Here is a 60,948-nt window from a genome sequence, read left to right on the forward strand (position 1 = left end):
CTACTTTTAATTTTTTGAAAAACCTCCTTACTGTTTTCCATAGTAAGAAGGATACTCTCACCACTTTTTTCAACATGGTATTGAAAATACTAACTAGTGCTATTAGGTAAGAAAAAGAAATAAAACATCCAAATTGGAAAGGCAGAAGTAAAAGGGTCACTGTTTGCAGACAACATGATTTTATATATAGAAAATCCTAAAGACTCCATCAAAAAGTTATTTGAACTAATAAACAAATTCAGTCAAGTTATAGAGTACAAAAGCAACCTATAAAAACCTGTTGCATTTCTATATATTAATAACAAATCATCAGACAGAAATTAAGAAAACAATCCCACTTATAACTACATAAAAAAGAACAAAACACCTAGGAATAAATTTAACCAAGAAGGTGAAAGACCTGTACACTGAAAACCATAAGATGTTGAAACCAAGGACACAAATAAGTGGAAGGATGCTCCTTTCTCATGACCGGAAGACTTACTATGGTTAGAATGTCCATACAATCCAAAGCAATCTGCAGATTCAATGCAATCCCTAATGCAAATCCCAATGGCATTTTTCACAGAAATAGAACAAATAATCCTAAATTTTGTATGGAACCACACAAGACCCTAAAAGCCAAAGCAATATTAAGAAAGAAAATAACTGGGGCACCTGGGTGGCTCAGTGGGTTAAGCCTCTGCCTTCAGCTTGGGTCATGATCTCAGGATCCTGGGATCGAGCCCTGCATTGGGCTCTCTGCTCAGCTTCCCTCTCCCTCTCTCTCTCTCTCTCTCCCCCCGCCTGCCTCTCTGCCTACTTATGATCTCTGTCTGTCAAAATGTAAATAAAATTTTTTAAAAAAGAAAGGAAGAAAATAACTGGTTTTTCTTCTTCCTGATTTCAAACTGTATTACAAAGCTATAGTAATCAAAACAGTATGGTATTGACTTAAAAACAAATATATAAGCCAATGGAAGAGAATAGAGAACCCAGGAATAAACACACTCATGTATGGTCAATTAATTTATGACAAAGAAGCCAAGAATATACAATGGGGGTAGGAGGACTATCTCTTCAATAAATGGTGTTGGGAAAACGGAGGACCACTGGAAAAAGAATAAAACTAGACCACTACCTTGAACCACACACAAAAGTTAACTCAAAATGGAGTAATGACTTGAATGTAAAACCTGAAACCATAAAACTCATAGGAGAAGACATAGGTAATAAGCTCCATGACATCAGTCTTGGGGATTTTTGAGGGGTCTGACTCCAAAGGAAAAGTCACATCCTAAAATTATCATCAAACTATTTAATCATCTTGAATACTCATTATATTCAGAGAATTAGTTCTAAAAATCTGTCTTTAAACCAGCCTCCTTGAATGAACATTTACTATCACATTTTGAACTTTATATTCTTTTTTTTTTAAGGATTTTATTTATTTATTTGACAGACAGAGATCACAAGTAGGTAGAGAGGCAGGCAGAGAGAGAGAGGAGGGAGCAGGCTCCCCGCGGAGCAGAGAGCCTGATGTGGGGCTCGATCCCAGGACCCTGGGATCGTGACCTGAGCCAAAGGCAGAGGCTTTAACCCACTGAGCCACCCAGGTGCCCCTGAACTTTATATTCTTAACAACGAAAGTGATACATGCTCATTATAACAAATCAAAAAGATATAAAATAAAAAATAGTAATCCCCATTCTCTTCTCTCCTTTAATCTCATCTTCACGAGCTAATAATATATAGCACATCCATACTGTCGAATAACAAACAGCTGTATGCAGTAACTGAAGGGATGCCCAAGTTATATATTATTTAAAAAGAAAAAGAAGGATATATATAATTTGGCCCTATTGTTATTTTAATTTTGTCTATAAATGTATAGATCTATAGTGTGGATGTACCATATTTTGTACAAACATTGCCCTAAGGATGGACAGTCATGATGTTTGCAGTTTGCTATGACTACAAGCAATATTCCAAGAGACTTCCTTAACCACAAGCCATTATAGAGAGGCATCCTTATATTGGTAAAATAAGTTCCCTAAGATAGAATATCTGGGTCAAAATGTATGTATCACATTTTTCATTATTTCTGGGAGGAGGAAAATATTCATAGAATTGGTAAGTGTCATTGAAAATGCAAGAAAAATTAAAAGCCCAGTCTGTTTCCCTAGCTAGTGGCTAGATAAAAGTAGCCAGATCTGTTTGGATATTTGGTCGGAACACGGTCATACTGCACAACAAATCCATCAGTCATAGGCAGCTATGTTTGTTAAAGTTGTCATATTTGAATTATTTCTCATTCTCAAGTATTTAAAGCCAAGTTTCAAAATGAAAATGTTACAGACATAAACAAATACCATAGTTATACTATTAGATATATCCTCTGGGCCGTTTCGCTGTTCGTGACATGAGACAGACGGTTGCTGTGGATGTCATCAAAGCAGTGGACAAGAAGGCAGCTGGAGCTGGCAAGGTCACCAAGTCTGCCCAGAAAGCTCAGAAGGCTAAATGAATATTATCCCCAATACCTGCCACCCCAGTCTTAATCAGTGGTGGAAGAAAGGTCTCAGAACTGTTTGTGTCAATTGGCCATTTAAGTTTAATAGTAAAAGACTGGTTAATGATAACAATGCATCGTAAAACCTTCCGAAGGAAAGGAGAATGTTTTGTGGACCATTTGTTTTTTTTGTGTGTGTGTGGCAGTTTTAAGTTATTAGTTTTTAAAATCAGTACTTTTTAATGGAAACAACTTGACCAAAAATCTGTCACAGAATTTTGAGACCCATTAAAACAAAAGTTTAATGAGAAAAAAAAAAAAAAAATATATATATATATATATATATACTAATATACTATTAGATATATCCTAACAACAACAAAAAAATCTAGGAAAGTAGATGTGAATTTCATCATCCCATTTTATGACAGTTGGGAATACAATAATCCAAGACCAACATCTCATTAACCCATTGTAAACTCTGCCTAAAAACAAGCAACAATTTCACCATTTGTGACTTTTTCTGGAGTCATGCGATAGATACCTACCATAGCAATGTCTGTGTTTTCCTGCTGAGTCATCCTTCTAGCCCTATCACCTTCCTGATGTCATCACAGTGACTTGTCAGTACAGAAGATGCACGCTGATGAGAAACGCTGCATGCCAGGTTACAAAGAGTACCTTGTATGAAGACATTCACGTAATGTGTCCACCAAGAGTCACGAGACATTTTCTTTTATCTGTATATTTTTATTATAATTTAGTGTCTTCACTGTTCATGACGTTTTAGAGTTCAAGAAAGAGGGAATACTCTTCATAATGTGTAAAATAATGAGAATCATGGTCATGAATGAAAAGTTCTAGAGTGCTCCATAAAGTTTAAACTTTATTTCACTTGGCAAATATTTATCGAGTGTCTCCACTCTGCCAGAAATAGTCCTAGGCATAAGAGACTTAGAAATGGGCACAGCGGTCACTAGCCCCAAGGTGGCAAGAGACAAACCAGTAACCACATTTACATGGTGTGAGAGAGGCCGTGATGGAGATGTAAGCAGCTTGCACTGGAAACCCAGATATCGGCCACATATCCTACTTAAGATTCTCTAAGATACTTGTAGGATCACCCCATGTGACAAGGAAACACATGCAGCTGAATATTAGGTTTGCTAAATAGTAGCAAAAGCTCAATAATTATTAAGTCAAGTGGAAAGAGAATTGGGCAATAAATTCTATAATAACTGAAAATCGACAGGGTTTATACTTAAGCTCTTCATTTTGAAAAACCCAAAGACAGACTCACATATATTTATAGTGGAACTTTAAGATAATGCTCATTGTGAACAGGAAGAAACAAACTTTCTAATTTACGAAATAAATTTATCCAAAAAACCCTCTTCTTTGGTCACCAGGGTATCCAAATCCATGTAAGAAAAAGCCATTACCCAATGAGGTTTGACTGTATTTATATAATCCTAATAAACAAAAGTCATTGAAAATAAAAATCTTATCTTTTGATTTAATGTTTGTTGACAGGGAACAGAGTTCTGTGTGACACAGCAATTACAGCCTAATTCAGCTTCAAAGATGCGCTATAAAACAAAAGAATACCAGGGAATCTATAAAACAAAAGAATCCCAGGAAAGTTTTTTAAATTGAAGATGTGTTAGCTTTAAGAACATCTGCATAATCCACTTAAAACGAAATAGTAAACTTCATAAAATATTTCCATCAATGCTTACTTTTAATCTAAAACCATGATAGTCTATAAAAGCACAGTTTTAAACCTTGAGGTTTTCTTTAAAAAAAAAAAAAAAATCTTGTTTTCATAGTTTTCCCCCACAGCAGAGGAGTATTTGCTGATTTTGCATTTGTTTGTATAACGTAAGCGTTCTTAAATGGTTGGCTTAAATGAAATACTGCTACCTTCATTTAGTGTTTGCCTACAAAGGAATAAAAAATAAGCTCTTAATTTTTTCCTTAAGGGCACTTTGCAAAGACTCCGGGTTATCAGCACGCAGCACTCTTCTACATACCAGTGAAAACCAGTTTCTTCTCTCCTTCCTTCCTTCCATTCTTCCTTCCTTCCTTTCATCCTTGGTCTCTTTTTCTTCAGCAGTATTGACCAATATAACTACAAGCTGATCGTGGCACTATCTACACAGATTCCAAAAGCAACTTTACAATTATGTTGCAACTATTCCATTAAAGGGTTTCATAAAACAGTGTAGTATTAAATTGCAAATGTACATGTAGGTTTAGAAAACTGAACACTTCGATTCAGCACTGTTCAGTAACTTCATCAGTAGGATCTTCTGATTGACTATTTGGATATAAGCCTGGGTATCAATTCCCTAGGGCCAAAACTGTTGTTTACTGCCTTTGAGGATATGTTCTGAATTCCAAGTGATCATGGTAAATTGGGAATGTGTTCAGATGGACACTGATTAAAATCATAGAGGAAAATTGCCTGCTAATTTAGAGGTAGAAAAAAAATTATACAAATAAAATTATTGAGAATGACTTTTTATGTGAAAGAAGGTGGAAAAATATCACCCAGTCTTGGACTCAGAGTGAATGCAAAATGACTGTTCTAGCAGTGGGGGATGGTTACTTCTCAAAGTATGCATAATAAGCTCTAGGAAGTTAATTCTTGCTTGACACTCCATATTGCCAAAGTACACTACTCAGTTGGGATACACCCACTGAAGGAATCATTGACACTAATAGCAAAATTCACAGATATATCTGTATTTGTGATATTAAGATTGTTAAGTCTCCTAGAAAAGACTGACAAGTAGACCCTGAATCTATTCACAGCCTCACCCCAAACTACCGTCCTTCACTTCCAATGAGGATAGACTCAAGGACACATGGGTGAGGAAAGCAGATGAGTGAAGGAAGAGCCAAGAAATGAAAGCTGCCTCTCTGGTTTGAGATCATATCAAAGTCTCATATTCTGGAAATATTGACAGTGCTGTCCTTCCTAGAAACAGTGAGGAGCAAAAACTTCTGTTTTTGAAGAGCTAACTAATAAGCAAGCATCCTCTCAGAAATTGTAAAAGGGGAACTACATTTCTTTTTCCTTGTCTTTTTTTTTTTTTTTTTGAAGATTTTATTTATCCATTTGAGAGAGGCAGTGTGAAAGCATGAGAGGGAGAAGGTCAGAGGGAGAAGCAGATTCCCAGGGGAGCTGGGAGCCTGATGTGGGCTCATGACCTGATCATGACCTGAGCCAAAGGCAGTTGCTCAACCAACTGAGCCACCCAGGCACCCTATACTTCTTTTTTTGACTAGAGTATATCTGTATTTATGAATTACTTACATGTAACATAGAAGCTAATAAAGTATACAAAGAACTTTACATGTTATTTATTCATTTGCTTCTTTTATAACCTGCCTCACATCAGAAAGGACTGTAAGTGGCTCACAGTGATTCTGGGAAGATGGCAGTTGGGGAGGCCTGGTACTTAAATATTCTTGAATACCCTCATAAAGAACCAGAAGAACAACTATGGGAAACCGATGTGTAACGTGTGCAGCAAGCTAGGTAATAAGAGAGCCCCTAGGGACCACAGACTAGGAGGAGCCAGAGCTCCCACAGCTTCAAGACCCACGTGGGAGCATCCTTGTTGCAGGAAGAAGCAAAGGAAAGTCAGCAAGACATCTGACCCACCCTGAGAATGAAAGAACCCCAAGAAGGTCTCGCTGAAGGCCCCACAGCGGGCTGAGAGAGCAGCTCAGTGGCTCTCATATTTAGAAGTGATAGAAATGAAATGAACAAAATGATAGAAGATAAAAGAATAACAAATTAGAATTAAGAAAAACTCAAAAATGAAATGACTAAAGAAAAGGAAAGTTTGAAAAGAAAGGTGACAGAAGTTGTAAAAGAACAAGACAAAATAAAAATGCTATAATTTAAGACTAAGCAAGCAGGAATGCAGGTGCAAGTAAACAGAACAGATAATATCTTTGACAAATCAGATAATTCAGCAAACTAGAAATAGAAGAAAACTTCCTCAACCTAATGAAGGGCATCTGAAAACTCACAGCTAAGATCCTACTTAATGGTGAAATACTGAGTGGTTTTCCTCTAAAATGAGAAACAAGAGAAGGATTTCTGCTCTCACCACCTCTATTCAAGATTGTTTTTCAGGGTCCAGCCATGGCAAGTAGGTAAGAAAATGAACTAAATGGCATCTGGATAGGAAAGGTAGTAACACTACCTCTATTTGCAGATGGAATGAACTTATATACAGAAAAACCCAAAGAGATCCATTTTAAAACCATTAAAACTGAAAAAACAAGTTCACCAAAGTTGCATGATATAAATCAATACACAAAAATCAATAGTATTTCTACACATTTGCAACAGACGATCTTAAAATGGAATTAAGAAAACAATTCGAATTACAATATCATTTAAAGAATTAAATACCTAAGAATAAATTTAACAAAAGAAGTCCAAATTCTATACTCTGAAAGCTACAAAACATTGATGAAAAAAATCAAGGAATACAGAAATCAAAACCAAAACCTGGCTTCTTTGCAGAAATTGGCAAGCTGATTCTAAACTCTATTGGAAATTCAAGGAGCCCAGAATGGAAACAAGAAAAACAAAAACAAAAACAAAAAAAACAACAAAATAAAAAAACCTTGAAAAAGAAGAACATATATGGAAGACGCATACTTTCTGATTCAAAACTTTCTAGAATGCTGGGGCGCCTGAGTGGCTCAGTGGGCTAAAGCCTCTGCCTTCGGCTCAGGTCGAGATCCCAGAATCCTGGGATCAAGCCCCGCATGGGGCTCTCTGCTCAGCGGGGAGTCTGCTTCCTCCTCTCTCTCTCTTTCTCTCTCTCTCTGCCTGCCTCTCTGCCTACTTGTGATCTCTATCTGTCAAAATAAATAAATGAAATCTTAAAAACAAATAAATAAATAAATAAAAAGCTTTCTAGAATGCTACAATAATTATAGCAGCATGAAAATGGCATAAGAATATATAGAGAATCATACTACAGAGCAATAGAACAGAATGAAGAGTTGAGAAATAAACCCTACCAAGCTGAATAAGTCAATCAGAGAAAGAAAATTATCATATGATCTCACTCACATGTGGAATTTAAGAAACAAAACAGAGGATCATAGAGGAAGAGAGGAAAAAAATAAAACGACGAAATCGGAGAGGGAGACAAACCATAAGAGTTTCTTAAACATAGGAAACAAACTGAGGGCTGCTGAAGGGGAGGGGTTGGGGGGATGGGGTAATTGGTAACGTAATGAGCATTGGGTATTATATAAGACTGATGAATCACTGACCTCTGCTTTGAAACTAATAATACATTATATGTTAATTAATTGAATTTAAATTTTAAAAAAATTTTTTAAAGAAATAAACCCTGCCATTCACAGTCAATTGATTTTCAATAGGTACCAAGACAGTTCAATGGTGGAAAGAACAGGTTTTTCAACAAGTGATATTGGGACAGCTATATATCTATACTGTAAAAGAATAAAGTTGGACACCTTCGTCACCTAATATAAAAAATTAACTCAAAATTGATCAGAGATCTATATGTAAGAGCCAATATTATAAAATTCTTAGAAGAAAACATAGGCATAAATCTCGAAGACCCTGGATTAGGCAACAGTTTCTTAGATATGATGTCAAAAACACAAACATCAAAAGAAAAACAGATAACTTCAACTTCCTTAAAATTAAAACCTTTTGTGCTTCAAAGGGCATGACTGAGAAAGTGAAAAGACAACCCACAGAATAAAAGATAATTTGCAAATCGTATATCTGATAAGGGACTTGTATGAAGAATATATAAAGAATTTTTCCAACTCAACACAAAAAGACAAACAATAAAAAATGAGCAAAGGATCTGAATATGCATTTTTCTAAAGAAGACATACAAATAACAACAACAACAACAAAAAAACAGGAAAAGATGCTCAAAATCATGAGCAACCAGGGAAATGAAAATCAAAAGCACAATGACAATACAACTTTATAACCTACAAGGACTGTTATAATCACAAAGATAATAAAAGTGTAAATGTAGATGTAGGGAAATTGGAATCCTCATGCACTACAAGTGGGAATGTAAGTGGTGCAGTTACTTTGGAATACGGTTGGACCATCTCTCCAAAGGTTTTAGAAATTGACCATATGACCCAGCAATTCTATTCCTAGGTTTATATGCCAGAATAACAATACTACATGTCTATACAAAAACTACTACACAAAATGGAGTCAACACAAATGTTCATCAACCGATGAATGAATGGATCAATAAGAGGCGGTATGTCCATAGAATGGAATATTGTTCAGCAATAAAAACAAATGAATAACTGATACACTTTACAACACAGAAGAACCTTGAAAATATTATGCTAAGTGAAAGAAGCCAATGTCAAAACACCATATATTTTATGATTCTGTTTACATGTTATGTCCATACTAAGCAAATCTATAAAAACAAGAGAGTAGACTAGTGGTTGCCTAGGAGCTGGGTGGGTTGGGCGGGGCTTGAGGAAATTGGGGGGTGAATGCTAATGTGCATGGGGTTTCTTTTTGGGTGATGAAATATTCCAAAATTGATTGTGATGATGATGGCACAACTCCATAGATGTATTTTAAAACCATTGCATTTACACTTTAAACAGGTGAATTGTATGGTATAATAACTATATGTCAATAAAACCATTATAAAATGTATTTTTAAGAGAATTAGATTTTAAAAAGTATTTTAAAATTCAAAAATAAGTGATGGGATAAAAAAGACTTGTGAAAATATAATAGATATGGAAGACAGGCAGATAGAAGCCCCCAAGGGCGGGGGGAAGCGCAAGTAATGGGATAGGACAAATGCTGAAATTTATAATTGATGATGGGCTTCCTAAGAAAAACAAACTTGAATCTTTATATTTAATCATCAGTATTGATAATTACTATTATTTAAAGAAAAAAATATCCAAATGGAGATTATGGATGGGGATGGTGTTGAAAATGGATGAGATTCAGGAGGAACGTCAAGGGCCTCCCTGAAAGTGAGTAATATTGTCTCTAAAGCTTGGTCACGGAGACACAGAACTTTGTGTTGTTGTTCATCTTTATACCTCTCCAACACGCTAGAAATATTCTATTGTATGCTCAATATTTATTAAAAGCAACTAAATTGACTAGTACCGTAAGGTGGGATCTAATAAGTGTCTCATAAAGAACGTAGAAAAAATGAGGGAGAATTACCATGCAATGAAGGTTTGAGCTTTTAGGTCAAGTCTAGCAGCATCAACTGTGGAGCTCTTATATACGATAGGCATGATTTAGATTCACTTATTAATGTGATCCTATGAACTACCCTCAAAGGTAGGCATTATTATTCCCCATTTGGCAGATAAGGAACCTAAGGTATAAATTCAGTAACTTGTTTAAAGGTTGCACAATGAGTTAGTTGGTGGCAGAGCTGGTATTTGAACCCAGGCAGCCTGGCTTCAGGGTCCATACCCTTCATTTACAGGGCTCTACTCTCTGTGAGTCTGCTTTGGCAGCGGTGGCGGTGATGGTTTAAGATAGTTGGGAGTCACACTAGCTATTCACAAGGACAAGAGGGGGAAGAGCAGACAACTTTTTGAGATGAGTCAGAAGGCTACCTTGGGGTAGATCCAGATCCAGAAATACCTTGAATGCCATGCAAATTGTGTTATCTGATGTCTGGTCTTTACCTTTAATCAGTGGCAGGTATTAAACATTTTTGAGCAAGCAAATAAGAAGCTGAAGGTCACATTTAAGAAATAATAAACGAGACTGGAAAGTTGAAGAAAGAACCAAATGAAGAAAGAAGATCTATTTGGGGACTGGATGGATTTAAAGGGGATGACTTTGAGCCAGGAACCAGAAGCCTCAAGTACTATTTTTGACCACAGTGCTGAGGCATTCCCAAGGGAAATTATGTGCAGGGGACCAAGCCCAACAAAAGCATGTCCTTTAATATTTTGGAGTCTTGACTCTTAAATGATGTCTCCCACTTGAAGTCTGGTGGACAGATTCTGTGGAGAACTCTGTAGCTCTGACTAGGGACAGGACAAGAGCTTATATCAGAAAATGCTGAGAAGTCCCATAATTTTTAGCTCTCAACAGCCCACTGTCCTGATGGTGAGGGCAAGAGTCATCTGAGAGGGGCAGCACAGAGGTGAGAGCAGGAGGGCAAAGAGCATTTCTTGAGATGCGTTTACCACACGCGCTCACACTACAATTCCACCCCTCCAACTGCTCCTCACACCTCACAGGAATGGGGAGAGAAGGGCTTCCAGAGGCTTCCACAGGCAGCAAGTACTCCTGTGACCGGCAAGTAGAAGTGATCTGAATCCCAGCTGTAGTGGTAGATATGGGAGTGGAAAGAAAGTTCGGCCGTGAGATCACAACTGACAGGTTATGAGATAAGGGGATGGAACCATTAAACATGAGAGTTTTGAGCCAAAGCAGTGACAACAGTGGTACTGAGAGAACTAGGGGAACCAGAAAGAGATGCTTGCTCAGAATAGACAATTATTCTCCCTCTCTTTCTGAAGTATCACAGAATAGCAAAACTCATGAAATTTATATGAAATTTTACATTCCCCCTGCTCTGTCCTGAAAGCTTTAATGAAGGCTAAAAACTCAATATGTAAGTTCTCCTTCAGGTTTATGGTTTCTTTTTATTTAGAGAGAGACTTTTTTTTTTTTAAGGGAATGTACATACATATTCCTTTCTGTGAGGTGTAACAGATATGATACGGGTTTCTTAATAAAAATAAGTTTTGGGGCATCTGGGTTGCTCAGTCTGTTGAGTGTCTGACTTCAGCTCAGGTCATGACCTCAGGATTCTGGGATCGAGCCCCACATTTGGCTTCCCTGCTCAGCAGAGAGTCTGCTTGTCCATCTCCCTCGCTCCTCATGTGCGTATGCGTGCTCTCTCTCTCAAACGAATATATAAAATCTTTTTAAAAAAATAAAAATGAGTTTCTATTTCTTGAGTACTAATTTTGTTCCAGGTATTATGCTAAGCATTTTATACACGTTGCAGTAATAAATCTTCACAATAGCACTAAGAAGACTAAATCATCATCATTTTGCTGATTAGGAAATTTAGGCACCAAGGAGTTTCAGAAGTTAAGAAATTTATTCCAAAGTACATGGTTAGCAAATGGTCAATCCAAGTTTCCCAGACAGGAGTCTAACTTCAGCATGTCTCATCCATGGTTATATACGGTGTTCGCATTGGCTCTGACTTCATTTTTCTAGCATCTAGCATTCTCTTGCCACAAGCTTTCCCTGGGGAGTGGGGGGGGGGGCGCTACAAAATTAACAGGTGTTCTTTTAACTCGATCCTAATTCACTGGTATTTCACTGAATTGCTACTTGGTTTACTCAGCACCCCCAATTCCTTCTTTATTAGCTAAAGCTTGATGTTGACTGAACACCTCCCATGGGCCAAGCCCGTCAATCTCCCCGACAAATTGAACACAGAAACTCTCCTTCCGTTTCCATAGTTCATCATCTGTGGAGAGACACGCCTTGATAAATAAGGTACAGCATTCTAGAATCTTGCAGAACGTCCTTACACAGAACACCCGTTAGTCTGGGACCAGAGTAAAGAATTCTATTCCAGAGTCACCTATTTGAGTCCAGTTTGGAGAAAGGCTCTACCTAGTATGCAAAATAATAGTAATACCCAGGGTGATAATCTAATGTAAATTATTTCCACCACCAATCTTTCCAAGGAGACTAAGGCAATAACTTCAAAAACTCTCAAACACCAGAAAGAGTTGCTTGGTTGTATCTACCTCAGTAGATACAAGCCAAAAGACAAAGAATTGAGATCATTTTTCAGAATCAGTCAGACAAAACAGTTATTTTTCATTGAATCATTCAGATGCTTCCCTTTCCCAAGGTTATCTGGGCCTGAGCAAGTGGTTCACGGCTTCAATGATCTGTTTTGCTTTAGCAGTGGAGACTTAGATAGAGAAAAACATTTCAGACTGAATGGGAAGAGAGTAAAGCCAGAAGAGAAACATCCCTGAACCTGGGTTCACTCAGCCTGAAACCAGGACAGTAACTCAGCAAGTCCTCAAGGGCAGGAGAGACTGATGACCTTCCTTCTCCCTGCACACAGAGCCGGGCCTGGCCACATCACAGTGCCTCGCACACTGGGGCCACACAAAGTCTTGGGGTATGAACTCCTGATTCACAACAACAAGGTCCCTTCCCAACAAGTACAATGCAGGTAAAGACAATTCTCTTAGTGAAAATTGTCTCTTGCTTGAAGTCTAAAAACCAAGCACAGGTTACCCCCCACTATCTGTGAGTAGAGAGTCCCTATAAAAACTTTTGCAAGTTGAAATGGCATAAAGTGAAAAGGCCATTGCCACTAAGTAATATGGAAAATTTTTAAAGTGTTCTCAGACCCATCAATAACCTTAGACTTTCCTGATGCCTTTGGATGCATCTTGCGAATGGATGCACAAAGTAAATCAATTTAAAACCCAGATGCTCACAGGCACAAGTCAGAGCTCTGGCTGCTCTATGCTCAGGTGCTGATGTAGTTCCCGGGGAAGGAGCTGGGGGGGAGGGCGGGGCCCCTCTCACCACTGGGGCTGTGTAGCTTCTGTAACAACGCACTGCAAAACAAACACTGAATGCTATTTTTGCTTTTCTTTTTTTTTTTCTTCTTAAATGTGAAAACCCTCTTCAGATTTCCTTCAGTTATCGAAAATAGGTACTAAAGTAGTTTTTTTGTGAAAGTAAAGTGGCATACTGCAGACTTTTGATTCATGGCGGGGTGGGGGGATACCTATATTTAGAATAGTTTAGATTTAGGGATGATGTTTCTTTGGACAGTTCTCGAAGGGAAGCTTGTTGTGCTCTCAGCTGCGCCTTGAGTCCTAAACTGCTGGTCCTCATGAAAATGTGCCACTCGGATTTAGCCACCCCCACCTGGTCGACACTCTGTGATCTCAAGAGATGAAACTCACCTTCCTGAATCAGACACCAAAAAAGGATTTTAGAACTAAGTGATGTTAAACTCAGAGCAAAGGAAAGAGGATAGTGACTTCCTAATGAACCTCAGTGTTTTTGTGTCTAGTTTTAACAGCTTTGTCTTAAAAATCACATCTCTTAATTAATTCAGAATGAAAGTCAGAACCCTGGGTTAGCCCTTTCAGGAATGCTCACACCTCTGGCATTAAAAAAGTCAAAGTGACAAGTAAATGACTTGCTTATGAATACAGGGACTTAGAGATGGACTCCACAGCTCACATCTGCTTAGTCTCAACCCAAATAATGCCTTAAAAACTCTCCGCATGGTGGGGCACCTGGGTGGCTCAGATGGCTAAGCATCTGCCTTCGGCTCAGGTGATGATCTCAGGGTCCATCGGGCTCCCTGCTCAGCAGTGAGCCTGCTTCCCCCTCTCTCCCTGCCTGCCTTTCTGACTACTTATGATCTCTCTCTGCCTGTCAAATAAATAAATAGAATCTTTCCAAAAAAAACCTCTCCGCATATTAAGTCACTGGGACAAGGCATCTTGTGACAGCGCTCCATTTAATAGGGAATCTATCTTTATTCAGATTCATCATCGAATGAAACTCACGTCTCACTGTAATAAGTCCCAATGCAGCCCTCAGCTTAGTGACACAGAGAAATACAGTATGTATTGAAATACAACCATTTTTTGCCTGTGTGGTAGAATACAGAAGCTATTTTGTTTCACAAGTATAACATGATGGTTTTTATGGGGGAAGTGAAGAATAATTTATCCAGTGGGGGAGGAATGTAATTAGCTTGAATACAGAGTTTTGGAATTGGGCCAGGATAACAGCCAAGTTACTGATAAAAAGAAAAAAAAAAAATTCCATTTTGTATACCAAAAATTAAAATAGTATTCTCCTTTAGAAGCTTGTATTCTCATGGTTGTTTTTTCTTTCTTTCTCTCTTTCAAAACAGAAAATATTACCTAATAAGATACTAAGAGAATACATCAGAAATAACATTCACTAAGCATTCACTGCATAGTAGGCACTGTGTTAAGCATTTTTCATTTTCACAAGGACTCTGTGCTAGTCTGAAGGCCACACTTCTTGCACACACTGCCCAAAAGTGTGTCCTTTGACCCCCTCTGAGCCTACAAGTGATCCCCCGCCTCCACTGGTATAATGCACTTTCGGAGAAACAGACCTGGCAAGAAACCTGAGCAGACTGGAATTGGGCTTGGGCTGTTGGGTAGAAAACTCTAAGGTCCCTGGAACCTGGATGAAGGCATAAAAGGCAGGATGGATACAAGGATCACAGGCTCCACAGAAATGTGCCCTTTGACCCTGTTTAGTCCTCATTGCTAGTGTCAGCATCCAGAACGGGTACAGGCATCCTGGGTCAGATCCCCACATACTGTTCCACCTCCTGCCTTGGCCTAAGGTTAGAGCTATGGAACTGGGTCCAGCTCCAAAGCTGATGCTCTTAACCACCGGGCTCCATGGCTTCAGAGAACACAAGTGTTCTTGTGTTTGAAAATTCCTAGCTGAATGAATGATTGCACGAGACACCTGGTACCTGTCTTCTTGGAGTTTAGTAGAAAAAGACTTGTATATTAGCTATGAAACAAAATTGAAAAAATCCTGGGCTATAAAATAAAAAAGCACCGTGACCATCACGAGTTTTCAAACCTGTGACATTTGGTGAGAATTTCCATGAGGGACATCGCGTGGCTTGGCTGTTGCTAAGGGAGTTATTCCCCCGGGGCACAGGTTCTGGCGTGCTGGATATTCTGGATTGTTCTATCACAGTGCAGGACTCAGCATTCTCTCCACAATCCGCCAACTCAGACAAGCCCAGAGGCAATACTGGGGTCACAGGAGAAGAACAGCCCCAAGTTGTGTTGCTTTACCTATTTTACATTTTCAGGGGTGGCTCAAGAAGAAAATAAAGGAAGGGAAAGTCAATCTAATCAGCATCAGAATTTGTCTCAGCAGGACTTCCTGGTAACATGTCAAGGTATCGATTCTCATTCCTATTGTGTTTAAGTAAATAACCCTTAAGCATAAGGGAGATGGACATTTAGAAATTTTAGTAGTCTTTTTGCAGTAGAAGAAAGGTGGTTTTTTTTTTTAAATACAATTTTTTAATGATTATGAAATATGGCATATGTTCTTTGGTAATAATTTTGAAAATATGGAAATGTACAGGGAAACACCAACCATAATCTTGCCAAACAAGACAATTGACCATTAGTGTGTTATTGTGCTTTTGTATGCTTAGATCGTGACCAATTACTCAATTACAGCTTCTCTTTTCACCTAATATTCATACCCGCATTCTCCCATATTATTAAGAATCTTTGGAAACATCAATTTTAATAGCGACATAGTATCTTCTCCTGTACCTTTACTTAGAGCTAATAATTTACTTATGAAGCAACTCTATTGTTCTCATTTTGTTTGGGGACTTTGTTTTTACCTGTTCTTTGTTTTTGCTCTGATGAATAATACTATATTTATTTTCTTACTTTGCCTTTAGTATAATATTATCATATGTCTATTTAATACATAAACACATAAATATATATATATATATTTGTTAACACATAAATTTATTTTAAGAAGTAGGATAACTGAATCAAAGGGACAGAGTATTACTAAGTTTTTCCTAAATTGCTTTCTAAAACTGTGGATCCAGTTTAAACACTATATTTTCATTTCACCTATGCTACCAGCATGAAGCACTGTCATTTGAATATTTGATAACTGGTAAGTAAACATGGCATCCCATCACTGTAATCTGCACTTATTTAAAAAAGATAATTTAAATAAAGAAAATTATGCTACATTTACTGTTGAAATGTATTAAAAAATCATCTCATCTGATTGTTAAAAAACTTCCTGACTTTCAGTAACAAGTACACGATAAGTATCTCTGAATTTACACTGTTCTTAAATACTTTACTTTACTTACTGCAATTTTTAAAATCAGAGTTGATGTCCTTGGCTTGGTGTACAGAAAGGGCAGCTTTGGGATGCATATTCAGAATGTTAAAATGAGTTAAAATGATTCCATTTCTACCTGGAAACCATATTCTGATACTCCCGAATTTAATTTCTTAAGAATCATAGTGGCTCCTACCACTAGCTTCTTAACTTAGAAGCTTATCTCAGTTTACCTTTTTTACATTTATGATATTTTATTTTTATCACACTTCCCATTCTCCATATTACTGCACTCCATATGCTTTATTTTTCAAAACTCAAAACCTAATTTTTTTGGGTAGGCATCAGTGAGGACTATGCATTACCATTCAAGCTAACTATATTTAAAAACAAACAAACAAAACAGAAAAAGGAAACAGGTATGAAGATTACCAGCCTGGAGGGAGTCTCACTTGCTAGAAAAGCATCTACACACCAACTTCAGCAGGATGTGGGATTTTTGCCACTGACTTTTTTCCATTCATGGTCTCACTTGGGGACAGTAGAAGCGAAGGGAGCTGGTTGGTGGTCTGTGCCTGTCCAGTCAATGCTGGGAAACTGTCAGGATTACAATGCTCCTTTGTTGGCTGGCTTGGCAGCAATGCCAAGAGCTGAATGGGCCACATAGTCTGAACTAGTTATGACGACTGCTTGGTCCTCTCAAATGACCAGAGGCCCTCCCACCTCTTTGCCTGGCCACCCTGGGATGACAGCATGGGTGTGGAGATGCTCTGATTCCTCCCACCAATACTGTGCTGCAAGTTGGCTAGTGGAAAATTCTGACTTTCTGACGATCGATCTCTACATCAGTAAGAGTTCCAACCTCACTTGAAACTCACAAAAAGAAAAGCAGATGAACAAAATAGAAGGTAAAACATGAAAATGGCATTGTGTGATGAATGATGCACTTATGTCTCTCACTGAGACTGAGTGGTGATTGCTGGCCATGGAGAGTAAAGGATAAAAAAAATAAACTCAAAGCAAAACCAAAAAAGAAGCTCCCCAGGATGATATTCATGGGAAAAAATCTGATCTGACCAATTTAGGTCATCATGGTTTTTTCATGTTTATTTTTGTCATATCAAACTTCCCAGGACCCCAATGTTCAGATTTAGGGGCAACACCCTAATAAAACGAAGAAGAAAATTGAAGATTGTGAAGCCAGTAGGACAAAGAGATTATTAAAGGAAAAGTGAGCTATTTTTTAACAGCTTCCTGCTAACCCAGACTCCTGGTTTTATTTAAGACGCCCACTGCCTTTGAAAACACACAGGGTCTTTTCAATAGCAGAAGATCAAATGATGTTAATCAGGCAGTGGGGTCTAACCCGTAATGCAGCTGTCTCTTTACATTATAAGCATTCCAGCTACATAAGCTGGAACGATTTTTATCTTAGCTTGTATTTCCTTCCTCTTCTTCCTCTTCCCTCCTCTCTCTCTGTCTTTCCCTGCTTCTCTCTATCTCTCTGTCTCTAAATCTGAACTTTGCCACGGTACAGAGTATGCTTTCTTCCACCTGGTTTCTAACCCCCATCAAGGAACAATCTTAGGATGAAGGAAGACAAGAAGACAAGAAGGTAGGGGAGTTAGGTACACTTAGGTACACCTCTCCTCTTCTCCATGTCCCCCACACTTTTGGCTGGTCACTGCAGACTATGTTCTCTTGGAAAGACCACATCTATAAGGAGCTCCACAAAGCTCAGGTCTCTCCCTGCTCATCACCTCTATTCCTCCTCAGCTGTTGGTTTGGCCTGATGGATTCAGTTCCAGTTTGCACAGATGTGGATGCCTTTACAGCTGCTCTTTGAGCCAGTCTTTTCTTCAAGAATACAGTAATCATAGTTTGAATTCTGTGATGCATTTAGCCAGAAGAAATGATAATGGTGGGAAGAGAGATATATGACAGTTTTCTTCAGATATTTGATCTGACATCGTGTTGATGTAGGACTGGACCTCTATAGGAATATAGAACCATCAGAGCAGTGATTCTTAAATGGGGGTGTGGTGGTAAGTAGAGTCACTTAGGGACCTCTTCAGGTTATGGTCCCTTTCTCTGCTGAGATGTTGAGGATTACCAGCCTGGAGGGAGACTCACTTGCTAGAAAAGCATCTACACACCAAATTCAGCAGGTGTTGATTCTGTACAGTGCCACTGTTGTCCACAGGACTATGACCTGTTTCTTGGGAATATTAGGATAGAGAAAATTGAGATCCATCAAACTGGACTAGATATCCCACAAGATCAGCTAAACTATATGTATTCTTCTCATCTTTTTTTTTTTTTTAAGATTTTATTAATTTTTTGACAGAGAGAGAGATCACAAGTAGGCAGAGAGAGAGGGAAGCAGGCTCCCTGCTGAGCAGAGAGCCCGATGCAGGGCTCGATCCCAGGACCCTGAGATCATGACCTAAGTCAAAGGCAGAGGCTTAACCCACTGAGCCTCCCAGGTGCCCCTCTTCTCATCATTTTATTCCTAAGGCCTAACAAGTGGCAGATGCTCCAAATGTTCTCCAAAGTATTGTTTTGTTTTATCAATTAAAAAAATAACCTCTGCTAAGCAAATTTCATTTTAGTGTAAATAGAATGACCTAATAAGAAGCACTGTCCAAGGTGGGCCATCATGAGAGACAGTGAGTTCTCCATCTTTGGAGGAATTCAAGCATGACCTGAAGATACTTGTACACAGGCTAAATAGTTCACCAGGCCTGGGATGCTAACAGAGTGGGAGCCAGCTTGGCTGCAAGGCCGAGGAAAAATCCAAACCCTTAGTTCATTACCTGAAAGTTATAAAAGGATGCACCCTGTCATACCATCAGTTCAAACCAGGGAACCAGAGCCATGTGCCTTGTTTTCTGGGAGTTCTGTGTTAAATTTGAGCCACAGTTTATTAAATTCTAAGGTTTTAATTTCTATTTACAGTACTACATTTTTTTTTTTTAACTAAGAATATCACTTTGACCTTTGAAAGTCTCCAAGACTTTGGTCTTCTTCTCTAAAGCACTCCACGAATGCTAATACCTAGAAGCCCAAAGCTGTGGCTATCCGATCCTAAAAAACCCAATCGCTTCTACCTGCGGAATCAAAAGCTAAACCAGCCTCGCCTCTTTGTCACACTAATCCAGAACCCCAATTTTTCCAGTTAGCTTAAGGCTGGCCCCCAAGGGAATACAAACATTTCTGGAAACACTGGAAGTTTTTGCAGATTTCTCTCTCTTCCCCTATTCTTATCCCTCTTCCTCCTCTTCTTTTTTTTTTTTTTTTTCTCCTTCTTCTTCCTCCTCTTCTTCTCCTCTTCCTTCTTCTTCCCTTTTTCTTCTTTTAATGCCGAAGGAAGTTTGCCATCCAAGGGAATGTGATGCCTTGACAATCACTTTTAGGATATCCATGCATTCCACGTTTGTTTATACGGCACATCTGCAGCCCATTAGAGGGATGTAATGAAGTGGCAAGCCTCCTGCCCGGCCCGCGGCTTACCTGGGTGATCTGCTGGTGAAGAGCGCCACCTCTCACCAGTAGCAGGTGTGGCCGCTCGGTGAGCCCGCGACCGAGGAGGAACCATCAAGTGCGGGGGGACTCTGTGTGTCCCTGAGCATTTCCTTTTTAGCAGTGTTCGATCACTTTTTCTGCCACCAGTGGCAAAGAACCTGACCCTGAGCATCCATCCTACCTGCTTTAGCGGAAGCACAGGGCAGGTAGGTGCTCTGAAAATAAAACCTGGGTTTTCTATGTTCATGTGGTTTCTCAGCATCTATGAATTCACATTTAAAGAAGGGTCCTGGGTGCTCACCTCGGCAGCACATATACCCAAACCAGAATGATACATCGTCCCCCTGCAAGGATGATACCCAAACTTGTGAAGCATTCTGTATTTTTATAAAGTGCCTGGAATCTTTCGATTAAAAGAATACATTCTCTGGGTTCTGCTGTAGTGCAGACAATGTTAACTTCTTTTTTCTATTGTGGGTTTTGATTCCCCCCTCCCCCCAGAAATTGGTTTTATTTGATATATTCAAGTCTTAAGTTTCTCAATAAAGAAAAAAATTCTCCATTAAAAAAATAGATGAAAAATAATAAAGAGTAATGGAAAAGTTTGTAATCTACTTCTCAGTCTGGACCATTCTTAAAAATTCTGGCTTTTCTGCTGAGTAAAACAAATCTCCAAATGTTACCCAGATGAAGAAATCTTGCTTGGTATTATAGTGATCTTAGAGGTCTTGTGGTGCTCCGGTTACCGGTGAGGAGCCAGGGTCCAGAGTGGTACAGTGACTATGTCATATCCTCCCCTGTTCACTCCACACCCAGTGTCGACTACCCTCAGGCCCTTTCCTTTGGGCCACTCTCCCCTGACCTGAGGTCCCAGAACTGTGCAGCTTAGAGGGTACCGGGAAGATTGGGACTTTATAAACACTCAGTGTGATCTTTTAGGCTGTATGTGACCAGAGTTCTTATCTTTATGCCTCTAGTGTGTTCTGTTGGTGTTAATAAAGCACAAGTCTCTATATGACACACAAAAAACACAGATGTTGACTTTAAATAGTTACATGAATCACTGCATATGTCTCTCAAATCATTCATGTAAAATATTTGAAAATGCATTTTAGATTCTTTGTCCTTCGTAGGGAGTTTTAAAATATATACCTTTATGTATTATTTGATGTTCATACAGTTTTTCTTAAATAGCATGCTTGACTTTAAGCAAAAGTTCTTGGACATAATGTATTCTGAATGCCAATGGCAGAACTTTTACCTAAAAATGCATTATTTACTATAAAGGGGTATTGCTATTGCAGGAGAAAGGCGATGGGCTAAGGATGAGAACTTTGGGTTTGAGTCCGGGTCTGCCACTGAGTAGCTCTGTGACTTAATCCGGGTTTACTAAACTCGGTTGGAGGCCTGTGTGTCAGCAGGAGGAGGAAGGGGAGTGGGAGGGAAAGGCATGGTAAGAAAATCTAAGCCGTCTTTCTCACTGGATTGTTGCTAGCCTCAAATCCAATAATATACTTGCAAGTTCTTTGAAACTTATAAATCAAATTTAAGTTAGGATTACCATGGCCAGAGCATTTGCTCACTGCCATGTAGCACGTTAAATGGAAGCAGTGTATTTAAAGGTTAAAAGCTGGGTTCTTTGATCTGCCAATTTGGATGCAATCCCAGCTTCACCACTTGCTAGCTGGGGGCTTTCTGGTGAATTACACAACCTGCCTAAGCTTGACATCCTGGGGAAATACTAATTTAATGCACATTTTATGGGGCTGTGTTAAGATTAAACTCAGTGATATATGCAAGGTCCCAGGTGGGATGCCCAGCCTCCCACCGAGAAACATTCACTTAGATTAGTATTATGAGATTCCTGGCTCTTGCTGCTCTCATGGTTCTATAGGATAAATAACCTGGAATATTTGGATTTCTTAACCCTCAAAACATTTAACTTAGGTCTCCTTCACCTGTGTAGAGAGCTTTCGCTGAGACACCACCTCTGAGGACATAGAGCAAATTCGACTGTCCTGAAAAAAAACAAAATGAAAGAAAAAACATTAACAATAAGGATTCATGAGTTTGAGAGTCAAATCCAAGAGTAACTGGTCTCCATCCTGCCCTTATCACTCCTGTCTTCAGAACTGTCCCCTACAGGAATATTCTACTCCAAGAGAAGAATCAACTTCAGGCTGTCTTCTTGACTTTGATACCTGATAAGTGTTCCTGGTAATCTCACTACCTTTTATAAATTTATGGTCTTATAAATGCCATATATATATGGCATACACACACACACACACACACACACACACACACATATATATATATATAGTGTATATATGTGTATGTGTGTTACAAATAATTTGCTCAATTTCACTTATTTTTACTTTTATCACCCCTTTATTTTTACTATATATCCTCTTTTAGATTATGAATTTCACAAAGACTGGACTCCTGGTTTTTTTTCTTCATGTACCCAATATTCAAGTTTTGTGAATGGTCCAGAGATCAGTAATGCCCTGACATTACTTAAACTTGGATTCATGCTGTGCCTCTTTACCTCCTTGTTGGGTATCCTGGGGAAAGAGGCTTCAGTTCTCTGAACCTTACTTCTTTGTTCATAAAATGAAGACAAGCCTACAGAGTTGCTGAGAGTCTCGTAAATAATACCTGGGAAGCCCTTATCACATAATAAGCCTTCAATAAAAGGTCACTATCTGTTTCTCGACTTTTAAGTTTTCTGTTACGATTATCAGCACTATGGGGCCATCAAAGTACCTGTCCTTAGGTATTGACTCAGACTCCCAAGAATCAAAGAAAAACACGAGAAACAAGAAAGGTAGGCAAATCCAGGGAAGTGTGGAGGGAGCAGAAAGCTTTCTCTAAGTCAAAATAAGCAAACACAGAACAGTAAAAGTATTCCAAGATCCAGAAAGGCCCTACCCACCAGCTTCCGCCTGCTGATGAAAAAGAACGCTGGTGAAATGGTGTCACCTAGTGGTCATTTTCTAATACCACAGGTGGTGACAATGTAAATAGTGGGGAAATTATTGCCAAAGGAGCCTCCAAGAAGACTATTCCTGTTTGTCTTTACTGAGAAGGTGGGGACGCGTTGCCTGTTCCCGCACCTTTCTCTCTCACCCATCCTGAATATGGCAGTGGACAGTCTCCACAGATCTATGCAACAGCACTTGACTGTTTTGCTTGTGACTTCTACATTAATAGATCCTCTCTGTGCTCATAAATTAGCTCAACAGCAAACTGTAGGCAATTAACTAACATTAATCACCAAGTAACAAAGGATGATGCGTCAACTTTTGACACTTGCCAGTTAAACTGAGACCTTGATCTCCATTCAGAATTGTTTTCCCCACCTCAAAAGAAGAAGAAAATGTTCATTGTTGATGAAAGTCTGAAGAAAAAATACCTGATAGTGCAGTCTGCAACTATGTATCCACGATTATTATCTTCTAAATATAAGGATATTGAGGAGTCCTACAGTGCTCTGCAGACATTCCGTCCTGAATCCCTAGGACAGAAGAGAAAAGCAGATTCAGTGATCCCATTTTCATTCATTCACTTGTTTATAGTAGAATCTAGGAAGACAAGCTAATTCCACTCATAGAAGAGCCTGTGTACAAAGCAGCATATCCTTCAGCCTTGAGGAAATGGTGCTTCATAGCTTAGAATTTTAGAAGAAGAAGGCAGTCCAGCTCCCTCTTTTATAAATGACTTCCTATTTATCTGGCTCCTATTGGGTGATCTTGTGTTTTTGCTGTGATTGCTGTGTTAGGTTCTATTAACATGTGGAGCTGTAAAACACCTTCTACACTGTGTCATTTATTGGGGGAGAGTGGGCCTGGGAAAGAATTGCAAACAGCTGAAGGCGCACACGGGCCCACTGCTGCTCCCGTTTGAAAGGGGGGTTACACACTCCTCTTAAGAGAGAGGATGAAGCTGCAGAAAGAGCAGAAAAGATGTGCTGCCCTGGAGGGCTCTGGTGGTCAACGCACCATAGTGTCAGAGACAGGAAGCACCTCCTGGCAGTCTGACCGCTCGCCCTCCAGCTCCCGGCCTCCCCTGCTTCCCCTAGGCGCTAGGCGCGGAAGAAGAGAGGCATAGGTGTTTTCCAATCCTGAATCCTCTTGCTTTAGGCAAAAACTGGAGCCCTTGGACCAAAGGCATCCCTTTTGCTAGAAGTTGAGATCCATCTTCCAGAGAGATTGGTTTTGTTCATCGAGTTGATATTTTAAGCTCCTGGTTTTGTCACTCTATTAACACCTTTGGGCAAGATGATGCTATCCCCAAATGGGTCTCTCTTCTCCACCTCCTCCCACCACCTTTTCCTCATCACCATGTCTAGGGGGACGTCATGCTAGGTTTTAGGTTCTGAGGAGAAGAAATGGATCAGACAGTGTCTACCCCAAAGAATCTTCCTGTCCTGTATCACCATCATGATAAAACGAACTGAGAAATATGCCATGAGCTCAGATATGTACTTCTTTTTTTTTTTTTAAAGATTTTTTCATTTATGTATTTGACAGACAGAGATCACAAGTAGGCAGAGAGGCAGGCAGAGAGAGAGAGAGGAGAAAGCAGGCTCCCCGCTGAGCAGAGAGCCCGATGCAGGACTAGATCCCAGGACCCTGAGATCATGACCTGAGCCGAAGACAGAGGCTCAACCCACTGAGCCACGCAGGTGCCCCAGATATGTACTTCTTAAGTTAAAGAATTTTTTAAAAAATATTTTATTTATTTATTTGACAGAGATAGCACAAGTAGGCAGAGCTGCAGGCAGAGGGAGAAGGAAAAGCAGATTCTCCACTGAGCAGGGAGCCCAATGTGGGGCTAGATCCCAGGACTCTGGGATCATGTCCTGAGCCGAAGGCAGAGGCTAACCAACTGAGCCACCCAGATGCCCCAAGTCAAAGAATTTTTAAGTTGGAGACTGTTCCATAGGATTAGGACAGGGTGATAGGGCAGCTGAAGATTCCTGTCCAATTATGAAAACATTTAGTCACCGGAGATGGACATCTGTGGAGAAGATCTGAGGGCTTACTAGAAAACCAATGTAAGGAATTATTTACCCAAATAATGTTGAACAAAATAAAACAGGAATGTTGTCTCCCTGTAGAAATCCCCCACTCTGTAATCCAGATGGCACAGGTAAGATAAGGGGCAAAATAGAAAAAAACCCCAATCTCTGTCTTGAAAAAACATTCCCTTTGTAACGTTCCTTCCCTCCCAGACTTACTCTTCCACATTAATAGTCTGTGAGCTGAGTTGCTCTGTTTTCGCTGGGTTATACAAATGATCAAAACCTTCCTCTAACTCCCCTTATCTGTCTAGAGACTCTGTCAGGGCCCAGCTCTGGAGTTTTGCTACGCCACTGAAAACAAGAGGGGCTACATGTTAAACTTGGTTATTTACTTTATGTCCTAATTCATTTTAATATAAACATAACACAGGTTTTCCGTCACTGATACTTTATCAACAATATAAGGGATGTAATTGCCAGCATTTTCTTTTTGTCCATAGAGACTGTGGCTTCTTTGCTTCAGCACTAGTGACACTTCGTGCCAGATAATTCTTTGATCGGGAGGCTGTCTTATGCTTGTAGGAATTTTAGCAGCAGTCCTGGCCTCTGCCCACTACCTGTGACCCCCCACTTTATGACAACCAAAAATGTCTCCAAACATTGCCAAGTGTTCCCTTGGGACAAAAATCACCCCAAGATTAAGAACCACTGATATAGATCGACTATGAACTTTTTTTAATCTGTAAAGATATAGCAGGCAGAAGCAGGATTTCTTCCTTGAATAGCTTAAGGGGGAAAAAAAAAAAGAACTTGGATTTTGGTGTCTCTACTCTTTTCAGTCTGTTCCTAAAGCATACTTACAATTGTTTTCAGGGCAAATTTTCTCCACTGATCTATTGTTACCTATACTCTTCCCCAATTCTTTACCTAAATAACAGTTTACAAACTCTATTCCAGGTACAGAATCTCATTTACTATTTGCAATGATAGGAAGCAGATACTAACAGCCAGCTGTCCGGGGAACAGCAGGATGTCCCAGGAAGAAAGCTCTGGAGGTGGACACAATTCTGGAACCATGGTTTGCTGGCTACAAATGCTGGCTACCATGGTTTGCTGGCTACAAAAAACAATGAGGCCAGTTTTTCGTCTTCTGTTTCTTGTGGTTTCCTCATCTGAAATGCAGGATTAGTACTATCATGAGGGAGGTTGGGAAGATTAAGACGAGGTGTGCTCTGTGACAATCAATGTCACTAGCAAAGGAGACCCACTGCCAAGTTTTTTTACTGCAACACCAAGACCAGAGAGCATCACATACCGCACCGCAGCTGCTCACCCGAGCAACTTTCTCATTCTGGTCGCAGATTTCTTTAAGGATCTGATCGACAGAAAAATCCTCAGAAGTAACCCAATCTGCAGACAACTTCAGGATAGTCACAGGTTCACCTGAAGTGCATAGTGAGCCCAAGGGAAGAGTCCTTTTGGCGAAAGCTGCTAATTTAATCTTTTCTTCTAATGGGCTCGAGTCAATGGTGCCAAAGAGTTTTCCCTGCCCAATGCTTAAAATGGGCAACCCTTCTATAGTGACAAATTGGTTCCTATTTCCCCCAATGCTACTGACTGGCCAACACAGATCCTTGAAGTAAGTCATTGGTTTGGTAGAGTAAAAACAGCCTTGCCAATTTCCCTTCTTCAGGGGGGAAAAAAGTGCAAAAGGGTAATTGGTAAAAAGGGGTCAAGGTCATATAATATGATTAGTCACTCTACTAGTTTCCTATTGCTGCATAACACATTGCCACACTTAGAACACTCTTGATCCAACACAAATGTATTATCTAACAGCTCTGGAGGTCCGAAGTCCAAAGCAGGTCTCATGGGGCTAAGATAAAGGTGTTGGCCAGGCTGCATTCCCTTCTGGAGGTCTGAGAGGAAAACCCAATTTTCCTGCCTTTTCTACCTTGTAGAGACTGTCCTTGTTCCTTGGCTCATGACCTCCTTCAATCTCCAACACCAGCAATGGCCAGCTGAATCTTTTCTCATATGACATAACTCTCATACTTAATCTTCTGTCTTCCTCTTCCACATTCAGGGACCCTTGTGATTACATTTGTCCTATCTAGATAATCCAATAAGATCTCCCTATTTTATTTTGTTTTTAAAGATTTTATTTATTTATTTGACAGACAGATATCACAAGTAGGCAGAGAGGCAGGCAGAGAGAGGGAAGCAGGCTCCCTGCTGAGCAGAGAGCCCGATGCGGGGCTCGATCCGACCCTGTGATCATGACCTGAGCTGAAGGCAGAGGCTTGAACCCACTGAGCCACCCATGCCCCCCAGATCTCCCTATTTTAAATCCAGATGATTAGCAAACTAAATTCCACATGTTGCATTCCCCTTTGCCGCATTATATAACATATTTACAGGCTCTGGAGATTAGCGGGCAGATATCCTTGGGAGGCCAAGAGTCACTTTCTTCTTGGTATTTTTGATGACAAGCAAGGAACAAGCCCTGTTACAAGTCCTGATCCATCTTTGGAATTTAGAAAAGCAACAAGTTGACAGTACTTTTTTGAATTGTCCTAACAATTTATTTTTGGATAATAAAACCCCTTCAAAAATCCATTATCATCTTTACAATAGGGCCTCTCAGAAACTACATCTATGCAATTCATAATTTCTCATCAACTTAATGTCTTCTAACTCCTGATTACTTAGGCAACTGGAGAAATTCTTTACAGCTCACTACACAAAGGAAAGAGAACTTACATGTGGTTTGTAGAGCAAGTGACAAATACAAGTGGAGCTACCCACGAAGACTAAATAAAGCCTGCATAAATGAGGAAATCAAGGCACTGTTGGCAAAAGAAGAGGAAAAGTCCACTCAGAAAGAAACACTACAGGTTGGACCTCACATCTACCATCTGGCTTGCAGTCCCATCTCTAGAATGTTCCTCATTATATCCTTCTGCACATCAAACATTGTCATCTTTCTTTTTCCACTGGACCTTTTGTTGGATTTTGTTTTCCTCTAGGGAATCTGACTACTTGGTCTCCGATCCCTCCTCCTCTTAGCACCATCTAGCACTATAAAAATAGCTTCGAGTCCATCTTCCTAACCCTTGCTAATACATGCCCCACTGTCCTTGGCATTCTTTTGGTGTTTAGTCATACTTAGTCCTGTTGTCCCACTCTCCAAAACAGTTTACTTTATGCCTCCACTCTCCATAACCAGCCAGTGCCGCCTCCTCCATACACAGATACCCTGGCTTCCTTTCCTTCAAGAAGCATGGTAAGATTACATTCCAGAGCCCCACTTTAAAGTTAGATATGGTGGTGTTTCTTCTTCTGGCCAATGACATGGAGAAGGGTCTGTCACTTCCAAGGACATACTTTAAGAGGTAAATGGCACTCAATACCCACCCCCCGCACCCCCCCCCCCCCCGTCTGAACCACAGAGGAGCACAGTGTGCCCCCTAGCTTCCTGGATGAGTTAAAGTAGCCTCCTGGGGCTCATCGCACTAGACATTATCTAGAAACAAGGCTTCACTATGATAAAGGGCTACAATACAGAGGCTGCTTGTTACTACAACATAATCTAGTCTAGACTTTGCTTCCTACTTCAGTGAGAAAATAGAAGCAATCAGAAGAGAACCCTACAATCCCCCATGATCACATCTGCCATTAATTAGTACCTACAGACTTTCTTTCCTCCTGTACTCTGGGTGAATTCTCCACAGTTCTAGGATTAATCTTTCAACTTGTACACTGAATTGCATCCTCTCTTATCTGCTCAAGGCCATCATTCCAGCGTTTGTCTCTTTTCTCTCTTACATCATTAATTTTTCACTCGCTACTAGATTACTGCTATTGGTAAATAAACATACCATAATATCTTCTTTCTTAAAAATAAAAACAGCAACAAAAAGCCTCTTCTCTAGTAGACCCACTGCATTTGAAATGAGTTGTAATACCCACTCCTGTGTTCTCTGAAACGATCCCCAGTTAGGACTCTGCTCACCCTTTTACACTGAAACTGCCCCATCACCTCCACGAATGACACTGAATTCGCTAAATCTGGTAATCAAATCTCAATCTGATCTAAGTAACGTTGACTTGGTTGATCACTGTTTTTGGGGGGAGGCAAATTAATCCTCAGAGTTGCTATTTATTTATCACAGGCTCACTGCAGGAATTTCAAAAACAAATACAGGATGTCGTCTCTTAATAACCCAATAAAGAAATAACATACTCCAAACCAATGATAGATTAATCACACTATTGTTCCAGACCAGGGAAGATGAAGGCAATAAAGCGCAAATTTAGCGGAAGGGTACCTTTATACCAGTTGATACTCAGGTGAGCTGCGTTAGCCAACCAAACGCTGATGTCCCCTGTTACTAGAGCATGTTGCTAGGGAATGATGGTGACCCTGTTGATGGGTAAGATCATCTCCTTGGCCTGCCACTGCTTCGGGTTTGCTACTGAATGGCTTTTGCCACTGAGGGTCAGATCTGTGTTCAAAGCAGCAGGAGCTAATTGCCACCAAGGTCTTTTAAAAGCTATTGAGATCAGCAAAGAGAATCACCTTGCTCAGACCAAACACTGTCCCATAGTCCTTCAAACTCTCGGTATTTATAGTCTAAAATGTCTACTTGCCTTAGCTGCTTCTTCGTATGTTTTTACTTACAAGCTCCTAGGGCAGCCCCTCAGCAGCTAAGCTCCCGAGTTCTTATAAACAATAGATGAGATGACAATATCCTTACTTCATGATTTCACTCATTCACACTACAATAGAGGAGATGACAATATCCTTACTTCATGATTTCACTCATTCACGCTTCATTCTTCATCAAAACAACTTAACTCTTAAAAACAATTTCATTTTTGTCATCAACAAGCTGATTTGAACATCATAACTAACACACAAGAGTCACATGTCATCCTTCTCGAGGTATTTTCATTTGGCTCCTAGAATCCAACTATCTCTTAGTCCTCTTCCTACTTCACTGACCGCTTCTCCGACTGTTGGGTGACCTCAATTACCAAAGATCTGATTCCCCACAACTTACTCTTCTTACAGCTTTCTCCAGCTCCCTACACAGCAACTCCATCCTTCCAGTAAGGCCAAATTTTGTGGAGCCATCCTTCTCTTTGTCTCATGCTCCATGCGCACTTGTCACAAATTTACTAGTTCTACCTTCAAGTTGTACACAAAATTAACGGCCTGCACTTCTACCACTCTGGACCAAACCCAAATCATCTCCCCAAGGAATTATTTCAATAGTCTTCAAAATGATCTCCCTACTTCCTCCCTGCCCCATAGAGTCTATTCTCAATATTTCCATCTCTCCTTGAGTTCTGTATGTATGTCCACTAAATGCCTTTAACAACGGGTACCGTTGGTTGTGGATTTAATTAAGGCGGATGGTTGAGACAGACCCTGACCAGATCTGGAGTAAGGGAAATCTTCAGTGCTTGAGATGTTAGGGAGGCACGATTTCACGATGGGATTGCTTTCACTCCGGAGCCCTTTATGGCTAGACCCCAATTCTCCCAGTGCTTTTGTCTGTCCTAATTTACTTCCCTTGTGCCTCTGTTAAAAGGTTCATAGCCTGCCCACCTTCAAGTAGCGGTCTTTTATTCCCCCCGCAGTCAGATGCCGAGCGCCTAAAGGGCAAGATTTCGGAGCACTCTTGCACGGTCCTTCCCCCTCCTCCAGAGGAGCACCACCCTCCGCCTCTCCCCCCTACCCAACTGCAATCCCTGTAAAAGTTCGAGGGTGTTCTGTCTAGTGGCGACTAGCAAACAGGTAAGGCGCGATTCGAATGCGCCGAGCACTAGGTCGGCTCCGGGTTGATGCAGTCCCTGGGGGCAGCCCCGAGGCCAGGAAGGTGGGAAACACGTCTTTTCCATAAGGGTCTGGGAAAACCCGGTGAGAAATGAATCGGGAAGGGATCGGGAGGGAAAGAGAGGGATGGGGAGGGAGGAGGAGGAGAGGGGAAGAGTGGGAGGGAGGAGGCGGGGGAGCTGGCGCAGGGGTAGGACGGAGGCGGAGAAGGGGGAGGAGCTCCGGGCGGCGGCCACGCGGCCTGCTCCGACCTGCGGGGCCCGCGGCCGCATGGCGTCTGCCTCCGCCGCGGCCCTTTCGGGCGGGGGGGCCCGGAACCTGCTCCGGTTCCTGCGGCTGGTGGGGCAGCTCAAGGTGAGCGGGCGCCGGGCGGGGCCGTTTGGGGCCCGGCGAGCGGCGCGCGGGGAGAGGCCGGTGTGGCCCCCGCGTCCCGAGCTGCGGCCGGCGGGGCCTGGGGCCTTCGCCCTCCTCGCGCCCTCCTTGCCTCGCAAGGGTGGGCCCCGAAGCTCCCCTGGGCGCCTAGGCGCGCCTGCACAGTGGGCGGAGGAAGCGCAGCGGCTGGGCTCACCGCAGGCCCAGTGAAGTCTGAGCCGGGAGAATCCTGTGTGGGGAGATGAGCCTGGTGCAAATCCGGGAGGCCTGCGCTGCCCTCCGTGAGGGTTCTGGAGAGCAGCTGGCGCGGTGATGCCCGTCGGCTTCAGCCCAGAACACATGTGGGGCTCACGCCCCCTCTGCTGGGCCTCAGAGCAGCCGCTGGTGGGAAGAGCAGAATCCATCAGTCCGGCAGATGTTAAGTGGGTGCTTTAAATCCTCTAGAAGTAACAAGACTTTTGAAAAAGATATATAATGTATTATTTGTTTCAGGGGTACAGGTCTGTGATTCATCAGTTTTACGCAATTCACAGCACTTACCGTAGCACATACCCTCCTCAATGTCCATCACCCAGCCACCCATCCCTACCACCCTCTTACCCAACGTAATCCTTAGTTTGTTTCCTGAGATGAAGAGTCTCTTATGGTTTGTCTCCCTCTCTGGTTTCATTTTGTTTCATTCCCCCCCCCCCCCGCCCATCCCCTACGATCCTGGTTCCTCTCTCTGTGTTGTTTCTCAAATTCCTCGTATCAGATCATACGATAATTGTCTTTCTCTGACTTATTTCACCTAGCATAGTATCTTCCAGTTCCATCCACGTCATTGCAAATGGGAAGATTTTGTGGTTTTTGACGGCTGCATAATACTCCATTATAGATCTATATCACCTCTGCTTTATCGATTCGTCTGTTGATGGATATCTAGGCTCTTTCCATAGTTTGGCTGTTGTGGACATTGGTGCTGTAAATATTGGGGTGCATGTATACCTTCATGTCACTGCATTTGTATCTTTAGGTTATATACCCAGTAGTGCAGTTGCTGAGTCGTAGGGTAGCTCTATTTTCAACTTTCTGTGGAACCTCCATACTGTTTTCCAGAGTGGCTGCACCAGCTTGAATTCCCACCAACAGTGTAGGAGGGTTCCCCTTTCTTTGCGTGGTTGCCAACATCTATCATTTCCTGACTTATTTTTAGCCATTCTGACTGGTGTGAGGTGGTATTTTATTGTGGTTTTGGTTTGTATTTCCCTGATGCTGAGTGACGTGGAGCACTATTTCATGTGTCTGTTTGGATGTCTTCTTTGCAGAAATGTCTGTTCATGTCCGCTGCCCATTTCTTGATTGGATTATTTGTTCTTTGGGTGTTTGGATATTTGTTCTTTGGGTGTTGAGTTTGGTAAGTTCTTCACAGATTTTGGATACAATAGCCCTTTGTCTGATATGTCATTTGCAAATATCTTCTTTCATTCTGTCAGTTGTCTTTTGGTTTTGTTGACTGTTTCCTTTGCTGTACAAAAGCTTTCTGTCTTGTTGAAGTCCCAGTAGTTCATTTTTGCCCTTGCTTCCCTTGCTTTTGGCGATGTTTCTGGGAAGAAGTTGCTGCGGCTGAGTTCAGACAGGTTGCTTCCTGTGTTCTCCTCAAGGATTTTGGTGGATTCTTGTCTCACATTGACGTCTTTTATCCATTTTGAGTCTGTTTTCGTGTGGGTGTAAGGAAATGGTCCACTTTCATTTTTCTGCACGTGGCTGTCCAATTTTCCCAACACCATTTGTTGAAGAGACTGGCTTTTTTCCATTGGACATTCTTTTCCTGCTTTTTGAAGAATAGTTGACCATAGAGTTAAGGGTCCATTTCTGGGCTCTCTATTCTGTTCCATTGATTTTATTTTTTTAACAGAATATTTTATGTAGTGCACACTGGAGTTGTATTCTGTGTGGTCTCCCTTTCCATTTTATCCTCCTCTACCCATAACTGGAGATTTTGCAGAATTTCTACAAGTTAAAAGCAGATTATCTGTATCCTGCCGCTCTTGCTACTCTATATACAATTCTTCAGAAATGTTGACTCCTGGGGAGAAAATGCAGTCTCACAAGATCACATCCTGATCTGAACAGAAGACAGAATCATGACTGGGGTAGCAGGAGCAATTAGAAAGGCCTTCTCCCTTCTGCTTCCAGACCGGGAAGTCTGTCACTCACTTTTTCAAGTTCAGAGCTTTCACCAGTGTTTTCTACATGTGTTGAATGGGGTTGTTTGAAGACAAGAGTCTCGACTCTCATAGTTAAGAAAACACAATATTTTATAGTTTTATTTTTATGTCTAAAGGACCCATGTATGTTCCATAATTTATGCCTTAGTAATGCAGAGTAACTCGACCTTTTGGACCCTTGCACTGTATACTTGTGAATTATTTCTCCCTCTCCTCCTTCTTATTCCCCGACCCCACTGGTTTGATTCCAGATGTTGATCATTTGGTTAGTTAAGCATTCTTCCACGCTTTCCGAGAAACTATGACCCTGCTTCTATACCCTATTCTTTGGGCTTCTCTTAAAGAGCATAGCAGATTAAATCCTCATTTTTATAAGCTTCTCTCTCTTCTTCCTTCTCATCAGAGAGTCCCACGGACTGGCTGGGTATACAGAAATGTTGAGAAGCCAGAGAGCGTGTCAGATCACATGTACAGGATGGCAGTTATGGCTCTGGTGACCAAAGATGAGCATCTTAACAAAGACAGGTAAGCCAACGTGAACTCTGATGTTTGTTAGAATCTCTGGTCTGTGGGTATGTGCCACTTCTTGTGACTGACGCCTTTATCTAATTCTTGAGAGTTTTTAGTTGATCTGTCAAGAGAAATTACTTGAGGCAAACCATATAGGTTCAGGCTGTAGGAAGGGGAATTATGTGTGTTGGTTGCTTCAGCTGTAAAGTGTGTTCTGGGTTTTTTCTTGGCAAGTGATAGAGCCTGCCGTGATCTCAAGAAGACAGAAGTGTGATAATACAATTTCCAGGGCCTTGACAGTCAGTGTGCTGTGTCTAAAATTCTGTCATTGTAATAGTATGCTGTAGCCCTTTCATGAATACTAGCACCCATTGGTGGGGTGACTTTTTGGAGGAGTATGTGCAAGAGGTAGCTGAGAAAAGGATATTCTCTCCTTCAGTCAGCAGGTGTCTACAATGCTTTTTGAGCACAGGACACAGTTTCCTAACAAAGTAAGACAGAAGTTAATCTCCTGGGAATGACATAGGTCCCAACTGGCTTCTATAAAAAGCCCCAAATTAGTTATGTTCAAAATTAGTTATGTTCAAATTAGTTAGGTTCAAAAATTAGTAAGCTTAGGGGTGCCTGGCTGGCTTACTCAGTAGAGCACATGACTTTGGATCTTGGGGTCATGAGTTTGAGCCCCACACTGGGCTTAGGGATTACTTTAAAAAATAGATAAATACATAAAAATTTTAAGAAAAAAAAAAAACTGGGGTCCCTGGGTGGCTCAGTGGGTTAAGCCTCTGCCTTCACTCAGGTCATGATCTCAGGGTCCTGGGATCAAGCCCCACGTCAGGCTCTCTGCTCAGCAGGGAGCCTGCTTCCCCCTCTCTCTCTATGCCTGTCTCTCTGCCCACCTATGACCTCTGTCTGTCAAATAAATTAAAAAAAAAAAACTAGCAAGATATTCTAATAGAAGAGGTGACATGTGCTTGGGTGATCTTAATAGAGGGGACGGAATGGATCAGAGGTGATCTCTGAAGAGCTGACCGGGTAGGGAAGTAGAAGGCACAGCGTGCAGAGAGGAGGGCATAACAATGGAAGCCCCCAAATTAAGGGTCTGTTTTGGAAATGATAAGTAAATCAGTTTGATTGTATCAAAGTTCCATTAGAGAGCTGAGGAGCCCTGTTACTCTATAGGTGGTAGAGAGGTGGGATTTGGGGCAAAAAGCACAAGACGAACATGCTGTGGAATAGAGCTAACAAACCCAAGAGTAGTTGGAGATCTAAACTGGTGACGGAGACCGGCTGCAGTTGGTACAGCATGGGGAGGTTGTTAGGCCTAATCTTTATTACTGATCATCATAGCCATTGGCCTAATGATCAACATGTGTCAGGAACACACAGGATCCCATTTAGTTCTTATACCAACCTTATGATGTACTACTGCCCCTTTTTTACAGATGATAAAATGAAGGATGACAGAACCGAACATTTAAAGAAATTAAGTCACTTGGCAGAAGTCACACGGCTAGTAAATGGTTGCTGGATTCGGACCCAGATCTGTCCTGCTCTGCCCTGCTCTGCCCATGTCTCTCTAAAGAGCCTCATCTTGACATCTAACTAGTATATTGGGGAAATGATTAGTTCTGAGTTTTGTATCAGGAAGTAAATGCCATAACCAGATCATCCCCTCCTGGCTTTGTCATCTGAAGTTGTCCACCTTTTAAAGTGATAGCCATTAAAACAATAACAAAAAAATTCATGTGAAACAGTTTCCCCTGCATTCATGTTTTATCGTGTTGCATATTAACTAGCACTTTCAAATCAGAATTGTTTTTGGTTAGTAGAAGAGAATTACTTTAGAACATACTTCATTAAAATACCCTGTAAGGGTGGAGGGGAAAAAAATGCATCTTCACGATAGTCTAGAGAAGGAACTTGTAGTGAATCTAACTGTGTCCTCATTCATCATTTCTCGTCTGGTCAGATGTGTGCGCCTAGCCCTCGTTCATGATATGGCCGAATGCATCGTTGGGGACATAGCGCCAGCAGATAACGTCCCCAAAGAAGAAAAACATAGGCGAGAAGAGGTCAGTGTTAACTCTTGACTCCACGGGAGACCACCAGAGACCACTGTTGCTGAAGCAAAGCTAAGTTCGTTGGACCCATGGCAGTAAGACAGAGCACAGAGTCTGAGCAGTGTCTCGGGGTGGGGGTGGCAATCAGGAGCTGGTATTTGTAGGGTTTGAGGGTCTGGGCTGGAGGATGGTCAGATGGATCTTAGGAGACGGGCCACTAGTTAGATTGCACAGAGTGTAAGACAAAATAGCGTTGGATTGGTAGAACTGGTGAGGCAGAGTCTCAGTGAGGAGAGTCTGGAGGAATAAGCTGTTAGTGCTTACTCTATCTGGGCCGTGAATGGTCTTATCTTCTAGAAGCAAGGATTTCTAGAAGTAGCGCACTGGTGCGGTTGTTCTCAACCTTGTTTAACACGAGATCAGGAAAGTATGCCTGCTCTTGGCCTTGTCTAACACAGGGACAGGAAACTGTTGGGTTTCTATTCTCATGAGTAGGTGGACATAGATAGTATGGCTTTCATTAGCAGAAGGGAAGTAGCTAGAACTGGAAGGAATTCTCCATCCTGGTTAAGCTCTTTGGAGGAAAATGCTGAAAATCACAAGTCTAATCAGTATTATAATTACTTGTGAATTTTCAATTAGTCTTTGATTTATTGGTTAGAAGTAATGAAAAGTATTTGTAATAGTAAGAAAGGAACATCAGAAAAATATTAAATCAGTATCAATTTGGGCTCTAAATCCAGAGCCCAGGGCCAAAGAGGAAGACATATTTGAGGCAGAGGTCAGAAGATCCAGGAAGGTTTTTTGTTGTTGTTGCTGTTTTGTTTTTTGATGTTGAATGGCTGGTTCTCAAGTCAGGGTTATTGTGAGCTACTTTTATTACAGGAGATTGGTCCTGTACTGCTCAGTGGATAGAACCTTCATTGAAATGCTTCAGCAGGGCAGGGGGGCTTGACTAGCTGTTCTCAGAGCTGGGGGAGTCTGGAGTTAAGTAACCTGCACTATTTTTATCCCCTGAGAGGCAAGAAGGTCCACAAGGAATGCTAGTTTAGGAATTCTGACATTATGGGAACAGGAGAACTCGTGTAAGGAATGCGTTCTTCCTGCCAAAATACAGATCCAGAATCTAGGCTCAGTATCATGACAGCCTATACAGAGGGAGAAGGCCGAGGCACTGTTTCTCTGTAGGAGTCTAGACTGACGTGAATAGAGTTCCTGGACTGACTGGCAGAATTACTACGAAAAGAAACCAATGAGTTCAAGATACCGAGCGGCAGAAAGGAGTTTGCTCTGAACCAGAGGATGTGAGCGATGGCATGCTGAAGACGAAAGGAATGGGGAAAAAGACTCCCTAATTATACAGCTCATTTCAGGATGCAGGCTAATTTTAGTCAAGGGTCAGTCCAGACATCGTGGAGGAGAAATGGTATATCCAAGTACCGGAGGGTCCTCAGAGACTGTGCAGGGACACAGAGCGAGGAGGAGAGACAAACCGTCCCATGAAGGTAGATCATGAAGTTGAGGTTTCCTCCCCAGCGGAGCAGGTCAGAGTCTTTAGGAGAAAAACAGCATCCCTGGGCAGGCTCTCCACTCCCTGGAGATGGGAGAAGACCAGCCACTGTTTTGACAGTGGGGAGGCCTGGCCAGTGACACCTTGTGGAGGGGCCTCCTGGGGCATGAGCAGAGAGAGAGTGCTTCTGCCCTATTGGGCTTCCTATCCTGCTAATGATGGGACTCTTTCCAGCCTCATTAAACCTCCTGGCCGCTGCCCACTCCTGCGTTTCCCAGAGGCCGTAATCTGGAGAGACAGGGGAAGCATCTTGAAGAACCACAGGTTCTAGACAAGAAACAGAAGGCTTGGAAGACGGCCGAGAGTCCATTGCCTCTTTCTGCCGCTTCTTAGGATTTGGGAACAGAGAGAAAGATCTGGAAGGTGAATAATTCTTTATGCAGATGGTGTTTATGAACAAGATTTGGATGTCTGAACCATGCATTAAGATAATTAAATGAGGATTTCTTGGCTCAGGGTGGAATGCACATAATGAGAATCGGGCAGCATGATTTGCCCACGGGCTAGCCAACTGCATCAGGAAGGCTTAAACTGAAGTAGGAGGGAAGGAAAACACTTGGTGAACTTGGAAGGCTGATTGTTTTGGAGGAGAGTATATGGTATTAAGATGAAAGGGAAAATGAGGGCACGGAAGAGAAAGTTTAGGGCCAAAAGCAATACTGTCTGACCCCCTCCCTAAACAAGATAAAACAGACTTTGTATTATAACGCGAGCTGGCGAATGACGCTTTGTAGGGACCATCTGGCACCCTTGGGGTGGAACTCAGGGCGGGAATACAGCGATAGCAGGTCATACTGCTTTTTGAAGACAATTATAACGCGAGCTGGCGAATGACGCTTTGTAGGGACCATCTGGCACCCTTGGGGTGGAACTCAGGGCGGGAATACAGCGATAGCAGGTCATACTGCTTTTTGAAGACAAAAACATGAAGTCAGAAGGCAGAATCATGGTAGGTATGTATCTGCCAGGGTTCAAGTTGCTGAAAGTTGCTGAAGAACCAAGAGGTTAAAAGGAGGAGAACCAAGCTTTATTATGGGAGTGAATGTGGCAAAATAGAGAAACTGAAAAATATAGTGAACATTTTAGAGAGTGGTCATCATGTGCCAGACACCACGAGCTTTGTGTTACCTGTTTCATCCTCACGACAGCCCCCCCTCGGTAGATGCATGCCATGATTAGCCCCATTTTACAGATGCGATACCGGAAGGACAAAGAGGTGAAGTACCTTGCCCAGGGTTCCACAGCCAGTCATAGGCAAGTCAGGCCCCAAACCCCAGTTGAATCTTTTGCAACGAACTCCTATCCTGCTCAGCCCCACAAGTGATGTCTGAAGGATGCGGGATGCTTTCTGGGTGCCTGACGCAGAACTGACCCAGGATGTTTGCTGAAAGCTTAGGCAGGTCAGGACTTCTGGCAAATCCCTGGCACGCTTTGCTAATGGGAGGAAGCTAGGAAAATTATCACCCTAAATCAGTGTGTGGACCAGGTAAAACTCTGTATAGAAGTGAGGGTAGCGGGGCTCACATGGGGAGGGCAAGTCTGACGTACGCAGCCAGGTACCCCGGGGTTTAGCGAAGTCATTTTCGGAGGGTTCATTTAAAAAGGTGGGCACAGTTCTGTGGCATGTGTTACCAAATAAGGAGCATCGACTACGTCGGAGGTCTCCAAACGCAGTCGGATTGTATGATAACAAATGATATCAGTGAGTAGAGATCCAGAAAATCATTGTTCAGTTTTCAAGAAGAGAACAACAACATGTTTGTTATCTGTTTTGGTTTTTCAAAGCACATGATGGTTTTATTCAACAGGAAGTTTATCAGTAAGTCAGTAACTGGATGTGATCTCCAAAAAGCTGATTTCAGTCTTAGGCTGCCTTTGTAGAACTAGAGTATCTGGCACAACAGAGGCGTGGTTCCATTCTTTCCACTATGGTCAGAGCACACATCAGTCATTGTTTGGTGCTGGAGTAAAATACTCTAAAAGCTTGGGTTTTTACATACCTATAAATACATATTATTTAGTTCATTGTTTTCAAACAAAAGCAATGGACAGACTTGTGTTTTTGGAATAATGTAGAGAAAGGCCATCTGTTTATAAAGACGCCCTTAATTTTTGAGAATGCAAAGATTTTCTCAACCATTTTACTAGAATTTATGAAAAAGAAACAAGGGAGAACGCAGACACAACCTACCATAAATTTGATACCACTGAGGGAGGCATGGTGCTACAGATCGTTTGAGATGGTGAAGTTACTTAAGGCTGATCCATGACACTACAAATACAGTTTGCTCTGGGAGTAGTGGTATTCTGTATTCTGTATTTTCTCTCTAGCCTCTGCTGGACAAATCATGCACATGTCCCTCAAGTGGCTGGTTTGAGTTATGTGGTCCTCCCGTGGACCAGTCCCTGTGGCTTCCAGATTCTGGGAATCAGAATCAGAATCAGAATCCAGATTCTGGTCCAGCTGGGTCACTTGACCTTGTTTTTGTGTGTGAGGAAGGGATGCTGGAGGGTTGGAGGTAGGCATAGTGGTAGACCTTCATGGACAGTTTTCAGCTTGATATAAGAAAGTATTTTCTGTCAGAGCTGCCTAAAGCCCATCTGGGCAACCTCCTGAGGTGCTAGAATTCCCACGCCGGGACATGTTTACAGAAGGAGAATAAGAAGTGATCAGGGATGCTCTTGAATGGTTCCTGGATGATGTAGCTACTTATCTTTTTTTTTTTAATTTTTAAATTTATTTGTCAGAAAAAGAGAGCACAAGCGGAGGGAGCTGGAGGCAGAGGGAGAGAGAGAAGTAGGCTGCCCACTGAGCAGGGCGCCTGATGTGGAACTCGATCCCAGGATCCTGGGATCTTGACCTGAGTTCAAGGCAGACACTTAACCAACTGAGTCTCCCTGGTGTCCCGCTAATTGTCTTTTAATATCATATCCCCTTTCGACCCGTGTGTCTGTGAGCCCGCAAAATACTCTCGTGTTATTTCCTTTATGTTAATGACAGTAACTGCCCATTTGTATGATGCTTTATGTTATGCAATAAAAACATTAAGAATAGAAAATGAATACAGTAATATACAAACAGTTTTGAGCTTTGTAATTCAGTGTTACTTTCCTGTTCTTGTTCTCAGGTTTGTTTTGAACTTTAGTATGTTTCTGTTTGGAAATTTACATGGGCATCTTGCCATTCGTCCATAAGATGTAAAATCCCTGGCCTCACTTCTGATATTTCTGTAATCATCTCACACCCTCCTCCTTCCTTGTCCTTTTTTTGGTGTCTGGGGTGGTGCAGACCACAAAACATATGCTCAGCGAAGCCCACGTGAATAAATACACACGTTTCTTTAATGTGCACAACTGCCCTCCTTGTAAGCCATAAATATTGTCCGAGATTCTGCCCTTTGGGGAGCCATTTGCAAGAGTTTGAGCCCATGATTTGGCTTTTGTAGTTGAGTTGTTCACTAGATAAATGTGATCATGATTAAAATAACTGTTATTTCAGGAAGCCATGAAGCAGCTGACCCAGCTCCTCCCAGAGGATCTCAGGAAGGAACTTTATGAACTTTGGGAAGTAAGTATATATGATAGGTTGCATTTTAATGTATTGTGATTGAATTTATAGGGCTCCTCAGTGTTTTAGTTGACTTAGATTGTCATCACAGCTGTCTCTAACTTACTGCTTTCTGGTTTGTGTCTGTTTCTCACCTCCTGGCTGCTGCAGGAATTTCTCCTGGCTCATAGAAATTTTTCTTCCGTCCAGTTTCCCCATTTCCCTTGACACCATAATGCCTGGCATAGATCCTGACTCACAGTCCCCTGGATTTCCTGTTGCGTTGCCTTTGCCACCTTCGCTACATCATCCCTACCCATTTCTGGTCCTTGGAAACAACGTGGACCCTCACCACTGGCTCTGACCTTGGACACATTCCCCTCTCTGAGCCTGTTGCCCATCTGTGAGACCTGGAAGGGTGGTCCAGGGCTGAGTCGGGTCCACGTGAAGTGCTGCCAGGATGCCCCTGGGGGACAGAGGGGGGGCCCTGTGGGTGTTCACTCCCCACCCAGAGCTTGCTGGCAAGGGGGGGGGCGTTTGGCTGGAGGGAAAGAGAGGAAGAGTGGAAAGAGCCAAGAAAGCCATTGTGTTCCCATTGCTCCTCACTCCTAGTGCTGGTTTTCATTTGTGAAGGGAAAACAACAGCAAACAGACCCTCGTCTACCGCAGTTTCTCACTTCCTTCCAGTCTACACTGGCCCTTCCTTGCTGGAGCCCCTGGTGCCCCTCCTTATCCTCCAACATTGCTACCTCACACTCTCACTTCTCCCGGGTCCTTCAAAGCCCTGCTCCCTGCTCCTGCCTTCAGAGGCTGACTTTCCACCTTTTCTTTCACATCCTCCGCCCTCCGCCCCGCCTTCTCTCCCCTGAGCCACAAAGCTGGCAGAGTTCCCTTCCCATTGCCCAGCGTGCCATGCCGGGTCAGCTCTTCCCTTGATTTGGGAAGCCTGGGGGACAGGTTGAGAAAGTGTCAGTGTTGAACGCTGAATAGATGTGTCTCCTAAAAAATGCCATTTTACTCAGTGGTCTGGTTCTGTGGCATGCTGTCATTTCTGTGGTTTAGCTGGATTAGGGGGTGATGTAAGCATCCTTTTCTTGTGAGGCAGCAGGCTCTGATGCAGAGGGCAGGGCTGCGCTCCAGAGAGACCTGGATTTGAACCCCACTTCTCTTGAGGTGAGGGGCTTGGCTCTGGCCGGCCTGTTTCTCCTAGAACGTGGGAATACAGCTCCACAGGCCCTTAGCCGCAGTTAGGAAATCTACACAGTTCAGGGAGCCATTTAAAAACAAAAACAAAAACAAAACAAAACCTGATGTAACTTGATCTCACACAGTAAAATCTTACCTGAATCACTATGAGGTTGTTTAGAGTCCACCTGCCCTGACCCACCTCCCTTAGTGTGAAATCAATATGCTTTAATGTAGAAATACTCAATCTGTTTGGCAACCGAGCCTGCCCTGGACCCCGCTAGGGGTTTTCTATAACATGTACCTGTATGTCCCATATTATTTTCTAAATTAAAAATATGCTGAAAACTGAAATGGTTTTTAGGTAAAAGACTGTGGGCCATTAATGCCTGCCTTGCCAAATAATTGTGAAAATTAAATCTAGCAAAATATGCATGTCCTTTAGCCGGAGGCTGGCTCAGGTGGCGTCTGTTACTAGTTATAATGGGGTTGCTTCAGGGATAAGAGTCCCTTGTGCCAAAGTATGTACTTGCAAGTGAACTTCTGGAACACTATGAGGATTGAGGATAATGGAGTGGAGTTGGGCTGCATTTCATACACAGGAAGAAAAAAAATGGCAGTGAGTTTATGAAACTAATCCCATGTCTCTAAGAAGGAAAGACTCCCAGAATTTGAAAGCGTTTTATAAGAATTGGCACCCTTGTGTCCCCTAATTATTGTGAACACAGTGGCAGTATCTGTTAAATTATTTTCTCAGTTAGCAATCAGCAACTGGCTCAAAAAAACTTACTGCAAAATTTACTTTAATTACAAAAATTAACTTACTTTCAATTTACTGCAAAATCTCCTTTAATTAAGTAGCTTCCAAGTGAAAACATGACAAAAAGACTTTGGATTTGAAAAAATATATATAAAATTCAGAGCATTAAGTGACTTGATAGCCCCCCAAACAAGTGATAGTTTTATGATCTTGTAAAAGTCATTGGTTGAGTTAATTAAGCTTGTTAAGGAAGATCTCAGGCCGGGTACACAGTTGGCCACTTGGAATGTGATGATTCTCAGTTTCTTTCTTTCTTTCTTTCTTTTTTTTTTTTTTTAGAGATTTTGTTTATTTGTTTGACAGAGAGAGAAATCACAAGTAGGCAGAGAGGCAGGCAGAGAGAGAGGGGAAGCAGGTTCCCCGCTGGGCAGAGAGCTGGATGCGGGAGTCGATCCAGAACTCTGAGATCATGACCTGAGCTGAAGGCAGATGCTTAACCCACTGAGCCACCCAGGTGCCCGACAGTTCTCAATTTCTTGAGAATTGTTGCTGGGCCAGCCAAGAGCTTAAAAGAAAATAGCAAGGAATTAAATAACTTCATTGGTAAGACTGTGGGATGTTGATTGGTGTGGAGGAGAAAAATTTCGAGCTTTTTGCTTTCTGGCATGAACGTCACGTTTGCATACTCTAGGAGGTTTGGGAGTTTGTTTTTCTATGAAGAGCCAGAGTGGGGGAAATGAAGACCATATAAATAAGCTCAGTGGGTTAAGCCACTGCCTTCGGCTCAGGTCATGATCTCAGGGTCCTGGGATCGAGTCCCGCATCGGGCTCTCTGCTCAGTGGGGAGCCTGCTTCCCTCTCTCTCTCTCTGCCTGCCTCTCCGACTACTTGTGATTTCTCTCTGTCAAATAAATAAATAAAATCTTTAAAAAAAAATAAGCAGCAACACATTTTTCAGATAGAATTATAGAGATTTATTCACTGAGAATAAACTTAAACTTTCCTTAAGCAATTCATACATCCCTATGAATGAAGTAAGGTCAAGAAGGTAAGGTCACTAGGGCCCAGAGGTACAGACTGAATCTACAAATAAGTCCCAGTGTTTACTCTCCACGGAAGAATGTGCATACGTACGTGGGTGCTGACGCTGGCGGGCACATGTGTATTTAAGTTTATTTAGAAATCAGGAAAATGGACATCCCTAACATCTAATATTATTTTGTAGAGAGAGTGTTAAACATTAGAATTGTCCCATTTCTTGGACCATTTCTCCCCATTCTGTGCCTATTAAAGCCTGTATTTCAAGAACTGGACTATCACTCTCCATAATACATGTTTCTCAAAGCCCACAGACTCTTCTGACAAAAAAGTCTAGCTCTAGGCAGTACCTCAGAAGAAGATAATCCTCTCCCCTCTTCTGATATGGATTGAGTTGTGTCCCCCTAAAATTCACATGTACCTCCGAATAAGACCTTATTTCTTATTTGAAGATAAGATTTTTTTTTTCTTTTCCATTCAATAGTTTATTCTCAATACCTAGTAAAATATAATACATGATGTAGGCAATCAGTATATGTTGAATGAATTGACAGGGCTTTTTCTTGATACTGTGAAGGAGTTTTTTTTTTAAATAATTATATTTCAAATTTTTATTGTTCACCTTGAAATATAACTATATTATTTCAAGTATTCTCCAAAGAGGAAATTATAACTGTGGAGATTTTTTTTTTTTGAGATAGGATTAAAAAAATTGTGGGGGGGGGGATTGAATTGTTACAGAGGTAATCAAGTTGAAATGGGATCATTAGGGTGGGTCCTAATCCAATATGATGGTGTCCTTATAAAAAGGGGAACTTGGACACAGAGACATATATTGGGGGAGCACCATGTGAATATGAGGGAGGCCTTCTGTAAGCCAAGGGGAAGGACCCGAAACAGATCTTCCACTCCGCCCTTGGAAAGAACCAATCCTGCCAACACCTTGATTTCAACTTTTACCTCCAGAGTTATGAGACAATAAATTTCTGTTGCTTAAGCCTCAGGATGTGGTTCTTTTTATAGCAGCCCTTGAAAACTAATTCATTCTCATTCTCTCTCTGTCTTTTTCCTCTCTCTCTCATACCTTTGGTACTATGTAATGGCTACTTTCATATTCTTAGCTATTTTTTAATTACCTATGTATTCTGTCTCTTTAGTTCTTTACTGTGTCTGTTAGAATTTTGTAAATTTGAAACTAGAAGAACACCTGTGTCCTAGGGTCTCTTTGGTAGCAGGTGACAAAGCCTGCCTCCTTGTTCAACATTTTCCTTCTCTCACAATGCAGTGTGGTGGTTAACTGAACAAGCACTTACAGGTTTAGCATATTGACACCATATCACTACCTTATTTGTAGTAAGAGACTCTCTTAGTGTTCTAGCACTGCTGGTAAATTTCAATTACCAGAAATCTGGATGGCTTTAAACAAGAGAAATTTATTGTCTCATGGTCCTGGAGACTAGAAGTCCAAAATCCTCTGCTGGGCTTCTCATAGATGCCTCTTCCATTTTCCTTTCTTTCTTTCTTTCTGTCTACCTGTCTACTTATCTATCTACCTATTTATTTATTTTAAAAGAGAGAGTGTGTGTGAGTGGGATGGGGAGGGGCAGGGGAGAGAAAATCTTAAATAGGGTCCACACTCAGTGAGGAGCCCAGTTTGGGACTTGATTTAATGACCCATGAGATCATGACCTGAGCTGAAATCAAGAGTTGGACGCTTAACTCACTGAGCCACCCGGGCACCCCCTGAGAGATCCCTCTTCTGGCTTTGGCATTCCTTTCCTTACAGACACATCGCTCCAATCTGGGCCTCCATAGTCAGGTGGTGGTCGCCCCGTGTCTATATCCACACCCAAATGTCTCTCTACTTATAAGGACACCAGTCATTGGATTAGTACCCATCCTAATCCAGTATGACTTTATCTTAATTTGATTACATCTGCAAAGATCTTATAAGATCACATCCATAGAATCCAGGTAGACATGAAATTTTGGAAAACACTATTCATCCCAGTATACAGACTCTCATATTAACTTCAGCATTTTTATAATTTGTGTCCATCGTTAGTACTTGGACTTCAGTATCCAGTTTCCAGGGTTCAGATACTCTGTTTACTACCAGTATGGTCTTGGACAACTTACTCAATGTCCTCATTTATAAAACGGCAATAGCACTAGTATAACTATTTTACAGACTGCATGGCAATCAAATTAATTAATATATGAAAGGACTTGGAATGTTGCCTGATGCATGGTAAGCTCTATCTTTCCTCCGTCTCCAGTCTGTATGTTCTGATTTTGGTTTAAGAAAGTATGGTCATTCTGTATCCGGGGAACTTAGAATAGTACAACTTACATAGAAAATGCCAGTTGATTGATTTATGAAATCTTAATCATAGCTCTTCGCCACCATAAATAACTGTCAGCACAGAGGGTCATGTCTGTTTAATGCAGTTAAACGTCCTTGATTATAAATTTTCTTGGTCATAGAAGGGTGAAATCAAATTTCAGCAAGTCAAGAGAAAACACTGTCATTTTTCTCTGAGTATCACAGAAAGTTGTTCCCCCACCACCTGCCTTTCCCTTTAAAGAAGTATCCTTGTGAGTCCCCAGACAGAGCAGGATGCTCCTCAGGCAGGATGGTTGGCGTACCCACCTGCCCCCAATTTTCTCGCCCTGTTGCCCCAAGTTCAGTCAGTTGGAGATACTGTGGGTCTACAGGTACCCTTTAAAAAAGTCTCCATACCAAGGACTTCATGGTTCAGGTGCAGTATTTTATTGGGGAGTTTGATGCAGAGCGCCATGAGGATCCTAGGTCCCTGAGGGAGAGTCACTAGGAGGTGGTGGAGTGGAAGACGCAAGAGAGAAACTTCTCCTAACACTTCCGCCCACCGGCCTGTCTCCAGGGGAGAGGGAGGAGACTTCTGGCCTCCCTGGCCCTTCCTTCCCTTCTCTTCCCTTTCAGGATCCAGACTGTATCTCTTTTCTGCTTGAACTCCTTGTTCTACTGTTGCTTCTCAGAACTCCAGTCCGAGTCCTTTGGATCATTTGGCTCCCGAGTCCCAGCCAGAGGCTGCAGAATGCTGATGCAGGGACCTTCCTGTCCCTGCCTTAGGGACTGGCGTCCCTCGCTTCCCACACAGCAGGCTCTGCTGAGCCTTCTCAGGTGCCAGAAGCCACCATGCAGCCTCTCCATCTCTGGCCCCACATCAGCTGCCCACCCCTCTCTTCCTCCACCTGCTTTGTCACTCTTTCCCCAAGCTGATAACAAATAAGCTTGCCTCCTTCAGTGAGAAAAGAAAAGCTTCCAGATGGAACTTTTTCAGCTTTTTGTAAGCCTCGTAAGTAATGTTTCTGTACCCTATTTTGAAATAAACTTCCCTGGACAGCACATTTCCCTCCTTCGCTTCACCACCACATAGGGCCTTGTCTCCATGGCCTGCAGGCTGCCCTGTGACTCGGGCCCACCAGGCGCAGCTCTGGCTGCGGTCACGGACTGCCTTGTGTGGCTCCATCTGGGGGAGTCTTGCCAGTCGCCCAGGTGCCCCTGACGCCTGGGCCACCGGTGTTGGCTCGTTGCAGTTGTCTCATCCCTCAGGTCTCTGACGTTGCTGCCTCCAGATTTTCTTTGTACCTTCCGAGCTCTTTCTGAGTTTGTGCAGGTGTCCCTCTTTCTTGGCCAAGTTGGTCAGGGCCGATGTTCCCTTCCCAGGGTTGTGTCCTTGGCCTCCTGCTCTCTGCAAACTCCTCCCAGGCTTCCGGGGTCACATCCTGATAATTCTCTGTGTTCTCCTGAACATCTTCCTCCTCAGCTCCAGACTCACAAATCTAGCAGCTCCACCTAAATATCTTGCTCAGCTGGTTCCTGGCATCCTCATTTTCTTCAGCCATTTTTATTATTTTTAAAACCATTTTATTGAAAAGTAAAACACAGAAAAGGACACAAACACCTGTGTATAGCATAATGAGTTACTGGAAGGATAACATCCTTGTAACTACCGCCTACATCAGGATTTGGAATTGTCGCGGGGCACCTGGGTGGCTCATTCGGTTAAACATCTGCCTTCCACTGGGGTCATGATCTTGGGGTCCTGGGATCGCGTCCTGCATCAGGCTTTGTGGGAAACTGGCTTCTGCCTCTGCCTGCAGCTCCCCAGCTTGTGCTCACTCTCTCTCTGTGAAATAAATCAATAAAATCTTAAAAATTTTTAAAAAAGATTTTATTTATTCATTTGACAGAGATCACAAGTAGGCAGAGAAGCAGGCAGAGAGAGAGGAGGAAGAGGCTCCCTGCTGAGCAGAGAGCCTGACTCGGGGCTCGATCCCAGGACCCTGGGATCATGACCTGAGCCAAAGGCAGAGGCTTTAACCCACTGAGCCACCCAGGTGCCCCCTAAATCAATAAAATCTTTAAAAAAAAAAAAGATCTGGAACTGTGCCACTGCCACAAGAAGCCCTTTCTTGTACCCTGACCAAGGCCAACCACTCCCTTCCTCCAAAAGTAACCACCGCCCTGATTTTCACAGGGATCACCTGATTTCCTTATGGTTTTGTGACCCAAGTAGTCATCCTCTTACATTCTAGTTTAATCCTGTCCATTTTTAAAGTTTTTTTATTTTTATTTATTATTATTTTTTAAGATTTTATTTATTTATTTGACAGAGAGAGAGAGCACAAGTAGGCAGAGAGGCAGGCAGAGAGAGAGGAGGAAGCAGGCTCCCCACTGAGCAGAGAGCCGGATGCGGGGCTCGATCCCAGGACCCCAGGATCATGACCTGAGCTGAAGGCAGAGGCTTCAACCCACTGAGCCACCCAGGCGCCCCAGTCCTGCCCATTTTTTTAAAAGCTTAATGTATCTTAAATCTTTAATCTACAGTCCCCCTCCCTTCTGACCCCCAGCCCATCTCTTTCTCTTTCTTACAAATTATCTATGGAAGAATCCAGAGCATTTGGCTTAAAGAGTTTTCCATAGTCTGGGTTTTGCACACTCATGATGCAGTTCTGTTCCTCTGTTTTATTTTCTGCACATTGGCCTCTGAATCCAGAGCTGGATCAGACTCACATTGGATCTTTTTGGCAAAACTGTAGATGGTGTTGGAGTCTTTGATTGTGAGGCACATAATGTCTGGGTTTTCTTGATGCTTACATCCCTTCATCCCATTGAGAATTGTAATATACTATTTTTGTCTTGTTTTTATTTAGTAGCTGAAGTAGTTGTACCCGCAGAGCCTTCCTCTTCCTTCCTTCCTCCTCCTCTCTTCTGTTGCAGTTCATCTAGGAAAAGTGGGGTATTGACTTTGGTCACTTCCTTTATAGCAGGCGGTGTAGTCCAGCCTCATTCATCTGCAACAGCCAGACAGTTTGTTTCAGTAGGCAGTGTAATTTCCAGACCACAATATGTGTAGTCGGGTGCTTGCTGCTCCTGGGTTGTCTATGGTTTTTATGCTTTTTAATGGACAGAGTTAGGGTACATGTGTGTATCTGCCTTGTGGGTTCATGATGATATTTCCAATTCAAATACAGTATTGCATGGTTTTTACTTAATCTCTTGTATGGTATGTCTTCACCTCCTCTACATTATCCTTTCTTCCACACAAGGAATCCTGATTATATGGGCTTTATCCTTTTCTACACATGTACCCATCTCAGAATAACAATTGTATATAGCACAATCATCAATTCCATTTACTGAAAACGGTTTAAAAAACTGTTTTGCCTCTGCTATCTCTATTATTCCTGTGTTTTTTTTTTGTCATTGTACTGTACTGAGATCGTATTCTGTCTAGATTGTTACATTACCATTACATTACATTAACCATAACGTATTGTTTCTTACACCTCATTGAATCTTAGTTCTGCAAGTATCTGTTGATGCTCACTACCCGTCCTTACATCAGTTTGTCCTGGTCATTTTGGCTGTCTGAAACTTGTCCTCTTCTAGTTTCTTCAAAAAAGGCTCACAGGAACAATATGTTCTAAACTTGCCTCTGTGTTCTTTATACTGGAAGGTCAGTTTCACTTGATAAAAGAAAATCCTTGGCTCCCAGTTTCTTTGCTTGAATGTCTTAAAAACATTACTCCCATTCTCTTTGCTCATAAAGCAAAGTCTAATAATTTTATTTTTTTATATATGTCCAGTGCTTTTTCTGCATAGGTGTCTGAAGGATTTTTTTTTTCATATATATGGTAATTTTATTAGATTGTGTCTTGCTGTTGGTCCTTCTGGGTAAATATCCTTAGCTACTTAGGGTATGTGTTCAATATATACTTTCAGATTTTAAAAAAAATTAATTTCAAGAAAAATTTTTGAATAGTTTTTCTTTTACTTTGGTTTCCTTTTTTCCTCCAAAATGCTGACATATCTGTATATTGGTTCTTCTTTGCCCATCTTTGATATTTGTCACCTTCCCTCAGATCCTTTACATCTCCTTCATATCTTTTTGGCTTCTAAACCTAACCTTTTCAATTTCTATTTCTTTTAAGGTATGTTTAAGTATCCCTGTGTTTCTGTTTGCTTAGCCTTCACTGCAAAATGACTTTTCTTTTATCTCTAATGTTTTCTATATGGTTCTTTCATGTCTTAATATTTTCTTAGCATCTTTTAGTTATTTTTGAAATAGTTTATTATAGATTTGATCCTTTTAGCAAAAACTAAGGATGTCTTTCTGATGTGAATTGTCTGTAGAGATGTCATTTTGCTCCTTGCTCTCTTTAGTTTCTGGTAGGCTTGTATGGGACCTGATCTCTGTGCTTTCTGATCTTTGTTGCTCATTTTGACACACAACTAGTTTTCCCAGACTTGTGGAAGGAAACTTGGTTCAGATAACTTAAAAAAAAAAAAATTATTTACTAGGTTGAGAGGGGGAAAAAGGGGCAGAGGGAGAGGGAGAGAGAGAATCTCAAGCAGACTCCCCATTGAGTGCAGAGTCTGATGCAGGGCTTGATCCCACGACCCTGAGATCGTGACCTCAGCCGAAACCAAGAGCTGGACCTTTAATCGACTGAGCCACCCACTTGCCCCCAGATAACTTTTTGAACTTCACAGAACTTCCTTGCCTGCTTTGTTGTTTTTTCTTTTTCTTTTCTTTCATTCTTTTTTTTTTTTTTTTAATGTACTGTTAAAGTATATGGTGGCCTGCGTTCAGAGATTCCCTGGCTTTGTTCTCTTTCCCCAGTTTTATCTGGACTTTTTCTTTTCTTCTTGTTATCCTGACCCCACTCAGTTTTGATTCCACCCCCAGCAGTTTCTCTTTCTGTGGGACCCTGTTCTGGAGAGAGCCCTCTGCTGGCCAGGCTGGCAAATTCACGAGGGCTGGGCTTGCGTCAGCGGCTGCTGGAGCTGAGGGTCTCCTATTTTCCGGTCCGTCCCATGCCCTGTTGCTCCTGCTGATGGAAAGCAGGACTTATGGCTAGAGGTCATTTGTCCCCACTTCCCATATAATTTATGGTTCATGGTAACATTGTGTTCTGTAGTTTTGTTATAAATATTCATTAGGTTTTGGTTTTGCTCTTTCTTTGCTCTGTCAGTTTTTTGGATCTCTTTTTCTCCCCTTTGCTCCCTCTTGAGTTATCCATGCCAGAAACAAGGAAGTCCTTTTCAGCCTTTCCTTCCATCCACGTTCATATTTTGGCTCACTTCTTTGTCCTTAGTGTCTCTCAACTCTGCCCACTTGTCCCATCTTCACTGCCATGAGATTAGACCAGACCAGATTCTCCTAGCTGCTCTGCTGGTGCTACCAAGTCTCAGAGCCCGATTTTTCTGCCTCCAATCTAGCAGATTTTCCCCACGGAAGGTAAGATGATCTTTCTAAGCACAGATCTGATCATGACCCTTCTGGCCTGAAACCTTCCAGTGACGTCCAGTCGCTGCGTGATAAGCTGAAACCCCTTATCACAAACCACAGGGCCTTTCAGGAGCTGACCCTTCACCTGCCTTCAGCCTCTTCCTCCTACAATTAATTCTGCCTCCTGTCATGAGAAACTGCTTGGATTAAGCTCTCAAAGATGCCATGGTGTCTTCTTACTCCTAGAGCTTTCTTGGCCTCACTGTTTTCCTTGCCCTGCCTCATTGTTGGAAAATGAAATTGGAAAGTGCCTGTACCATTGCTTCTTGAGGAAAAACCCAACAATTTATATTTTTAAAAGAAACATGTAATTTCACCAGAATTTGTTATACAGTGTGTGGTCATTGCTTAATGGTCTTGAAATCTTTTTTTCTTACTTCCAATAAGAGAAAAATCCTGAACTGCTGTGCCTTGAGTACATTCCACTTCTTTTTTGTTGAATAAGGAACTTGAATTATTAAATATAAATACATGATTTTAAATGTGAATAAGTATTTAAATAAAGACAAGTATTTTTAAGGGCCTTTGAAGTTAAACAAAATGTATTTGGTTTCATATTAAAACGATTTCCCTGTATACTTTTCAGCTCTATCAAAATCCAAATAGCTGCGTTTGTAAGAATAAGACATCTAATAAAAATCGAGAAACCTTAAGTGATTCACATCACATCACCCTGCCAAGAAAGCATGACAGGCTCATTATCCGGACGCATCTGGGGTGGAATTACAAATGAGAACTTTGCAGGGAAACCAGTTGGGAACACTCTGGTCTTAATAGAAAAACGATTCTATATAGTATTAACTGGGACTTGTGGTTGTGTGACAGGTGTCCTGCTCTACGAAGCAGCCCTCCTGGAGCTTCTTGTGTCAGGTTTGCACGGAGGAGGGAGAGACCGGAGGGCAGAGGAAAGGCAAAAAAGCTGCTCCCGGTCCACTGCCTTTAGCACCACCATGTGACCAGGACACGGGCACACACACGCCGTTGCACAAAGAACCTGCCGGTCCTGCCTGTGTCCTCCAGAGTCATACCCCAGGGGAACCTGTTTGGAAAGCAAGGACAGAGGTTTCCATTGTAAAGGATCGCCAGAATTCAATGAGAAAGCTAGAAATTCACTAGAAATTCATAAGGAAGTCTCACAGTTTTTAAATGGGGAGGGAAGTAATTGGAGAAGCATGTGATGAAATAGTAGCTGGAAGTTAAAAAGACCACCACTCCGGTGGATGAAATGACGATCTCGAAGACAAGGTACCAGCTGAGAGGAAGAATGCTTGGAGTGTCGAAACGAACAGCTGGGGCTCTGGGGGCATCTGGCAGACTGTACAGAATGGCAAGCACATCCCTCTTGCACGGGGTGCTGAGACTGAGCGGGGACGTCACAGAGGCAGTGTCTCTGCGACGGGCATTGTGGGTGTGGTGGCCAATACAGAATGTGCTTCCAGCTACGAGGCTGATTTCAATACTAGAATCAGAACTCCCCTGGAGTACCCTGTCCCACAGCTCTGACCATGCTGTGTTCGTGGTCCCTTTCCTTAGGAGTATGAGAGCCAGTCAAGTGCAGAAGCCAGGTTTGTGAAGCAGCTGGACCAATGTGAGATGATTCTGCAGGCATCCGAGTATGAAGACCTGGAGGACAGACCCGGGAGGCTGCAGGATTTCTATGATTCCACAGCAGGTACCCTGGGTTGTGTTCAGTAAACACTGTTGTAGCTGGCCTCACTCCTAGTGTAGTGACTGACGGCGCATTAGTGGGATCCGCTGTAGTTACCTTCTAATGACACTTTCCTATGGAGCATCTGACTGGGACATGGTGGGCTTCCCAGGGAGGCGCAGCCTGGTGTGTGAGAGCACTGGCACCCTGGGCCCTGAGCCACAAGCCAGGTTCACATTCCCACCTGTTAAAAGTAGAAAACCCCAAACAGTTGAAGTCACCGTGGTCATTATAGTGCTTCTTGGCGCAGACCTCGAGTTCAACTGGTTCTAGTTCTGCCTCTTGTAACACATGTAACCTCCAGCAAATTACTTAACCTGGCTCTGGGCCTTAGTTCCCATATTTTTAAAATAAGGATAATTATAGGGGCACTGGCCTGGCTGAGTTGGTAGAGCACGCAACTCTTGATCTCAGGGTTGTGAGTTTGAGGACCACGCTGGATATGGAGATGTAAAAAAAAAAAAATTTTTTTAAATAAGGATTATTATAGAATCTACTTTATAGGGTTATTTGAGGATCTAGTGCGAGGTGCTTAGAATAACACTGGGCAATAAGCCTTTGCTGTCTTCATTGTGATACAATTCCTGGCGAAGCTCTGTACCTGTAGGACTGCTGACTGTGTGGCTCCCTGGAGCATAGGTCCGTCCTTCCTCGTCTCCCCCACCTCAACTCCGGAGTCCCTCAGGCTCAGCTCGACTCCCATTTGCCCTCAAAGCGCTGCTAGAGTGCCCCTCTGGGACTTCACAGGACTTCATGTCACTCCCGGCTCTCAGGCGGGGCTCCAGGATATGACGTGCTTCATCACTAGGTTGATTCGATTTTCCTTCCATCTTTTCCAGCCCCACTTCCTCTGCCTCAGACGAGGCCCTTGTTATTTCTGTATGGACTCTTGTCATCACCTGCTAACTCCGCCAGCCGGGCTCCCAGCTCTTCCTGCAGATCACAGTGTTTTCCTCCTCTGCAGACATAGTTATTATCATATCTTCATTTTTAAAACTTCTGTGCTCAAAAGCTCTCCCATCTGAGGCCACTCCTCTCCCTGGTCTCCTTTTGTGATCCTCCCCATCAGAATGAGGCGTTCCCTTCTTTTTGCTCAGTCTCCATTTGGTCTAGAGCTTTCCACAGTGTTGTGACAGTCTGACTTGTGTTCTCTTTAGTGATGTTTCTTGTTGGGTCTCTTCCCAGACCTCCAGTTGCTCATCCTACACCATAGTAAACTCTTTGAGGGACCAAGACCAGGTTTGTCCCATCTGTTTTTGATACAGGTGGTGCTCAAAAATATCTGACTTGAGTTAACTAGAGTAGCAGTCTAGACTAGGGATCTACAGACCATGGGCTCATGGGCCAAGTTTGGACTGCTGCTTGTTCATATAAATAAAGTTTTATTGAAACAACCACACTCATTCTCTATGTATTGTCTTTATGTATTGTGGCTATGTCTATGTATTGTGGTTTTTACAGCCACAGCAGCAGAATTGAGTAGACTTGAGTAGCTGGCAACAGAGACCACATAGTTTCCAAAGCCTAAAGTATTTACTGTCTTACTCTTTACAGAGGTTTGCCAACCCATTGTAAGCAATGATTAGGTTCCAAGGTAGCATATTTTGCCAATAATGTAACTAAAATACAAGTCATGTCTGTGTAGTGCTTTGCATTTTAATGCTATCATTTTCTATTTTGATATATTCACAGTGAAAAATAGAAAATGAAACATGAAACTCCTAGAAGAATCAAAAAATGGGATGTAGGAGGGTCATCTGGTTTAAAGTGCACATTTTATTGAGGAAGAAACTTGAACTGAGAGTTTGATGGGTCCTCAGCTGAACTGAGGTTAAAATTCACTTTACTTTCCACTCTGGGGCACTACTCTATTAAAAAATTAATAATTAGGTGGTGCCTGGGTGGCTCAGTGGGTTGAGCCGCTGCCTTTGGCTCGGGTCGTGATCTCAGAGTCCTGGGATCAAGCTGCGTATCGGGCTCTCTGCTCAGCGGGGAGCCTGCTTCCTCCTCTCTCTCTGCCTGCCTCTGCCTGCTTGTGATCTCTCTCTGTCAAATAAATAAAATCTTTAAAAAAAATTAATAATTATAAGTAATGAAAACTGATGTAAGAATGGTTTCCTACTTATCCCAATAATGCTTGAAGAAAAAAAACAAGTTTAGTTAAGGAGAGATGAAGATGTACACTATGACCCTTACGAGGATTTCTCTTTTTAGAAAACTGCACCGTGTGAGCGTGGGGCTCGAACCCATGATCCTGAGATCAAGAGTCACATGCTGTACTGACTGAGCCAGCCAGGTGCCCCCTTATGAGGATTTTGAAAGGAACATAAAAGCTTTTGTTTGATAAGACATTTTTAATTCTCTAATTTAGTCAGCACTTACGGCTTTTTCTCTTTTCTTTTTGAAACTCGGTGTCGAGGAACAGCATGGAGGCCAGTGTGGCTTGTGGGGGTGGATGAGAGGAGAGGGTTGCAGGTGAGGCTAGAGAAGTGGGCAGGGGCCCTCCAGCCAGTATAGGAGGTTGGCATGGACTCTGAGCAAGATGGGGACCCCTTGGAGAAGGTGGACTACAGGACAAGTGTGATCTGACCTGTGTTTTGAAATGGTCACTTGGGCTGGAAGTGGGGAGACTGACTGGGGCCATTGCAGTCTCCTAGTGGTTTGAGCCAGGTGGTGGTGGTAGAAAAAGGAAGGAGTGGTCAGATTCTGGTTATATTCTGAATATAAAGGTTGACAAGATTTGTGTGGTGGTGTTTATGAGAGAAGTCCAAGGATTTTGGTCTGAGCAACGACAGAAGAATGGAGGTGCCACTAGATGGAGAAGATGGGGGAAAGATAGGTTTCAGATGAGAAAATCAGGGGTCCCAAAAGCAAAGGGAAGAAAGTGTTTCAGGAGGGGAAAGAGGAGCCTTCAGATTTAGCCACATGGAGCTAATTGGCATGTCCTCAATAAGAGCTATTTTGGTGGAATGGTGGTAATAGTCTGATGGCATGACCTTTACACGTGTTGGTGCCGAGGATGGCCAGGAGGCAACTGGGAGCATAGAAGGCAGCCCCAGGCCCAGTAACAAGAGCCATGTGAGAGAGGAAACAGCCACTGTGTAACAAGGCTGCAGGGAAAGCCATAGCCTCAGGACAAGCCAGACATTAGGGCAAGAAGATGAAGGGAAGGTTCAAAGAAGAGGTTGAGAATAGGGATTAAATGGAACAGAGTTAAATGTGGAATGAACAGTAAACAACAAAAGTCACTGGCAAAAAAAAAAAAATAATAAAACAAAACCTCCAAAAAACAGCAAAACAGGGAGTGGATGGTGGGTGTAATATTCCCGTGTGCCAGCTACATGGGAAGATAGCTTGCAGGCTGGTTGCTGCCCAGGACAGAAATCTGGGAGGGCTGAGGGCCAGGGAAGACTGCATAGATCAGTGGGTTTTAGTGTAGAAGTGTTTGCAGAGAGGCACGTTTGCATCCTGGGACAGCCTAGACCTTCTGTCTTCCTACTAGTCTTTCTGATGTTGGTGCTTTGTTCCCCTCCACTGCAGTTTCAGAAGGGACAGGGATTGCTCTCAGTTCTCTGAGTGCTGTCCTACCCGAGTTTCTTTATAGTTCCTGGTAGATGCATTCAGAGGCAGCCTGGTGAGGTTTCTCTTAGCTCTGCCTAATGGGACAGTTCTTTGTTCGATTCTCATCCCTAATGCTTGGAGGCAAACGGGTGACAGAGCGTGATCTTCAGAACCTGGAGTTGTGTTCTGCAGAGCCCCTGCATAGAGTGAAGCACAGAGCCGAGCCCCTGACAAGCCTGGGATCAAGCTGGAGACACTGATGGATTCTCTTGTCAATTTATTTTTCCCTGTCTTCTTGCCTTGCAGGAAAATTCAGTCACCCTGAGATAGTCCAACTTGTTTCTGAACTTGAGGCAGAAAGAAACGCCAAGATAGCTGCTGCCCCTGGCACGCCGACCTCCTGACATGTCCTCTCTCCTGCTGTACTCCTGTGACAGACACCGTAGTTTTCATTCTCATGGCGTTGTGTTTAGCCACTGTTGCCGTGTGGATCTCCCAGATGTGAGTCTATTTTCCATTGCCCGGACTCCAGTAAGAAACATGTGATACAGCCCGGATAATAAAAGAAGCTGGGAAAGAGTGTGGTCCTGAAAATGTCCTGAAAAGGCTGGAGGCCGTGGGGGGGAAGCTTTGTATGCACTAAATAAATATTTAAAACCTTAAGCTTTGGAATATTTATTGGAGATTTTAAATAATCTTATTCTTAACACCTCCAGCCCTGAAGGCCCAATTCATGAAATGATAGAAAATTAAGTCATGATGACTTTTGAGGACAGATTCTTCGGCTGACTTAGTGATAAGCCTCCAAGGAAGAGAACGTATCACAACGCATTTACGAAATGCTGCTTTGTTCAGACGATCACTCTGTGGAGCCACATTGTTCATTTCACTGTGACCCGCTCTAAGCCCTTGATCATAGACTTTTAAACCTGTTAACAGGTTCTGCTTCTCCCCCTAATCCATTGGGTCATTTGGGAGTAAATTCAGGCACACAATGTCAAATGCCACTTGTCTTCCTCTGTAATTTTTTTCCTGTTGTTTGATTTATAAATAGACCTTGATTTATAGGAAAATTGATCACCAGGTAAGAAATCTGTAATCAGAAGAGTCGCTGGGGTCGCTGCCCCTCATGTAGGGAACATTGGCCTGGTTTCCTCCCCTCATTTCCTTTCTTTGGTTGAGTAACCTACCCTGCTGGCCTTTAAATGAAGACAACCCATGCGAATCCGCCCAGTATCTCGGTGTGAAGCGATGATGTCTGTCCCTTTAATTCAAATGTCAGTTTCCATGTGAAGGCCTGTGAGTCTGGTGTGGCGAGAATATTCTAGGCGGCGTTTCTTTGGAAACTCTTTGCAGTATCCATGGATACCCAATCTGCCAGAAGCAAAGTGCATGATCTTTTCAGAAGCAACACACATGTACATAGAGCTACTCTGCATTGAAAAGAGCCATGCTGCTTAGTTTCAACATACCGTTGCATCATATCAGAACTTTGGAGTTTTTTTTTTCTCCTGGCATGAACATATATCCATAAAATAATCACAGATAAAAATTCAAATATTTATAACCAGATTTTCTGGGGCTCTGAAGCTTTACTTGGGATGTTTTGCCTGCTGTAATTTTCATAAATTCAGAGTAGGAAGCCTCTACTGGGTCAGACTTAATACGGCTGGTCACTGGTCATCATTATCTCCATTTTCCATCGACCTACCAAGTTTATACTTAGTTCTAAATCTTCCTTACTGGGGCAATAGGTTTAAGAAGAGAAAATGTAATGGTGCTATCAATACCATTTAATAACACAATGAAGAGCAATAGAAAAAGATAGCTATTGAATTCACTAGCCAAATCGTTAAATTATCACTTAAAAAATTTTTTTTTCCTCTTGGGAGATACATGCTACTTGCCTGGAATTGATCTGAATGACAAATCCTTAAATTAGGATATGGTACAGAAAATTATTATTGGGTTGAACTCAACAAAAAAGAATGTGTTACCTCCTTGCAGCGAGGAAGAGAGACTACTCCACTCAAAAGGAGAGAGGGGAAAGGCAGGGCCGCAGGGGAAGGTGGAGGGGGCACAGCTCAGGCGGGGAAGAGGACTGGGGTGGGACGGGGTGTTCTTTGTTAAAACAGTTCCTTGTTTCTCCCTTGTAGACTGGCATTTCACCAGCTGTTAGATAAGTCTCAGTGCCCTTCTATTTGAAAAATGTCAATTCTAACAGAATGTCCAACCTGCTCCTCTCAAGTCTGGTGGTGATAATGCACTCTGTGATGAATGACTGATGAGGTTGTGCGGAAAAGCAGCCTCTGTACCCCACAGTTTTACTTACGTGGTTTGCCAGTCTTCATATTCTAAGTGAGACTGGGATGATTCCCACAGGGGATTAGGATGATCTTATTTTTACTGCCTTGATACATATACTTCATGGTATGAACTAAAAAGTCAGACGTGTAGAATAAAGAATTTTACCATTCTTAGAGATTATCGAATAACCATAAGACGTTACCAAATATTAGTTTGAAATTGTATCCAACTACCAGGTTTGAAGTCATTTTTTTACATTTCGTGTGAAAATCACTTCTTCACCCGCCTGCAACGTCCTCTTCCCTGCACCTGCCCCCACTTGGATTTGATAATAAGCAAGAGGGGGTGTTGCAGTTCAAGTTCACAACCACCTTATGCACCATTCTGCAGTAAAGTGCAGCTGCCTTCCGGGCCCGACGGGTAACTCTGGAACAGTGAACACCGACTGAGCAGCAGCTTAGACTTCCCGTGTTTCCTCTTCATGTTGGCCACCGTGAATGGCATGGTTTGTCAAGACGTTCTGTGATAAAGCATGCAGTTTGTTTTGTTCTCTGTGGCTCAAGAGCAACTTTGTAAGAAGATGTGTAATTCAGAGTAAGAGGCAGATTGCTTTGCTGCCATAACCTACCAGAGTCATAGTCCTCATGAGAAGGAAGTTGTCGGCTAAAGTTGAAGCATAAATTTATGAGTATTTACCATCAAGCAACACTATTTAAAAAGTGGCAAATGGTTACATTACAGAAATGCTTACTTTTTTTTTTTAAGCCTGTTTATTTTGTAATCACAATTCATATTGGAATTCTAGGTTATTGGGGTTGTGATATAATTTTGGGAGGTTGTGATAAAATTTTGTATACATGTTGTTGACCTGAAGTCCTTGTGATTTTTTGTAAATGGTTAAGCCCATGGTGTGCAAATACCTTTAGCACTTGTGGGAACACTTTAAATTACTGCATGTGAACTGAGCCCAGCGGGACACAATAGGAGAACCTGGGGAAAGTCAAGTCAGGAGGAGCTCACACAGGCAAAGTAAGGGAGAAACAAGCAGCTCTGGGGATTAGACAGTGAGGAACTGAAATGTCTATGCTAAGACCACCCACCTACTGACGACTGGAGTGATGGACTGCTTCACACACTGTATGACGAAAGAGTACTCATGTCATGGTCCCTTATCTCCCAGATTAGAGTGAATAATAATAATAATAAAACCCCTTTCAATTAATAGAGCTGACACAAATACAGTTTTTATAAAACTGATGCAATTCAAAGTTTTGAAGACTGGTTTGAAATGAGAGGCTAAAACGTATTTGAAGCTTTGAGACACGAACACGAATTATCTTGATTCTCTGTCCATTGTTAATACTATGTTTTCAGGTGAGACTTCTCTCAGCAGAAATCGGTTGGTGAATGAAGATACTTGTGTAGAGCAACG

The 60,948-nt window shown here is 42.1% G+C and overlaps 1 protein-coding gene across 1 annotated transcript; it reads left to right on the forward strand.

The window, feature by feature from the left end:
* Window positions 1–31,042: 31,042 nt before the first annotated feature.
* HDDC2 (HD domain containing 2) lies at window positions 31,043–57,872 on the forward strand. The gene is made up of 6 exons (XM_004740130.3): window positions 31,043–31,198; window positions 33,830–33,951; window positions 35,909–36,011; window positions 41,069–41,137; window positions 53,474–53,612; window positions 57,516–57,872. The coding sequence occupies exons 1-6, from the start codon at window positions 31,115–31,117 to the stop codon at window positions 57,611–57,613; spliced, it is 615 nt and encodes a 204-aa protein (XP_004740187.1). The 5' UTR covers window positions 31,043–31,114; the 3' UTR covers window positions 57,614–57,872.
* The last annotated feature ends 3,076 nt before the right edge of the window (window positions 57,873–60,948 follow it).

This window comes from Mustela putorius, unplaced genomic scaffold (genome assembly GCF_011764305.1).
Source record: "Mustela putorius furo isolate JIRA1106 unplaced genomic scaffold, ASM1176430v1.1 tig00003863_pilon_pilon_pilon, whole genome shotgun sequence".
NCBI classification, from domain to species: domain Eukaryota; kingdom Metazoa; phylum Chordata; class Mammalia; order Carnivora; family Mustelidae; genus Mustela; species Mustela putorius.

What these genes read in the sequence shown, in the direction of transcription:
- HDDC2 (XM_004740130.3), top strand. Translation starts at nt 31,115, where the DNA reads ATGGCGTCTGCCTCCGCCGCGGCCCTTTCGGGCGGGGGGGCCCGGAAC. An exon ending in AAAAACATAGGCGAGAAGAG is followed by an intron (nt 36,012 to 41,068) that starts GTCAGTGTTAAC and finishes CTGTTATTTCAG; the next exon opens with GAAGCCATGAAGCAGCTGAC. An exon ending in AACTTTATGAACTTTGGGAA is followed by an intron (nt 41,138 to 53,473) that starts GTAAGTATATAT and finishes CCCTTTCCTTAG; the next exon opens with GAGTATGAGAGCCAGTCAAG.